Below are 72089 nucleotides of genomic sequence, written 5' to 3' on the forward strand. Positions count from 1 at the left end.
CCCGTGTTATGTAGGTTTTACTTCAAAATAACTGATAAATTATACCACTGGAAAACATACCCCTGACTGGGCCTTAGGCACATCATCGCTCGCAGAATCTTAGTACTTTCGTGGTGGCAAGTGGTCTTGTGCATAAAGCTCAGATCACAAATCAGTTGAAGTTAAGCAACGCGGAGAGCCTTTGGGTGGGTGCGATTGGCAGCTTGACTCCCGAAAGTTTCAAGGACTTCGGTGGTGCCCCACAACGAAGCACCTGTGATAAATGTGATACATCTTATGCAAGCGATTTTGTTAAAATGACCTATGTTCACCAAGAAGAAAAGGGGTATACAGTGGGTTACGTCAAGTGACTTTTGACCTTCCAAAACCTTCTAGAACCAGCTGCGGTTATTCCGGGAAAAAAATAATAAAATTATATTTGTGTGTTTATCCGCGCTTTGAACATGACCCTTGTGTGTTTTGTTTTGACTGTGATGCTTGTGTAACCATGTGCTGATGGAACAAACTGGAAAACATGCATCCGACTGATGCATCCGACTGATGCATCCGATTGGCCACCACATCATGTAACTACAATAATCCAAAATATCCATACAGATACCTAGCAAATAGTTACAAGTAAAGTCAGAATGGTAGAGCCATTATAAAGCGACTTACTGCATTAAAATGTGCATTTTAACGCCTGTCATATGGTAAATGCGGCAAACAGTCACTCTCATATTCTCTTATAAACCTTTAGAGCGATTCAAGATTAGAATTGCTCAAGAGCTATGATGGTTGTACGACGTGGCGTGATGTTATCACACATCACGATATTAATCACTGGTTTGTGTCATCCCTATTCAAGTATTTGTAGATCTGGCACATGAAGTTGTATCATTGTTAATCAATCACACTTACTTCATACAAACAATACTTACACACAATAATACTGTAAACAACAAAACTCTTTCCACATTTATAATAATCTCATCAATCTGCAACAAAAAGAAACGATTGTTCAGTTCTCACTTTACCTTGACGATGTATCGTTTGAAGTTAGTGGGTGAATAACTTAACATTTTCGCCGCCATATCGTGACAAGAACTATATTTATTTCTATCAATACTGAAATAAATAAACTTAGAACGCAAAATCCTGTAATCGAACGACAGTATAAATAAAGTCTGTCAGAAAAGAAACGCAATTTTAATCTTCAGTTTTAGGACGATACAGCATTTGCATTATTTAAGACAGAAGTCAATCACTGCAAGGCATCTCATTGGACAAGAACGGATAAGACGCCGGATTCTTTCCCGGGGAGTGGCTCTCTACTCCTGCAGTGCAATGGCGATATGTTGCAGCGTCTGTGGGGGCGGCTGACGTTGACGTACGCGTCAATCCAGAGTATCCCACAGGTGTTCAATATGGTTTAGGTCTGGTGATTTAGGGGGCCATGGTAAGGCTATGACGTTGGAATTCTGCAGAAAGTTACACGTGCAGTATGAGGCTGGGCGTTGTCCTGTTGAAAAATCTTTGGCTCTTGGTCATAATCGGGAGAAGGTGTGGCTGTAACACGTGGTTGATGTAAAGTTGGGCTGTCAAGTTCCCTGGAACGATCAGTCTGATTTCTGGTTGTATGTGATGGCACCCCAAATTATAACGCTGTCCCAAAAAAACCTTTTCACCTGGGCGCAAAACGTTCAACACGTCTCATATACACACCCTGTCTTCCGTCGTGACGTTGCAAAAGAAAACATGATTCATCAGAAAACCAGATGCAGCCTCGATGTAGGAGACGTACAGATTGAACAACTGGTCTACAGGCACGCTTTTCGGCGACAAACGAATGAATAAAATACGACAGCATATGGGCTTTCATACACCCTACATTAACTGCCATTTTCACGATTTGCACATGCATTTGTTTTGTTTTTTTGTGAAGTCACAAGTGTCATTTCATGCGTTGTGGCGGAATAAGCAATAAAATACACTTATGCGTGGAAATGCAGTTGTTTGGATGGTAATCTTCATTAAATACACGTATAAGTTCAATACTTGTGAATAAAATGTAGTTTGGAAGCAATAATTGTATTCAAACATATTTTGATATCTGAGGACGGGTTGTGTTTCTTTTTTTGAAAGAGGTTACTAGATTATCACACCACTTAATTTAAAAGTAGTACAAAATCATAAAAATACATGACGAGAGACAAAAGTACAATATATAAACGGGCAACCTGCAACTGACGGTTGATCACCGTCGTATATTACTGATGTGATGTGGCAGCCATGCCTGTACGATTATCTGATGTTTGTAGACCATGCCGTGACCTTGGAAGGTATTACATGATGTCTAATTTTATTCAGGCAAGTTATATGTTACTGGTGTGACAAGAAAGAGGCTCAGGTATGGCACTCTGTACTCAATGCGGTATATAACACTGTGTTTTTGAATAATGTAAACTCGACCAAACCCTTTTCAGATACAATTTACAATTAAGACCATGACCAGACAATCCAGTTATTGGTACCATTGGATACGATAACAGAATCTGCCTATGAATCACTTTCAAATGGTGCAAAAACAAAGGATGATCATACCCTGTCCTATGGGTGGCACCCATCCTAAAATAAAAACATTGTCAACTGTTCACTTAAAACAAAATCGGGACCTTGTGGTACAGGCCAAAATACTGAACTGCATCGGATTTAATTTTTGTCACTGATGTCAACACTTTTCAAGTCATCCACATGTCTGCCTTATCGCTCACTGACAGCTTCACTGACGCCTCAAATGTAGACTTAAATGTAAACTTTTGCTATCAGGACATGCTCACTTGGTCTAACTGTCCAACAGTTTTGGCAACGCTGTTACTCGTTTTACTGAGGTAAATTTGCTTGGTATCCCAGATGCCTTTCATGAATGTTCCGAGTCCACATTCGCCAACGTCATGTGATATGCGATGGCATTATTGGAATTCTCTTCAAATGGCCGTTACCGTTAGTAAGTCCCTATGGTCCCTAGTATGGTGATCTGTCTTCTGTTTTCATCCACCTTTCTTTTGTATTGTGCAGGTTTTAATGCCTAAATTGTGATTTTCTGGGTGTGTCAGTGTCCTTTGTCGTCAGACTTCAATATTTTATATGATATTATCCATTGTTAACATATCGACTGTTTCATTCACGATGTGGCTGAAGTATAAATTTTAACTCATTCAATTGAACATTAAACCAGAACCACCGTCGGATTATCTTCCTCTTTCAAAACAAGCCCCATAAACATATTCATAACACATTAACTAATATTAAGTATGAACACCATATACCATCATATACCATTCAGATTATCTTCATCTTTCAAAACAAGCCTCATAAAACTATTCATAGCACATTAACTAATGTTAAATATGAGCACCATATACCATTCAGAGTCTGCAACAAAAGCGAATGCTAGAAACAAGGCTGGTAATGAAGCATATCTACTGTTTCCTTTACAATGTAGTAGTAACACATCGACAAACTCCGAGAATCCCACATGCTCGTTATTCGACCTTCGACGATGAAACCCTCTTCCCCAATCCCCCAGTGTCGGGTCTGTTAATGTATCAACATCAAGCTGCAGTAAGCTTATGTCTGTGTAAACCGGTAAGCCTCGTTGATAACTCCCAGGCAGAAACAGTCCTTATTGCAGACTTCCCTCCCGGGTTTACTGTTTCTAATCTGTCTGTATATCATTGCCACCACGAATGTTCACAAAAACCATACGCCACAAACTGTGTATCCTGCCCATGTTCGTGGTCAACTTGACACTGAGTTCCCGGTTCCCATTTGGAGATTTGTTTCATTCTGTGGCGCATTCTGACCCAGCTGAACACCATATTATGTGTAGATAGGTATCTCAACTGACACCAGTATAACTATCAGACAGTCAGGCATATCTGTAAGCTAATATGTCTCTGTAAGCCGGGTAATCAACATTGATAACAGTCTGGTAGAAACCGTCCACATCGCAGACTTCCAAGCCGGCTGTAGTGTTTCTAATCACCTGTAAACATCATGCATATATATTGTTTACAACAGTAATGCCTTTCCAATTTGTTGGCAAGGACATACAACACGAAGTGAAATATGGTGAAATTAATATCGAGATTCTGTTTTGAGATACGCTTCATTCTATTGGGTGCTTAGTTACGTGAGCTGCTAGCAACAAAGTTGATTTCTGATTTCAAACTAATTAGAAGGTACACACGGTTATTCTTTGGATTTCAGATCTGGAGGCATATACGTGAAAAAGACATAATAAGTGGAAAATCGATTATCGTTGTAAATTGTTTGACCCCCAAATTTAGATGTTGACTCCCAAAGAAAATTGGAGCGTCATCCTGACCCCCAATTAGGGGAACCCAGATACAACTGACTGGCAAAATCTATATAGGATATATTAAGTTAGTTGACAACATCCACTCGCTATCGAGGCTCTCCTTTCAGCTGAATGTTATCTTTATTACCGTTGTCATTACGTACAATACTGGTAGGCTGAGTACACTTTGTGCTGACTTTCTGTGCTACTGAAAGTTTGTCTCACACGGCAACTCGTCATTCGAATCCCGGGACGTATTAAAAAGTGCCATAAAAGAGTGTCATTTAAGAGAAAATGTCCCATGGATTTCTTTCTCATGCAGACTTTGTTGCAAAGGCATCTTTGAACACACGTGTATTATATTTGTAACTATGGTGTTTATTACTGCTCGTACCTGTAATATTCATGTTTCGTTTTGTGAATGTCACCGTGCCCTGACTCACTGGCAATTCATGTAGTCTGGTTGCCATAGGTACCAGGGCTTGGCGTTTCAAGTACTCGTTGTTGTTTGGAATCTAGTGCACGTGATCATGCTGTTACTTGACTTGGGTCATGTAGACTATCCTTGGGGATATTATGACTCTTGCGACATTACAGGACCAGATACAGACACAAAACAGGTAGGCATGCAGAAGCTAAAAGTGCTTTATGGTTCCACTTCTTTATTATACAAGGTCACAACGTTTCGAGACAGATTCTAGTCTCTTCTTCACCTCTAGTCTCTTCTTCAGGTGAAGAAGAGACTAGAATCTGTCTCGAAACGTTGTGACCTTGTATAATAAAGAAGTTGAACCATAAAGCACTTTTAGTTTGATTCCTCCAACTTCTAAATGCCTTTGAAACAACTTATGCAGAAGTTGTCTCTATGAGAGTGTGGGTTATGTAATGAGCTGAGTGGGACTAACTTTACGTTCTGAGAAGGATGAGAAGATGTCGATTGTCAGGTTATTGGTGACTCTTTGGACTAGTTTTTGTGAAAACGTGGATATGAACCTTGCAACTCAGATAAACTTTGTTTCGATTTCGTGTGAGGCGCTTCATGAAAAGACCCACACAGGAAATAATGGACTCGAGGGTTTTGAGGGCGTGTTGTTCTGTAGTGCAAACAGGACATTTGTCAATAACATGTTATTACCTTTATGGATTTTGAACCTGCCGACAATTATTTAGACTTTGGGTTTCAATAATCTAAATAATGATTACCTGAACAAAACAACGGTTTAGATTTAGGGTCTTGCGCCTTTCGATCACATGCTTGTGGTGAGGTGTGTGATATAAATGTAAATATTTTAAGCATAAGGATGTCTGTGTGCATTCTTGACCCGTTTTGTATAACTATGTGAAGTCTTTGTTCGTTTGATACTAGACGTCACACGCAGGTCTATAAATAATGGAACCTGGACGATACTGACTGGCGTAACCGGCATCGACCTTCCTAAATTGGATACGATAACATGGCCATCCTGTCCTGAAGACGCCTTCTTCAATAAGTGTGAATCGCTGAATATTCGATGTTAATCTGGATCTGGCCTTGGTCCTGGCACCACCCACGGAATGCTTTCTTATGTTCGCTTTCCCATGTCGACAGGTAGTTAACACTCTTGCAATATCGTTCTTGAGCCTTTGTGCGTTTTAGTTTTTTGTATAAATGTAAGAGAGGGTGCCAGTGGGTTTGGACATAGTGTTTGAACAATGTGTTCCAGCATTACCTATAACCCCTGCTTGTCGTTTTAGGCGACGAACGGCATCGGGTGGACTCGCGGACGTGGTTGACAACTGTCATTGTATCTCAGTTGTGCAGGTCTGTGTGCACGTCGTTGATCACACGATTGTTTGGTCTAGACTCGATTATGTATAAACCGTCACCGTATGGCTGGCATGTTGCTGAGTGTGGCGTAACACAACCAACAAAACAGCATTACAGGACACTGTGCTAATTGTTTTAAAGTTTAAGCTCGTCCTCTAGCTCAAAGGGACGTCTCTCTTATCTGAGGGGAGGTGATGTTTCCATGGACAATGATCAGGATAGGAAATTAGGCAGACATTAATGGTGCTCTGAACGTAAGGATGTCCCAGAATGAGAATTATATGGGAGTATGTGCGTAAAGCACTCAGCGTCGCGGTAGACCATGATGGCCATTACTGTTAAAATGTATCCAACCAGATGATCTTTTGTATACATGTGTGGCATTTTGAAACACTTATTTACTTGGCATTGCTAATGAAGTGTTGTGGTGCCAACACTATGTATGGCTCTGTGTGCCCTCTGTTAGACAAGCGAACATCAGTGCCAGCAAATAGTTAGTGCATCTTAAAATTCACCAAATATACAGCGTTAGTTAAAAAATAACAACCAGTCTTGACTATCGCACCTGCTAAAATATAATAAATACTACGTTCATACGCTTTTCGATGCCCCCTCGATCCGCCTTCCCCTTCCTGTCATGAAACAACAAGCAAGGTAAAGTAAACTGTTCTTGCAAAATAAAGTAATATGTTCTTGCAGCTCAAAACGATACAAATCAATAGATCCATGTGGTCTCTTTGACTGCAAGGGACGTACGTGGGTGGTCATCCGTCGAGTGGAGAACCGGTCCTTCCTGACTGTAAGTTTGACCTTGTAACGATCAGACAAAATCTGACTAGACAACTATACACTAATGACATCCTTAACCGGGTTGTCGTACCACATTTTGGTCACATTCCTCCCGAGACTTTAAGGACCACAATGCTACTCAACACTGTGCACGTACCATTGGTAATGCCCCACTTCAAGAGGCGATTGCAACTGGCCAGTCCAGATCATAGTCGCACACATTGGGAGATCATCAAGTGACAAGTCTTGATAAGATGGAACCAACGCTCCAACCAGAATGGAACAAAATATCATGTGTAACACTGCGAATGAAGAGAATGCATGATGTTCCTGCAACTGACGGAGGTTACAAGAGGTGTTGATTTTTTAAAAAGTTTTATATATCTGAATACACAACAGTTTTCGTTCTTTGCCGTTTATATTTGCCAATAAATTATTCCTCCAGGTACGTCTATCCAGATAGTAAGTTAAACTGAAATTTGGATAATTTCTTTTGCGATGGTAAATGCTGAGATATTGCTACTACAAAAACTATTGGTGATAACTTTTTAAATGTGTATTTTGTCGTCCGATCGCCACACAACAGTACCCCTACATGCAACGGTGGCGTGAAATTCGACAGTCGAGAATATCCGATAATCAAGAACCTAAAAGTCAGTTTTTTAATTTAAACACCACTGCGGGGATGTATTTCGGGAAAAGATATTTAAAATTCGCTCAGTGTCTCTGTAGTTGTTGATATGAATACAGGGGATTTCACCTACGTGTTCCTGCAGCATCTACATGTGAACTATTCCTTGTTTGCTGTGAGTATTGCTGTATCACGTATGATCTCTTCTGTGGGGGTTGCTTTATGTCCAACAGTCGAACGTATTCCCTGTAGAAGCAACAGGATCACAGGCTTCTGTGATACTTTCATACACATTTATGTTCCATTTCACAACAGTATTGACTGCCATGTGTCCGTGAGTACCGATTCCCTAGAGCACAGACCTGTCTGCGATACTACATTTCTGATGCAAAAAAGAAAAAACGACATCTGCTGGACACGCGTGTTTTATTGATATGTTACACAATATGCAAGAGTCGTGACATTGTTCAAAACTTAGGAAGGGCCGCCAGGGGTATGTCGGAATTCAGACTATGCTGTCAAAGCATCGATGATAGGTGAAGGGACATGAGAATGCTCTGGATAATCTTAGACCGTCCGACGGCAGGGGCAATATCTTTCTGGTACATTTGTAAAATAACGATTGAGTCAACAAATTTGATTTAACACTTACTTCACATATTGTTCAATTCACATACCATAGTGTAAGGCGTTTTACAGGACAAAGGTTTCCTATACGTCGTGCTACCTTTGTCCATATTTGAGCAATAATAATCATTTGTGGTAGATGATTTACTTCCCGACAAACTCGTAGAAACCAGATTGCTGGGACCGAGCCCTCTTTCCCACAAACTCGGGAATTCTATATCTTAATCTCTTGTTCAATAAAGCGGATAGGCGGTTGTCCATATTCTGCCTCATTAAGTCAGAAGTAGCCATGTCTCTTTTGCCAAGAAACTCGGAGAATCGTTTGTCAAAAACTCGTTTCCCGAGAAACTCTGCATATCTCTTAGACAAAGGGGCATCCCCTTCCGGTTTTCCCAGGAAACCAAAGGCCTGAGGAGCGGCCAGAAGGCGGGGGTCACGTGGTTCCGTGTCCTGGAAATCCCATTGGCTGTTTTCAGCCCCTGCCGATGGCCCCTCAAAACTATGTAGGTCTAAGTTTCGCTGGATAAGGGCTGAAGCCAGGTTAGCCGAAGAGGGTCTAAAGGCCTTGGGGTCTGGCCGATCTGTAACAGAATACATAGTGCAGTCTTTCTGTTTTCCGAATGGGGTGGGGGCTGGCGGTGTATTATTTACATATCAGACTGGGGAGAATTTTTGGTAAAACTGCTCACGACTCACGGTCAAATTTACAAACGTGTTCGTCACACTCATGTAACAATATCTATTAACAGTACAAAAATAGACTTTTAAAAATAAATTGGAACGTCCTTACATCATGAGGAACGTAATTTCAAAGCGCCCTGAAGAATGACATTTCGGCAATTCGTATTTGAGTAAGACTGCGACATAAAGTGTAATACATTTTGCACATAGCCTTACAAGGGAGGAGGAGCACCGGCATCAATTGTCTCTCAAAATAAGGCCGCTTTTGCAACGCCGAATTTGCATTCGCTTTATTATCATTCTCTCAGTAAGAACGCCTCACGAAACCATCAGTGGTAAAGTGCAGAGCCACACTATCAGTATTATGAATCCGGCTCAGAACCGTGTCCTTGTGAAGGGGAACTTCTCCGACCCACGAAAAGAGGGGCCTCAAAACGCTTTTCTGCCTGAATTAATCGCCGATACTGTCTAGCAGCTTCATAATAGTGAAAAGCGCTAAGCAAATCTTTCAACGTTTCCTGCTGTCTTTTTCCAATGAAGCGGGGGATATCATACCGTTTGCCGATGAAGTAGGGGGCAGGGTACATGTTTCGTTTCGAGAATTCATTTTCTGCATTTTGGGGGTAATCAGAGAACCGTTTTACGGGAATTGCGCGGTAAGACTCTTCTTGGGAAGGGATGCGGGATAAAGGACTTACAGACAGTTCTTGCATATTGGAACCGGATAGGTTGTCGAGAATATCCGCTAAACGCCGCTTGCCAACGAACATCGGGGCAGCCTTTTTGCCAACAAACATAGGTGCAGATTTCTTCCCAACAAACATCGGAACAGATTTCTTTCCCACAAACATTGGAGCGGCCTTTTTGCCCACAAAGTATGGAACAGCTCGTTTTCCAACAAAGTAAGGAACAGCCTTTTTGCCCACAAAGTAAGGAACAGCCTTTTTGCCCACAAAGTAAGGGGCAGCCTTTTTGCCCACAAAGTATGGGGCAGCCTTTTTGCCAACAAAATAAGGTGCAGCTTTTTTGCCAACAAAATAAGGTGCAGCTTTTTTGCCCACAAAGTAAGGTGCAGATTTCTTTCCCACAAAGTACGGTGCGGCCTTTTTGCCAACAAAGTATGGAGCTGATTTCTTTCCAACAAAGTAAGGGACGGCTCTTTTGCCGACAAAATAGGGAGCAGACTTCTTTCCAACAAAATAAGGTGCTGATTTCTTTCCTATAAATAAAGGCGCTGACTTTTTCCCAACAAACATTGGGGCATAAGATCTCCTATTCCATGCTAGTCTTTTCTGTTCCTGTTGAACCAATTGCTTAATTCTCTGTAGCAGTTCATCATCAAGAAGTTGTGTATAAGGCTGGCTAGAGTCCGCATTAGAGGAATCACTGCTGAGCAGGCGCTCTAGGCCCTGGTCATCCGACAACATGTAAGCATCGCGCGCTAGCCCGTCAGGCGGAGGGTTGACTACATTCCCTTGTTGCAGCGCAGCAGAATGCGGCGGCGGCGGCGAGAGCAGGCCAGAATCATGCATTGGCGGAGAGTCGGCACCTGGATGGTGAAAAGTAGCAGTCAGACAACACAATAGAACAACCAAACATGCACTACATCAAGTTTTCGTTGAATAGTTATGAAATTACGGTAGGATTTAACGTCATGTTCAATATTATTTCGCTTAGGAATATCGACGATGAAATGTGTGTGCATTTTTGTGAAGATACGCCCAAACAGTTCGTGTACACGAGCATACCGAGTCGCAGTTTAACACAAATGCATAGCATATAAACAATATAAGGACTTCCTGGGGAAACGGTGTCATAATTTAGAGTTTGTTTTCATGGAATACGGCTCAAACCACTGATCTGCTTGTTTCCGGACTGAAGCTCAAAATCAACTTGTCTTTGCATGTACTCAAATATAAATATTTTGGAATGTTTGACCAACAATAGATCTTATTGGCCATGAATTTCATGAAGTTTCTCCCCACGTTTCATTACAATGCAATTACAATAGCAATGGAATTAGTATTCCGCTTTTAGCAGCGTCTGTGATTATTTCAGTAAAGTTCTATATTATTTTAGTTCCAACTAAGAATCTGATTAAAGCATGTTTTTTAATTTATTAACAAAACCTGAAGCCTTCAGCTGAAACATAATAGTTTTCCTGAAATATCTTTGACAAAATAATATTTTCGATGAGATACAATTAAAATACTGTTTAGCGTACAGATATTTCATGCTTTTGAGTCAGCTATAGACACATACACAATATAATCACAAAAGAAGAACTGATCTCTCTCTTACTTGAAACAAAACCCATATAAATGAGATTTATTACATACTCAAAAGACAAGTTACAATACTCCAAGATGATACCCAGACTGAATAAATACTTTTATTGGATAGATTGTATTGCAAACATTCTGTCTGTTGGGTTCTTCGTGCGCCGGTAAAATAAACAAGGACAATTTAAAAGAGAATTTCTGTGTAAACGGTCTGCGATATGCAATTCTATATTTGAACCGTTCAAGTAAGTATATCAACTGAAGTACATCAGTCTTGTTAAATGGAATAAGGACTGCATGTATGGAAAAGATTTAGTTTTCGCCGGATGATCAAGCCCGGCTGTTTTCTGATGCTTACGTCATAACTTGAATTAAAAAGAAGACCTTAGACGTTTATTTATTTATTTATTTTATTTTTTGCATATCGATCTGGCCAAGTGTCGTTATAGAAATAGAAATGGGGAGGGAAAGCACGGGTCAGTCTCGTAACGTTATCACCAAACGTAGCACAGCATGGCATATATCATCCACATTTTCATCATCTTTACCATCTTCTTTCAATTTAAAAGCGCTTTACGAAACATTTTAACTGTTAATTTTCGTGAACAAGTTGCACCAACAATGACCAGAAAGGCGTACAATAGGAAAATATACAAGTAATAAACATTGACATTTGACGTCGTATGTGATGGAGTTTCAATACAAACTGAAGTTAGTGCATTTTCATTAATGCAGGAACATTTGGTCATGCACAGCCAAAGACAGTTGACCATATTGCGTCATACCTGCATCCTCGGCAAACGTCAAAACAGATCCAAGTAAAAGAATAAAACTCGATGAAATCATGCCGCACATTCCTTGGATGCCAACTGATGGAGACCCTGGAAACAAAAGAACAAAAGAAAAATGAAATACTACTACATGATGAACAGTGCCCAGGTTCATTTAATTACACCATAAGATGATACCAAGTCACATTCTAAATACATTATATTGCGTAAGCTGCAAGCACAGTTCACTTACTGAGCCATAGCCAAATCATATGTGTTAATCATCGATATTAGTCATGTGTATTCTTTGAAAATTAAGATCTGGTATATTGAACCACAGCTATGTAATGAAAGAAATGAATCCTTAATGTGTGCCAGGATCATATGTTTCATGATCCAGATAGGTCCTGATTGTAACCATTGGTTTGTTTCCAATGTCAAACTCCACAGTGCATTCACGAACGCTTTCAAAAACGTAAACCTGCACTCCTCATTACCCAGACACTTAACCAAAAGCGGCGTCGTACCCTAGTTCCTCAGTCCGTGGCACAACACAGTCACTCTCACTTATGTACAAATCTACAGGGTGCATTTAGCAACTTCAATACCACCCAATGCGGTATTTAGTACAGTTGTTTTCCAAACGACTGTGTGGAATACTGCTCGTAGGTGAAAACTGAAATTATCAGCATTTGCCAAATGCAAAGCAAAACAACATTACCTTTCCACGGAAACACCGAAACCCACATCGTTTGGAAGTACACTATGGCGCCTGCTCTAGCAAACCTTTTATACACAGTCAGACACCAATGTTTTTCTACAAATGCTCGGGAACATTTCACACCACGCCTACCAGGTGCAAATGAACCAACATGCCAAAGCATACCACACCTACGTAGATTCTCGAGATGGACTGACTCACTCTCTGGGAGGTTTACAGGGGTTTGACGCTAACAGGACAACAACCGTCAGTCAACAATCACTGAAAATATCATGCTTCTTTCGGGAATTAATTTGTTATTAGCTGAATTCTCAAGGTGGGGTAAAGTACTGTAATAAACTGTCCACCTGAGAGAGTACGTCAGACCCGAAACATTCAAAGTGATTTTAAGTTCTTCACATTTTTAATCGTAGAATAAGAGTACTTTTAATAGGTGCTAACAGCTGAGGTGATGACGTAAATCAAGCTAGTGTCCATGCAGGTAGCAAATGTAAGCCCCTAGTATGATGATCTTACTTCAATTGTAGGCAGTCAATAGCCTGTTTTATGTTGTATTGTCATTTATAGTTAAAATAATTTAGATTTAAATACCAGTCTTTTCATTTATTTCTGTGATAATATAATTGATTTACGGTCATTTACAGACAGTTCGGTACATTATATAAGTTTGTTTTTATCCATTTATAAATTTACAACTTTGTTAGTCACAATATGGCTGAAAAACTCATTCTCTCAGGAAGTATAGTGCCATATAACACCGTTCTGTAAATTTACAAAACTGGCAAAGATAACAAGTGAATGGCATTACGAGCTTGATCATCATAAATAGGAAACGATGTCATATGTAAAACTAAACGAACCCTACCATTCCATTCGTTGCCTTCGACTGGCAAGCATTGGTTGCTGAAGATCAATTCTTACCAGGTCCTTCAAGGGTTAGCGATGATATGAATAAATACTAATGATTATTCGAAGCCATTGTAATATTATTTAAACACAGTGTGTCATTTTACTTTCTTAATCCATTAGTATGGATGAAACCATACCGGGCCTGTCGCATAATGATATTTCTGCTTAATTAGCAGCCACGCTAATCAACACAGCTGGAGAAACAGAAGCTGGAATACAAGATTCATTAAGACGAGGCGGTTGGTGGAGAGTTGGTGGGTCACTGATGTACTTCTCGCTGTTATTGTGCCATATGATAGCACTCCATTTGTTTCTGAGATTGGTTACCTTCTCACGGTTTTCTGTATACGATGATATTCGTAATATGTATAAATAATATTTGTCTTTTTGCATGTAAAGAGTAAGTTGTCAACATGTGACGATTAATTTTTGAATTAATTTATAAAGTCCCTTAGTAAATAAGTGTTGAGACAAGTACCAGCTACTTATTTACACTTTTACCGATAGTTCCATATCAATGTGTAATATAGAGAATACTGCAGCAAACACAGACGTCTATCTATCTATCTATCTATCTATCTGTATATATATATATATATATATATATATATATATAGTTTCGTTTGACATTCACAAGGGAACATTGGGAATGGGAACATTTCATAATCCAGTAGATTATCTCAGCTATTGGTGAATAATCAAAACTGGTTAATCACTGGCATTGACGTTGACACTATCCGTTCACAATGAGGACGCTAGCCTTATTTCCTGGCATTTAAAAAAAACCTAATGATATCATATTCTTTTAATGAGCACAGCTTTTTATTGAGAATCTGGAGCATATCAACGTGAAACACAACATGGCCGAAGCTTTCAAAACATATTTTCCCGGAAATCAATAGAAATCTATTTAATCTGATATGGAAGAGAGACAAGAAACAACCAGCGTGTCAATCCAAAACTGTAACACAATGTAACGTGTACTCGGTGTATCAATTTCATCTTAAATCAACAAAATGTTACAAGAGTATAAAGATCGATGTTATTTTTTTCTATTCAAGCGTGCTCGAGAGCTTTGTGTCAGTGAAGGACCTCTTCATGGCGAAGATACACTGGCACACATGTCAGAGAGGTTGTCGATCATGCTTTTAGTTCGCTGCAATTGAACGTGTTTCTGTGTTAAAATGGCAGATGTGGAACGATAATCTTTCTAACTTTTCCGAATCCCTAAAGGTTAGAAAGAAAGCGACATATATTAAACGCAACTCTTGGAAGGTCACTGCAAAGGACATTTTCCTGCTGTGTAGAAAAGTGTGACTGGGCGTAAGGTGACAGCAACATCTGTTTTTTTCCAATTCACGTACTTTAGGGCTGTCTCGTTCTTCTGTTCTTGAACGAGCGTAAGTCTGGAATATAGTTTGGACTGAGATGAGCAGTTGTCTAAGAAAATCTCCCCCGAGTGTCTGTTGGTATAAAACTTCGAGGGAGATGAGTTTTAAACCCACATCTTGTATTTGATATCAGACGCTTGGGTGGGAGACTGTAAAAGGTAATGAGAACGGCGTTTTATGTAAATGTACCGGTGACAAGCTTCGATCGCAGATTAGTGAAGGCATTTGATTTAGACGTAAAAGTGACTGACGTCACAAATGTATACGAAGCATGCCAGTACATTTCAGTACAGCGATATCTGATTTCGTCACTCACGAGTATCCCCTGTAGATGCTATATCTGGACATTGACATTTTTTGTTTTCTCTTTCACAAGATAATTGGAGACGATAACATATACTACTATGATAAAACGTTCATCAACGCAGAAATTCTGCGATTTTCGACATAGCCTCAAAATGATAACTTAATAAGTATTTGTCATTTACTGGGAATAACTTGTATTGAATCGATTCATTACACTGTAAAGAATTCACATCTCAGGTGTCATATATATACTATATATTCCCTCGCCCTGTTGATCTAGTACACCCACAATAGACACTGCTTTGGTTCTACCGAGCAAGGTACGCTGTAATTCTACTTAGATTGTCTGTTATTGTCAGTGTACCACTCTCGCTAACAGGTTGCGGGAAACCTGACTCGCTGGAGGGATGACGTTTCATTAGCACGTTAGACATAGTTAGTCCTCAATAAATCAGACGTTTATTCTGGCAAACAGAGGGGCGACTGCCACTGAGAACATGACTTCTTGCAAGAACCTGACACAGGGAATTTAAAGAACAGTTCGGTTTTTGAATAACGCTAGTACTCTACTGAAATTGGTGGTTCTGTGTTTACATATTTCATGGAATTAAAACAAATAACACTTTTAGAAGGAACTGCATATTTTACTTTCATGAAGATCATTTTGTTGAAAACGTATGAGAAAGTAAATGATTTCGGTACGTAGTTGATACGATGATATCTTAAAATATTTTGGATGAAAATGGGATTTTCATGAAACAAGCAACAATCTGCACTCTTCCATTCATGTGAAGCATGACTTCAAGGTAGCGGTGAGTGTGAGGCTTAAGTTGTTATTTCCCAAACTAAACGTTTTTCATAACAACGAAAGTAATCCCTTCTATTTGAAAAATGCGACCGTTTCAGCATGAAGATAATATACAGACTGGCTTCCTAATGATGAATGCATGAAACAATTTCATGTACGTATTGACACAATTTCAGAAGACTTTGGATTAATTTGATAGGAATGACTATTCCCTCGAGAGCTTACATGGACAACATGAACATGAAGGCGAAAATAGCATTAACCAATTTTTCGAATTTTGACTTGGGCCCACGTACGAACGTTTGCAAAAAAAGTATGACATTAAAATCCGGTCTTGGTTGAAAACGTTGGTTTTTAGTGATTACTGGTGGCGGACTAAATGGAACTGACAGATAGTGGAGGGCTTCACCACGGGGTACGAAGCTGAAACCCTACTGGAGACGCTTTAATGGGAAGGGAAGCCAAGCACACCGATTGCTCAATCTCCTCATCCAACGTGTTTTCTTGGCCCTATTAAAGTTTTTGTAAAGATATCTGTTGCGCCCATATTGTATGTGACAAGCTGAACAATGGTCATAGGTCCCACCAACACGTCTGGTTCGCAAGAGTTGGATTAAATGACAAATCGGGTGGGTAATTTTGAACAGTGGTTCAAGTTTTCTGAGCAAAAGTTCTCTCTCATTAGCAAACCACTAAGTGCAAAGGCTTCATACTACATACCAAGAAACAAAGTCTTTACAGCCTTGCAGATACTCTAATCTATTAGCATTAACTTTGACACCCACAACTTGAACAGCCAAATACTAGACAACAAGGGAAAGGCTGTCACTCGTTATACAGAGCATTGTACAATGAGATATCATGCAGGATGGAATAACTAATTATCACCGTAATCATAATGCAATCCTCAGTAAGTGCAGAGAGAACACATTCAATTCTCATAACGTTACTGATGTTTGAACGTCCACTCCTTTCAAACCATGCTGTTTATAACCCCGGTGTTGTAAATTAAGAGGAAAACATGTCTGTCTTGCAAAGCACAGGGTTGTGCTTAATCCACAGTGACATTAACAGATATCATAATGGGAGGTGACTGGGGATTCGGCGATGTAGTTGACAAAGCCGGAGCTGCCACTACTAATGGTCCAGTGCTAAGGGACCTCTTATTCTCTCGACAACATAGTGGGGAAACGTACTATCACGTCAAACAATAAGTCACACTGTGTACGCTGGCTCTGAAGGATTCAGCTGCAGCTTGGAGTATTAACGGACAAAATCGTCCAATTTGGCTCCCACGGATGTAATGGATGAAGCAAAAGATAGGCGTATCCTGTCAGATTAGCTGTTTGTGCAAAATACACAACAATGCACTGCCAAGTTGGTCATATAGTGACAATGGTGTGAATCTTGATATTTTTATACATGAGAAGATCTCTGCAGACTTAGGATATCTTGAACTTGGAGTTGTTTAGTACATCTAAATTAAATTCTAATTGTATTACTTGGTTTTCCAGCACCATGCCAGGGTCAGTGGGTTACAACCAATGTTGTGAACTCCTAAGACCTCCATTACATAAGACTCGCCTCCCACATCAAGCTTACACGTTTCGACGTAACTGAGTTCCTCTTCTAGGGGGCTTACACATAATTCGCTCACAGTCTCCAGCAACCTTTTCTTGACAAAGAGGAGACTAACGGGATCGGGTAGTTACTCACCTTGACATGGTTCGTTCATGTCATCGCAGCCCATTTTCTTTGATGCATGATGTGGATCACTTGATTGTCTGGTCCATTAGTTGACAGGTCGCAGTTATAAAGCCTTTACTTTGTGGCATTTAACAGCTGAGGCTCACTGAATATTCAACATCTAAGTAATTCAGGTTGATTGACGAAAAGAATGAGTAAGTGAGTTTAGCTGCTCATTGTACTCAACTATATTCCAGCTATATGGCAGCAGTCTGTAAATAATCAACCCAGTGATCAACATCTGTGCAGTTTGGAACCGATGATATATGTCAACCGTGTCAGCTAATTATAATTATAACAGACCCCGTTGCTCGGCTTCTTACGAAAATCATGGCCTACTGAAGATCATTTCTAACCCGTACTTCCACACCTGTGTATTGATGAAAGAAGTAAACAATGTGTGTACATGGGAATGATGGCGGTTGTCATAGTGCATGAGCAATCATATTACCAGGATGGGCATTCATGAGTCTGTAAGTTTTAACAATTGTGTTGCTACATGTATCCTATGTTTTCATGTGTTTACCTACTGATCCTTAAAAACAGGAAATATATATTTACCCATAACTTGCACCTGAACATGAAAGAGTCTTGTACAGATTTCATGACACTAACACACATTAAAAGGGGGTAAGCTTAGTGCTTGGACAGTGAAAGAAATGCGGTACGTGATGAGTGTTAACTAAGACCAACCTTGCTCTGGTCTCGGTGTTTGATTTAATATGCATTCTCGTTGTAATACAAACCAACAATAGCAATTTGAAACAGTACTAGTTTGTAAAACAACTCTAATGCTAAGCTGAATAAAATTCTCAGATTAAAAAGTTCATTTGGTAAGTCAACCTATGAGCATTCGCAATCTTGATTTCACTTTAATACATTTACTTTTATGTTTAAGTAAAAATCACAGTATGTGTTTTGCAAACAGGCTATAGCATGGGTTAGTGAGTTTAGTTTTAGGCCGCACTCAGTAATATTCCAGCTATAGGGCGGCGGTCTGTAAATTATCGAGTCTGGACCACACGATAAAGTGATTAACATCTGCGCAATTGGGAACCGATGACATGCGTCAATCACGTCAGCCAGTCTGACCACCCGATCCCGTTAGTCGCGTCGTATGGCAAGCATGGGATGCTGAAGAAATATTCTACCCCGTACACGGTCGACCATAGCATGAAATATTCTTGTTGTTCATAATAGAATCCCAAGTCCTCGTGTGGAGTGTGGGCTATAATGTCTTCATAACGTTTTTTGATGGTATTAATGGGCGACTTAGCTGAGTGATGAGTTGGGCTAGGTGAATGTTGACGTCAGCTCTTCGTATAATCGAACCTGACACTGTTTCCTCTCATTTATTGACCAGCGTAATATTGCTGGAATGTTACTAAGTCGGCTGTTAAACAAAAAGCAAATAATGAAAATAGTGTAGCTTCAATGTGTCTATACTGGTAATTCACCGGTGTGAAATCAAATGTTTTCTCACTCAAATGAAATATCGATTTCTATTTTCATTTTGATAAATAAATGCATGTGTCTCTTCAGAGCAAACAGTAGACGTCAAATTATAAATGGCAAATTAACCTTCGTTCTTTCCTTCAGTGTTCTCAACGCGAAGCAAATGTAGTTCACGTCAAATGTTTAGGATATGTTTACGGGGCCATGCGACTAATACGGGGCTCTTTCAAAGTTTGTTGACAGACCTGGTCGTGATATCAGATCGATTATATTATGTCATACTACGACAGAAAATGAAATAGGGGAATTAGGGAAAGCGTCATTACCTATCATGCGTTAACGTATTTTCATCAGGAAGTTGCAAGCTGTTTTTTTACAACTCTTCTTCTAAAATACCAACAAAATATATGTATGACAGTCTCGGAAAATAAATCCTTTCATTGAAAGGAAGTGGGTTGAGTTGAAGTTTGCTTTTGGACAAATACCAACAGTCTCCGTTTCACCATGATTGACCTTTACTGGAAAAACGTTTTAGAGGATCCTAAAATCGATAAAAGGTATGAGTTACAGACGCATTACACCGTTGCTGTTAATCGGGCGCTCTAAAGGCATGGAAAAGCATTGACCTTCCGTATCAGTGAGTTAAGTATGGGGCCCCGAGAATCAGACACTGAAAGAGTTTCCACATCTTGTCCTCGTGTACTAGTTAAGATGTACAAATTCAACGCTATGCCTTACGTGGCCACTTCGTCTACTACACCCGTTCTGATTCAACTACAACTACATTTACTGACATAACTAATACTTCTACTTCCACAACTGCTATTACTTCATCATCATCATCTTTTTCTTCTTCTTCTTCTTCTTCTTCTTCTTCTTCTTCTTCTTCTTCTTCATGATGTTGATTACTGGATTGCCCGGTTCAAGTTTGATTATTCAAAGACAGCCATCATATGGCTAGAATATTGCTGAGAGTCACGTTAACTCTCAATTAATAGCATTAAATATCAGCATTAATTTGCAAGAATCAGGAAACTCATGATAAACATGCGGGCCCCTCTCGCATCCATAGCATACTGTTGTCAAAATCTCCATTGTGCTCGGTGTCCATGGTTTGGTACCTCCTGATTTCTTGAGTGACCGGGTGCTCCACTTGGGGACAGACCTTCCGAAACTTTGGGCAATGCAGAAGGCTGCAGTTTTGAAGAATCTACAGATTCTCCGAACGTCTTTGATGGGTTTGACTGGGTAGCGCTTTTCTGGAAGAAGTCCTTTCATCTGTCCGAGCAGTGTGTGGAGACAGCCCTGGATTCAGGTGATGGGCCTTACTATCCCGACTATCCCAGGACGACTCGACTTTCTCTGCTGCAGTTTATTTCTAAGCAGTAAAACATAATATAATAATAATGGCATACCAGTGGCTTTAACCACAAGGTACAACCTAGGCACACCCTAGGTACGAATATTTGCATGTCCTGGTCATCATGGAAAATGATGCTTTTTAACCTTCTTTTTGACAAGCCCATATATGGCCAGATGAATATATCCCGCCAACAAACAAGATCTGGTCCTGTTTGATAAATCTATTTGTCGGTTTGAAATTTCTTTTCACAGCGTTGTTAGAAAAAGCGAAATGTCGCGTACCAAGATGTCCGACTTGCCATTGTTCTGGGTGTAATTGATTTGTTACACCATCACCTCTTGCCGCAAAGCAGGAGGGTGCCAGGAACGCCGGAAGCACAACCCTTAAGACACATTGGGTAATGGAGAGTCAGATGTAAAAGATCGGGTATGAGTTGGCAGGGCTTTAGGAGATAAGTAATGGAGAGTCAGATGTAGAAGACTGGGTATGAGTTGGCAAGCCTTCAAGGGAGAAGTCCCATTTGCTGTCTGGGCATCGTGTAAAGGGGGCAAGGGCCCTGATGTGTTTAACCAGCCTAATTGTGCCAGGATCACCCAAACACTTTTTAGTGCCTTTATCAATACTTATTCAAGTCTGTAAGCAATAACACTGTTGAGCATTGACATATCGTAAGAATGTCAACAATAGCTTCATGACATTTCAACCCAGCCACCGTGTAAGCCCACGTATCCTTATAAGTCGTTTTTCACACACAACATTATTCAAACATGAAACTGTTGATAATGAATAAATGACGCTTTCCTTTTTATGATTGATGTTGATTCTGTACCCTTGAATAATGGTGTTTTCCGCAATTCATCTTGACTGTAAAACCGGTGGTACTTACAATACATGCCGCTTGATTCATTCGTTATATTGAAAATATTACTACTATATTTCAAGAACAATTTGTTGTCAACCTAAAATAACTTTGCTGGCTTCTGTCAAAGACAGCATTGAAAAAAAAACGCCAACAAAGGAAGAGAAGAATCCTGGCATCAAAGGTGGAAAATCAGTACTTGTCTTTGCATAATGCCTCATCATACTTTACTGTAAAGAAAACATATTTTAAAAAAGCAGATTAAATTTACATAATCGTCAATCCAAAGTGATTACTTTAAGCGTATCAAAGCCATGCGTTTCTCTTGATATCATACGGTGACAGTCTTTATACAGATTTCCTGAAATTAATGATCAAATATTGTCGTTCATGACGGAAGCTCTTGAAATATTAAGTGAGGATGATGCCAATTTGAGGATAATCTTCAAAGGAAACACTGACTGGGTTAAATATTTGATTTCATCTCAGTATTAGGCAGTAAACGAACATGCCATCCAAGGCTGGCAAACGTGGGGCACTTGCAAGAAGCAATTTGAGACAGGCGCACGGACATTTAATACGGACAGAATAACGTCTTTGTTGAAGAAACCTCCAGTATGTTGTTAATTATCATGAGAAAATTCAGAAGAACATACGGTTTTCCAGGAGCGATGTCGCAAAAGTGTTAAGTCTCTCCTCTAATTAGAATATTCGCAGTTTGTATTCTAGCATGGAAATTCCTTATCCTGGAAACTGCAAAGATATCGTTTAAAAAGATTTTTGAGGGGTTTTCGTATTTAACACCCCAGTTAGAACTATCTACACCATATCACCAACAGCACACATTTGGACATTTGACACTGTGGGAGTGACTACCTGTTGTTGCCGGAATTCCTCACGGGTATAGTTTAGTAAAATATCGTCAATAATGATAAAGAATTGGGATATCTAATGTATTATTTGGTTGCTGAATCTAATACTTAGTAGCTAATCCAGCACACAGTGAGCGGTTAGCTAGCTTTGGTTGAAATTTGCTTCGTTGCATCCGGTGATAAGGACGAAATTGGATAGGCCCATGTGTCCTCTGGAAATGCTAAATAAAGCGATATACACACATCGTGACATAAATGTAAGACAGCTTCCGAACCCGATGGGAAACTACCAGTATTATCTTCATTCCATGCTATGCCTTACCACTTTCTGAAAATAACTTTCTTTTCACGTCACTGTATGACCCACACATTCGGAGTTGTTTGTGAAAAGCTGACAAGAGTTGAATTCGCAATCACAGAAGCAAATGCCGCCCATCCCAATTTCAGGAGTGATTAAAACAGCTATGGAAATCTTGCGGTCATAAAAGGGCAGGAGCATATCGTATCCGTTCTGTGAAACAAAAACAAATCGTGTCATCTCACAAATGCCCTTTCGACAAGTGACAGCTTTACAGATTATAATACGATAGATTATAAGTAACTCTGGAAATCAGATATGGGCAGATATAGGTCTAACTATCTGGCAGATTCAGTAATTTCGAAGTAAAATGAAGAACTAGAGATAGCATTTAGCCCCATGTATTTATTCCAAAATCTCAGATGCGTCGGTGCATATAGAATGAACTTGTGTTCATGACGTCACTGCAAGTAATAATTACCCGATTTTCCCCAAAGAGCAACCGACAAGTAGTAATAGCTTGTAACTGTTGTGGGTCATCGGTAAGGCTGCATTTATAACACTTTGTTCCAAAGTAGGTGCTAAGCATGTATTGATGTAGCTTGGTGTTTATTGGGCTTTCATAATCATACTTGAAAACAAAATGTTATTGAGCCTGAAGGCCGCACGGCTATAACTGACATGAAGCCCGAGCAGTGAACTCACTTTACAGACTCTGTTCACCAGGTGGTTTAATCACCTGACCGTAATTACCTTTATCATATTGCCAGAGTGGACGCAACTCTCAGAGGAGTGACCATTTGCAGGCATCATACTGTGACCGTAGCTATAACCACCTGGGTTTTAGAATACCGTCAATAGGCCATACACTACTTGCAAGACCATAATTTCAAAATCACATATCGAATTCATCTGAATCGGAGATCGATATGAATAACTTATAAAACAGAAGGTGTCATCGGTAGATACGCTGTGTGAAAGAGTAGGAAATAAAAATGATGTATTCGTATAAAAAGATACGTATTTAAAAGTGAATATTTGACGTTTCAATATAGATTTCCAAATTCATCTTATGAATGTCGGTTTATATATTGCAGACTGCAGACTACATCGTTCTGCACTGAAAATAGACTGTTGGCGTTACTGAGGTCCTGGTAACTGATGTTGATAACAAAAAAATAAAGTAAGAAAAGTGAAAAAGAACAATTCCTAAACGACAAGATTGTTTCTGTGTTTATGCTGGAATACAGAGACCTCCTGAAATAAGATACTGGCGTCCTCGAAACTTTCAATTTGATTAAATCAAATACCTGTAACATCATGATAGGCGGTGGGAACTGAACCATTCCTGATGCTTTTCAAACAGATATAGCACTATGGCCCTGGAGACGGGAAAGTAAGATAGAACCTCAGTACAATTAAAATCTTATCTCCATATGAGGGGTAAAAGGTTGTGGAAAGAGGTATTTCTAGGGGCTTAGCTGAAAGTGCATCTGTGTAGATTAGTAGACAGTACAAGAGTCTGTAGACGGATAGTTGTCCGCATTTCCCCGTCAATTATCAAAGCGCTTGGATAATCACCAGTACGATAGTATGGTAGAAGGGCTACGTTCCATAACACGAACTATTTTGGTTACTCTCGCGTGGGGCTAATTGTGAGACTAATGGCTAGTTGAACCTGTGGGGCGGGAATGAAGCAGAGGGACGCAATGACATACTTTAGAGTGCGTCAAGTAGTTTCGATAACAGGTGCACGGTTGGTATCATATACTTAGGTCCTTCTTTATCCAAGTGATAAAGGGTGTTTCAGTATGCAAGGTCACATAGAACAGCACTAAATTTCTCTCAGACCGAGTGAATCGGAATATGAGGTTAACATTATTTTACATGTCGAAGGACAGCGCTTATCCGGGAGCACGTACATTTTTCATTAAGGTTCCTACCAAGTTACATAAATCCTTTTGGAAATATATGTTATGACAATTAAATAATATGTCTAGCTGTGGAATTGTGATGTTTTTGAGCGATATTTAGTTCTATACAAACACAATGTGACACGTGATGCCACTTTGATATCAACAAAGTTGCATCGTTCCTTTTGGACAGATATGTCATGTCAGTTAAATAATAACTATATCTGTGTTATATTAGGTCTTTTTTAACAGTACTGTGGAATATAAAGGGCTGCTTTTACTCGTAATGCCACTGTGATATACGTAGTACAATATCGGCCAATGCATTAATAAAATCCGCATATCTTCATTGATCAATGAGCAAGTCAGTTTGCTCTATTGTTAGTTTTGTTAAAGCAGTATTCCAAGGATATCAGGACTTTTCGTGGTGGACAGGGATTCGAGCCAACGATCAGAGGTTTCAGTAATGCCGAAATGATTCATGGATCAACGCCAAACACCTGTACTAACAATACCAGTGACTCCTATTTGTAGTAAATACAATACTAGTGACACCGACCGAGCTTATCAACTGTCCCACATGTTACTTTGATTAATCAGTCTGTAAGGGTTAACGTGAGTGTTTTATAGCCCATGTATCTGCCGTGACCCTAAATCCTATGTATTAAGTATCCATTTGTACGCATTCAAAAGCTACATACACAACGGTACAAAGGAGAAATACCTTTCACCTAATGTATCAGTAAATCCCCTTCACGGAGATTAATCATACCTTTGAATAGGATCCAATGCCATTATATCCATAACATGAGCTTTGAGAAGAACTGAATATATTTGGGTTGTCAAAATCTGAAACGATTCGCAGAACTTGGACTGGACATTTACATGATCATATTCGCATGCATATCAATCCATCAAGATTCAGATTAGCCAGCATGTCGGCAGAACTGTAATTATTATAATTCTTGTTATCACAGTATCATGAAGGCCGTTATGACAACACAGTTATAATAGCAATGAAACACATCGATCATTGTATCAGCAATATCATTGGCATCTTACTTGAAGTCTAAACATCTGAACCAATTCCACATAAGCATTACAAATAAAACAGTTCAATAGTCATACTCCAATAATTCTGTGCCCCCATATTCCCCAAGTGATTGCATCCTGCTCATCGGTTGCACCCGTCATGAACAAACGCAAAGGCCAGCTGTTTGCAGAAACATCGTTTCCTGGTTCAAAGGTGGCAAGCTGTAAAGTGACACGGTTAAACTGGCTACCCTACTGTTGTGATATCTCAACCCAAGACAGTTGACCTCAAAAGTCAGCCGCAGTTGCATGACTTATGTTCTTGTCTCAGAGTCAACCGCATAAACAATGTCTTGATATAATAATTGTTGAACGTGACTGATTAACCCCCCAACTTTCATTATATTACGATTAACAGGGCACATATAACTTTGTGCCCCACATGGTCACCTCCGTCTTTGTGTATCTAAAGTATTGTACATGAAATCATATGTCGTTGGGCACCGCGTGTTCGATCCATGTTTCATCTCTACTGACGTGTACCCAGAGCGTCCATGATGCAAGAATTTGACATTAAAGAGTTAAAAGTCCTGGCAAATACAACACATCCCCATTTACCCCCATTTTACACGCAACTGCACTACCATGCTTTATTATGCAATAGCTCATTTGCAATTCACGTGAAATGCATGTGTTCCCCATGTAATGAACAAACACGGACTTTTCAGCATTTGTGATGATACTTCCCGAACGCCTCTACTGCAATAAACATAGTTTTACAGGTCTCACTTCAAAATATTGCATGTAGTTTGGGGAATGGAAGTTCCCTCAAGTGTATTCAACCATGGTCTACATACATGTAACATGAAATTGGTAATCAGTCATTGCCAGAGGTAGACAAAGGTATCCCATTTGATTTTAAATGAACTATGCGTTCACTCGGTCGCACAAAGGTATATCTCATTCATCCCTATCCTTTAAAACTGCACGGCCTTGCACGATCAATTAAACAATTCTCTTTATACCATTACTTTTCCATTCTCTTTTCAAAGTCTTTTAAACGGTTTTGCTCGATATGTTAACAGCAAATGTGTTCTTTTGTTTCGGCAGTCGAGGAGTTTCAAATGACGAAACGGTCGTGGCATATTAGCATTGGCCGGCAATATCCACGCAGTATTTTAACCCTGGGCAACGGAAGCTCATACATTCACCTCAAATTGATCCCGTATCTTTTTTCTAAGCTTCTTGACTAGGAATCCTGTTTGATTGGGGCATAGGAGTAAACATCCATTTGACAAGTTCAAACAAATCCACAGTAGATAGATGAACGGTTATATTAGAGGAATATTCTCAACAAACAACGGACGTGCTCTGATAGGAAGATAGATGGAACGTTGAATTAATCACTAAGGTAAATGGTGATGTGGAGACTGCGTATTGCGATAGGAACTTGGAGGGACGTGCTACTCTCATTACGTATTTCTGACTTGTCTTCGATCGCAGTCAATCATCATCCGGTCGTCAGCCACTGAAGTTGATAGACCAGCCTCCATAATATGACTATCGTCGCCCACACATGTTATGCCGAATAAGATGCCAGTAAACAAGCGCTCTATAGAAATATATGGTAGTGTTTTGGGGTTATTTTTTTCTGAATACGGATTTTGGTTGTTAAAAATAAATGCTAATGAATTTATATCTTGCAGCTGCGTTGTGAGATATTTCAAATGTGTAGATCAGTTCAGCTTAATCATTGTGTTTACTTGATGTACAAGTCCCGTGATCATCTTCTGTAAATGCTCAATATAATTAAAATATGAGATTAATACACAGGATACGGGATTTGATCCCACCTTGCTTGCACTTTGTGATATGTAAATGGTTGCATGTTAACTTTTAGTTTCGTCTCTACCTTTTCAAATATGTTGTTCTTTACTTTGCAAAGTTCTGATAAGCTAGCGTTCAGATCATAATCCCGTTGACAAAGCACCGATGTGCAGCCATATACCACATCTACGCCTGTTGATTTCGTGGTGGATGGATACTCTGTCCACTTATCTACATATCTCCTCAAGGACTTAACCAAATAGACCTACAGTCATTCAGAAACCTGACCAATAAAAAAATCCATTGATCTGTTTTGAAAACGATCTTGTATTGTAAAGTCCAGAAAAAATATAAATTTGCCCTTTCAATAGAATCATTGCGACTTAAACGTCAATCCCTTCAAAGAAATCCATTTGATGAAGGCGGTAATTAAGAGACGAAACCAAATCTATTTGATACTGTGGAACAAACATCTAATCATTTACACCCGAGCAATTGGTACCTAATTTATACATGACTCAACATAACTGTGAAAGGAATTTACAATGCGGTTTTGTTTATGACCGTTTGAATTTCACATTAAAACGCCCAGTAGCTGGTACACGGCAGTCTTTATTGCCATGATGGTTTCCTGAAGAGACTGTACATTCACAGGTGATCAATGTAGGCTGCCAGGAGTAATCAAGAAACAGGCAATGCATTTCCATGACAGAATTGTGAACAAATCTTCAAGATAAAGGGTCTTTGTAGTCAGTTGCATTAACACTGAATCGACACTGAGGGAGTGAACGAAACCCAAGGAAACACTGATGATGTCTCTTTGTTCTGGAGGAAAATCAAGGATGGAAAGTTTCCAACGAGTCATGGGAAATATATTGACACATGTTATCAATGCTCCCAGACTCTGCAGGGAACCTTTATGACAATGCTGCCAGAATCATTAGTCGAGAGTGAGACGGAAATGTCTAAATTAATGGAAAAAGCATGTAATTATGGCATAAAAACCATGCCGTTTTTCATTTAAAAAGTGCTGTTTGCGAGCATAACACCGTATAGAAGTATAGAAAAGGGATGCTGGTGACATATTCCTCTCATGGGGTTAAAATGCGTCTTGGGTTGACACTTGATTTCATTTCAATGCTCCGGTTCTCAATATTGTCAATCATGTGATGCAATTACAGGAGTCAAACCCTCACTGGAAGGTGAAAATACTATGGGTTAAATCAGTGATATTTTGTTTGCCTTCAAAGTATCAACGTGTTGATAATGGAAAGGAACAGGTATCAATCAATGTCTTCTTAAATTTTAACAAACGCGTGGGAGAATATAACTTAAAACGAACGATCAAATCGTGTTTATATAAACAGCCCTTAAGGTACGGCGCTGAGGTTAATGTGGCGATGACAAAGATTCTTTCATACACATACACATAAGACGTTAAAGTGGATAATTTACAGAGATAAAGAATTACTACAATGGACCTTCGCTTCAGGGGATTGACATTTGGCTGCTTTGAAAGCCAAATAGACTATCCACTTATCCAATTTCTATGATTCCAAAGATTTAGAGTTTCCTAAAATTAACATGTTTGTTTTTCAGATGGACTATTTAGTAAAGGACACATTTCAAACATCACTTTATTTTTTTTTCTCCAAACAATGTGCTATTCTAGCGAGAATACCATGTCCTCCATTAGGCTGAATGTATTATCTGCTGGGGTTATGTTAAATGCTGGTTTCTGAGCCTGAGAACTACTTGAGGTGTACCGGGTTCAAACTGAACGCCCCAAAGCTGTGCTTTTGGTATAATTTGTTGATTGCCCGTGATCATTTCCTTGGTAGGGAGCATACCAGTGTATCCGGGTTTCATAATATCAATCATTGGCTATTTCAGCCCAGATTCGACGTGTGGAGGAATAATACTTTGTGTCGAATTAAATACCTCGAGTCGCTCCGTCGCTACCTGTCTCAACCTCCATTTGAAAGTCCACCACCTAACAACTGCACCATTGTCTGCCTACAACTTATTCTGTAATCATCAATATGTCCATACCAGTATCAACCTCTCTCTCTACAACCTCCTTCTATAATTATCTATTATTTCCCAGCATCCCGTTTATACCAATGACAACATCTGTCAACAGCCTCCATCTGATAATAAATCCCTCTCTCCGTCCACATTTTTCACCAACGTTTACATTTGACGTAAATTCTGTGTCTTGAATATTAAATACCTCTCGTCACCAGGTGACTGATGGTACAACATGGATCATTGGCTGGTTTTCTTCCGTCATAAGGTAAGCATGATCCATGACGAAACATGCAGTCATGTTGTAATAAATGGTATAACAGGGAGTGTCACCTTGAAATATACGATGATCACTGCAAGGAATTGCCTTCAGGGGTATCTATGATCCAAATACAGCAACAAAAGTACACGAAACCTCGCCTGCAAATCTTTGGTATATTTTGCCGTTGAAGATCCTCATTGATATTGTTTTCAAAAGCATTTGTCTGTGGCAGCATTAAATCGACAGGGTCGCGGACTTGGTTGAAACATGTCATTGTATCACAATTGCTTAGACAAGCAAAATTTCAATCACGGAACTATCTGACGCAGGCGTGATTATTTTCAGATCGAAGTCTTGTTGCCGGGAGACTGTAGCATGACACATCAAACTGTGGCATGTTATATATTAATTCAGTGGTAAATGGTAGGTCTGTCGTTGTATCCCTTAGTCCCTGGTATGGTGATCTACATTCAGTCGTTGGCTATCTATAGCCCTTTTTTCTATTGCATTGGCTGCTTTAATCACGAGAATGTTTTACTTTGCCATGCCAGTTCTATATCCATATCTGTGATACCCTAGTATTTTTACTGTCCGTCGTGACAGGTTTCATTCTTCAAAATGTTTCCATTTTTCATACATAATTTTTTTTTGTCCCGATATGGCTGAGGTATTGCCGATGTGACGTTAAATATTAACTCACTCACTCACACACTCACTCACTCTGTCGTTGTCTAATGTGTTATACACCATCTTGTAATCATGAGATCTTTAACGTCAGTCGGCTTGTGACAAATATCTTACACCAATCACATGATCTTACACATACGTCTCATACTGCAAACCCCGTGATTATAAATAAGTTTGTCCTTGTTAGATAGTTCTGTACGTGTCTGGTCCGTTCACGATGCTATTACATGTGACGTATACGTCCACTCAACATCTATTCTCATGGGCAACAATGAATAGAATAAGGATTAAACTACTCATGATCTCTTTTCTAATTAATTTATTAGTCATACACGACATATTACACTAACAACAGATGTCATTATTCCAGTCATAAACAACTTGAAACATAGGTGATGCATGTTTTCTTCCCCCATGAGATGCATGCGTCATGCTCCATCCATGGGACGCGTCATGAACAATTTTCAAATGTAGTGAGTGAGTGAGTGAGTGAGTTAATATTTGACGTCACATCGGCAATGTTGCAGCCATACCGTGACGAGAACATTCTTGAAAAAAGGAATTTATATATATGGTTAGAAACCTGTCAGCGAAGGACAGTAAAACAACTAGGGTATCACAATAAGAATTAAAACTAGCGTGAAAAGTTAAAACTAATATCACTATTCAGACAATACAATATAAAAACAGGCTATGGATCACCAACTACTGAAGGTAGATCACCATACTAGAGGCCATGGGGACTTTCAGTACTTCTGCTACCTGCATGGTCCCTAGCTGGATTTACACCATCCCTTCAGCCACACATTAAAATGACAGAAATACTACGGCTAAAAAGTGGAGGATTAAATTTGAGTTCAAATGTTTTAGGACATACGTACCATTTTCAAATGTAACTCGCCCAGCAAAAAGAAACCCAAGAGCAGCGTATCGCATAAATCTGGGTGTATACATATATTAGAAAACTGCTGGGTCATGGGTATACGTGATACGTTTTCTCGAGAAAATACATGGTTGCGATTCACTCCACTGGGGTTTATATGCTCACTACACTCATAGCAAAGCTACCTCACGAACGTTAGTATCAAAATGTCGGTTCCACGTGCTCGCTGGGTTTCAATGACAGCTAACTTAACACCAATGGAAACAAAACGAAAGTATATGCAAACAAACATGGTTTCACGATTTGCAATTTCATTTCATGACATACGTACGTACACACTGAAACAGATGCAGTGCGAATGTAATTCTGCTAAAGTAGTGAGTAAAATGTGAAGGACCGTCAACACTGCAATGGGATGAAGCTTAGGTATACGGTTGACTGCAGTGGCCCTAGGCAGAAGAATCAATAACATGCAGAGTTTCTTTCAAATATTTCAACATTTGTGGACTCCGAGGTTACTGAACGGGTTAGGTGTCTGACCGATTAGGTGTACTGGCGATTAGGTGCCTGACTCGGAGGATGTGGGGTCGAATCCAGCATAACGCAACAACAGTAATAGAATCTGTACTTCAATGTGAATTCCCAATTATCACCTATGTTAGATTCCTATATTCGCCAGTATGAGGTTCTCAGAATTTCGTTAGAAATTACTGATATTTTCAGATATGTATGCTATCTTTCCCTAAGGAAACTATTTTAAATTTTGGAAAAGCTACTGGTTGTAGGTGTAACAGATTGAAATACAAAATTCTTCAGAAACAAATCTTTGATCACCGGGTCCTTTACAAAGGAAAACGAACATAATCTTGCTCTCGACTAAACTACGGACCTAAGAATACTTTGTGGACTGGGACACTGAATGAATACGTGCCAACAAAATAACAGGTAGGGATACACAGTTCGATAACTATCAAATGCTGTTTTATACAACATATGAACTAAAGGCACAACAATCTGTATGCAAGTGTAGTTCATGTGACTGGGACCACTTCATATGAACAGTTGAGAAAGTGTCTGAACTTTCGTTACAGACAATAAACTATTAACAAAATTCAAAGTCAACATGTCATCCTCGAATATGTCCATCTTTAGCCACACTATCTTAACGCGAAATCTCTTTCTCTATTGGGTTATTTCAATTTTCCCACACAAACGCAGTATTAATTACAAGCCAGAATACAATGAATCCCTTCTTGGCCAAAGTCCAACAGAACATGTGACACTCTCTGTTTGAGGTACTGCTCGCACGCATCCAATAAAGAAAAGGCGATGTCACTGTAAAGATTCATAGCAAGTCATAACTGATTACATCCCACAATCTCAGTATTGTTAACATCCAAAGTCGCGGAAATATATATTTCACGTTGATGGTGTCACCAAAATCGGTTTTACGCTATGTACAAGTTGTACACGTTGAAAATGAGCAAAACTGAAACAGCTTCTCTCTCTTACAGGTTTTATGTCTCAGAGAATATGAGTGGCTACGCTGAATAACCATTTGTCTGACAATTCGTGTTTCAGAAGCCGACTTTAAGGCTGATTAATATTACTTTTACGTCTTACGGTGGGCTTTGCCATTTACAACACACGTCGCCTCCCTCAGGTTTACTTTACGTGTTGAATAATTAATGTCCAAGCTGTTGTAAATTTGCAGTAATGAAGGATACGAGGCACGCGCTATGTTTCAGATTAAATGATGGCAGGAAATTCTGTTGATGGTGTCGCTGGTCCTGGTGAGCAATCCGTTACGGTTGGCATTTCATTTGACCATAAATAAAATATTGAAGAACGGGCTATGTAGTAATTTTAGGCTTGGTGTAGACTCAAGCGACAAAACACTATCAGCAGTCGTAAAACTCCTTTGCAAAAAGCACACACATCGGTAGAACTCTGAATTCATAAACCTGAGAATACTGAGGATCCATCCTCCACCGAAGCGTATTTCAGTTGGTGTAACATGAGAAAAAACGCGGGTAATTGTGTATGGGGAGAGGGACAGCATTTTCTGCCTCGTCGGTAAGCATGCTTTCTTAAATCACTGAAAGGAGGTGATGGATTTGAATATTTGCGAAAACTGAAATCCACCAACCTTGGAAAGGTAAAGACGAAGAAAAGACATGATTAGATCGCAGACACCACATAGTCCATTACCATTTTATAGCTTTCTACTAAGTAAATACTGGACGAAACATCTTCACCTTATATCCGTTACACAAATGGTTGTCAGTAACAATGAATTAATAAAACATTAAAAGAAATGTTACGCGAATCTTGACTATTTCCCAGGCAGGGAGATAAAAGCTTACGATCAGTACATTAATTTGCCTGACACATGAGTCGAGGTGAGCGATATATACCATCAACCACAGTAAAGAGAGGGGAGTATATGCTAATATATGTTGCTTCTCATAAGTCAGTTTAAGTGAAAAAGGAAAGGAATTACATTGAGGAAGGGTGTACTATTCTGGCATCCAGTTCCACCGTTGCTTCAAGATGAACGTAACTTCCACAAATAAATCATTATCACTATCATGACTATACCGGAAGTACTGCAATACATGACTGGCAAATTTTGAAATAATAGACACTGCCCTAAAACGGGCTTTGTACATACATCTACACAGATATTTGCCTGTATGTGTGAGGGAAGTTTACCACGACCAACGGACAATCAGGCTGCATGTTCGCTGTGAAAAAAATCAACCATTAGCGATGTGGCTGCCTCGTAGCGTTTATCTTGGTATTTCGTAGTGTTCATTACTAAAACCCGATCGATGGTCAGGTTAACGCCGCTTTATGACAACGGACGTGTACACGTGGTGTAAAGGACGATCTCAGGCTTACATTCATCGCTGCTGTATTTTGTTCCTGGGCGCATCATATACATCAAGTCCGGGGACATATTTAAGCACAATTTCAAAGAAAATGCATTTGTGTTAACGTCTTTCTTAATGCGAAGAACGTCTGTTGCTGTTTAATCTTCGCTGATATACGTTTATGGTTATTCTTCGGGTTATTTCCATGTTTTCGACACTACTGCCATGGGAATTGAACAATTATTCTACACAAGTATAATAAAACTTCCATACCTTAGCTATTGAACCTTTGATGGTACAAATACCAATTATGCTGGAAAACATCGGAAACTTTACTTCGTGTTACAGTTTGACACAAAAGCTACAATAATCGAGTAAGAACATCATTTCTACTGGACACTACCAGAAAGGATCGATATGTTTAATATAGAACCAGTATCTCACTGCAACTCAAGTCATTCAGTTGGATGAAAAGTGTCATCCATCAGTGACGCACACACTTCAACGCGATCTATTAACGACATGATTTCTTTGCGACAAAATGTTATTTCTGTACCGACGACCATACCCGCACAACCAACATGCAATAACAACTTAAAGTTTGATCAAAGTTTCAGCTAAAGAAATAAAAATACAGCACATCAACTGTACTTACTGGAGAGAGAGAAAAAGTGTCCTTTAGCCTTTCCGTTCCCAGACCTAAGTGGATTTTGTCGACTGCCTCTTTCACCTATCTGATGTTATAAGATTTCAGCGTTCCAGTCTCAAAGGCTTGCCTTCTCTGTATCATAGCTTTTATAGCGCGCTACCTGGCAGTGTCGCAGGAACTGATCACGTGATCATGTGGGCCACAATGATGGGATTGACGCTCAGTAAGGGGGAAACAAACACGAGGGGGGGGGGAGACATGGACCGGCAACGGAAGGATAATGTGTGGGATTTTCGATGTTGTACAAATTGTATTAGACGCAAAATGAAAGCAAACAGAAGGCTAATAAAAATGTCCTATCTCCATGATCGCTTCAGATTTGGAGTCGAAGGAAGTGGTTGATTCGATTACGATTGGAAAGAGTGACCGCTCGCGATCATGTTGCGTTTTTCTTAATCACCTATCGGAAACAATACCTTCATTTTTTCTGCATTAATATGGAATTCTGATCGAACTTCATTTGATTTTACACACTCAGTCGAGTCTTGTCTATGGAGACCGGCCTTCTGATTGTCAGAAAAGAAGATTTTGACATATTGAACTGGCAAAGAGGACTCGGTGAGAAACGTTGGTATGACAACTTGACAGAAAGACACTACCAATAGGGCGAATTGGAGAAGCTCTTGGGCATAGAGCAGCCCGGATTAACTCAAATACGTTTCTGATGGCTTGCAGTGGTGTGTAGGGACCGTCGACTCAGACTGCGGTCTCAGTACGATCGAAAACAGCCCATAAGAAGTCTGTTTGAATTTGGTTCTTGAGAGGCATGTATTTCTGTTTGAACTGGACAACCTTTCAAACATGTCACGCATTTTCCAATGTCTTTGTCTTTCCGTCACTGACTCCAATAAAGTTATCATGAACTTGAGAACGAAGTTGATGATCAATTATAGTCACAAAAATAAATTGTGAAAACATAAATATGAGCTTATATTATGCTTCTAAAGGTGAAACTGACGCTAGAGAAGTGCAGGTATACGTTTCTTGACAGACATATACGTTACATGTTCTAAATCCGCCTACGAGGCCTGTACTTTACGATGGTCTTTGGAAACATTATCATCAAGGTATGGAGTACCAGTATCGATTTCTAAATTACCATTTTCACTCGTCTGTTTCCACAAGGTGACATGCGTACTGTTTAGTGACAACTGGAACAGTTTTACATGGACATTGAAAGTACATTAGAACTGTGTGTGTTCAAATTGTTCGTATTCTCTTAAATAGGATAGTAAGGGTAGGATTATCCTTCTAATTAGGAAAAACTGAAATATGAGACGAAAACGTGCGAAATCATATTCCGCACAGACAATGCTAACCGTGCTACGAAGAGTTAGTAGAGATTAGTGACGATATCGAAACTGAGGATTTAATCCTTCATCAGATTTAAGAGAGTATGTGATAATTCCTGACTCTTAAACATGTTTTGGAACTGGTCGTTCTATTGTAAATATTGGTGAAATCCTGTCGTAAATATGTCCTTAGCTCCTATATTCAGGACACCAGACATAACCATTCATTTTTCTGACTGCTCCCAAGGATGTAGGTGCGTTTAAATGGATTCTGAACTTTACACACATAGTGCTTGAAAAAATACAGACTTAATTCATGGTATTAAAAGGGGGTTACCTGATTAATGGTATTGTCTTGTGGTAAATGTATTACGAATTCTCGAATGTTATTAATTATCCATATTCAGTATTTCAAATTCTTACCGTTTTTAATGTTGTGGCATGCAATAATTAATATGGTATACATGAGTCGTGCTATACGCTCGCAGTATTGGTTCTCCTTGGACATGTACGGTGTTAGCTTTCCGGTTGTGTTTCAACTGTTCATGAACACCGCAAGTATCACGTATGAATTGAATTCTCTCCACATTAAGACTCTTTACGTGCTCATGGCGATTTCCTAATTCTTTACCCACTTTCACAATGGTTACAAAAAAGTGCAAGTTTATATCTTAGTATCTCATTAATACAAGACCTCATTTAAGCTTGTACAGTGTTCGTCCATCGTAATGGGTACAGTATTTTATTTGGAATAAAATAGTGATCATTAGCATGTTAGATAGAAATATATAAGTGCAGAACAGCAAAGTGAAGAAACTTTGGCCCGTTATGCCTCAAACCTAACGTTCTGTCGAAGAGTCATATCGGCAATATTTCAGATATATCGTGACTTAAAAAAAGTATAGTATTTAAAAGAAAATTATAAACACTTTTTAACGAATGACACATTTCAACTAGACTATGACAGATATAACTTTAAAACTAGTAATTACATCTAAAACAGTTTAATTATAGAAGACATCTGTGTGATTGATGTAATACCTTCTGTAGAGCAAGGTCAAAGAGGCAATGTACATGTGTGACTGTCCATTGCTGGAATGACAGCAATAATGTAATTATTGATGTAATCAATGAAATATAGATGCCGTTCCATGTTAACACTATGAAAATACGCCAAGGTGGTGTAGTCTTAATAACACTATCGATCTGTTTCAATATACATTTCAATACCACAGAAACTACAACACGCGCTACGTTGTAAACGTAACATCATACATCAAGGACACAGTACCAAAGATATGATGGTATTAATCTACTATAGTTCATGTGATATGAGGTACGTCATGTGACACTGCTTGATAAAGTCACGTTGTTGTCGGTTACTATACCATGTGCACTTTTCTGTTCCTTTCTGAAGAGCTTCAGCCGCTCCTGGTTTTGTTCTTTTCTGCTGTTCCGTTCTGATCAATTAGTCATTAGGGCTTTGTCTCTCTTATTGACTTCCTAGACATTAGATGGGACGGGATTAGAGATGGACTGTGTGAGCTGACACGGGAATAAACATGAAATAATCGCGATAATATGGAGTGAGTTTGTGGCGTGCTGTCGTTAGACATATTGATAATATTGTAAGGACGGCAATCGCGGCGTGCATGTCAGCCCGCGGTTCAGTGTAGCGACTCACTTCACCTACACCCACAGAAATGGTGGGATATGGTTTTGTCAGCACACCTGACCCTGTCACGGGAATGTGTTTAATTTAACACAGGTCATCGCATATTTGAGAGGTATTACTAATCAACTGCCAGAAGAACGTATTCGAAGTCTATACCGCTGTTCAGTGTAGCGACTCGTCTCCTACACCCACAGAAATGATGGAATGTGGTGTTGTTAGCTCACCTGACCACGCCACGATAGTGTCTTTAATGTTGCACAGGTCATTGTATATTTGAGAGGCATTACTATGTAACTGCTGAAATGACACAGAAGAACATTATATGAAAATAAGTGTATTTTTGTAACCTCGGCAACCCCTGTTTCCCGTTCTATCCCCATCTGAATGGGCCCGAAAAATGCCGAGCGGGCCAATTTCATATTTCATGTCCCCCCAACTCCCCCCATGTTTAAATGAATTAGCTGAATGTGAACCTGGCGTCTTGCATTCTGTTTGTAATGGGAGGAGGCGGTGGGGACAGCAGGGGACCCCACGTATACGCACATAACTGATAAGTACATATCAGGTTTGCATTAGACTGGGTATTTGAAGTCTTTCCATAATTATTTCAAGGGCGCGTAGCATTACAATTGATTACATTTCCGATGTCATTACTGCTACCCGGATTTATTTCCATAGCAGGTATAAACATACAATGTCCCATGCTCTTTGACAAGATGGTCGAGTCGATTTACTTCTCGAAATAAGCTGTGAAATAAAATACTTCACGCGAGAGCGTCACAGCACAAACATGCTGTGCACTTCAAACCCGTGTTGAATGGAAGGCAGGTGATACCACTATTGAAAGGTAATAACGCATTTTGTCCGCGTGGGTTGTGAGAGTTTAGGACAGTGGGGATCACATGTTTTCCCGTGGGTTGTGCGTGATTAGGGTAGTGAAGAGCACACGATTTCCAATGGGTAAGTGAGGACTGTTCTGGCTTAGACACAGGGTGCACGTTTCCCAATGAGTATGGGCTGTTCTGGTTTATGCATCGGTTGCACTTGTTATATATTGGGTAAATTCAGACTGGTCGTGGGTGATTAGGACAGTGAGGAGCGCATGTGTTCTAATGAGCAACGAGGGTAGCATGTTTTCCAATCAGAAAGTGTAGGTTTTGCGGCGTATGCGAATCTAACTCTTTGAGGTAGTGGGGTGATGGGAAATTTATTCGATCAATCCAGTGAAGGCGTGGGGGAATCTGTTGTGCCTTTGATGAGTTAGTGACACGCTGATGAGTTTCGAAGGTGAGTTATAACTCAATCACATGTGATACCGCGCTATCGACACTAAGTTTGTTTGAACTTTGGTTGGTGAATACATGGCGCGAAGAGCAAGGTGATAGGACCCTTTCCATGTGTGCGACCAGTGACCACCATATTCGACATGTACAATGTTTTGTAGAATTGTCAGTTACGTTTCATATAGAACAAAATTCATATCAACCTGACAGAACATCGCACATAATAAGAAAATTCCCTGTGGACAGTGTTTAGATTGTGTTCAGAAACTTTAAGTTGAGTCTCACCGTCAGTTCTGCAACAATAGGTAAACATATCCATATCCCATACTGTTTAAATATAATTTTTACATGAAATGATGTATTGTAAAACAAATGCTTAAAACTCACATGCAACTTAAAACACAACTTTGCAGATTCTGATACCTTATGGTATGAACATACCGAAATAAATCATCAAAAAAGTCACTTCAACCTGTAAAGTTGATAAAAACGCGATGAAAAAAAGCCTGCGAAATCGGAGTTCAAACGATTCACTAAATTTCCCCCAGCGCTGGGGGAGAGAGTGGTTTCAACAGCTGTACTGCGCTGCGCCCACAACGCATGCGCAGTGAATAGGTTCGCGGAACTTGAAACAGTATGCATGCCGGGAGTATGGGCTCGTGAGCAGTTGTCTAATCATGGTTGTGTACACAAACAAGTAAATAATCTACTCGTTACATAAAAAAAAGAAAAAACACTTGTTGACTGTGATAAGCAGTCTCTGTAAAGGAGAAAGCTCAATGTCTGGTTTATTGACACCTATATGTCTGCCTGTCTCTCCGCTAAAGACAATATGCAATACACAGCTTCAATCCTTGACCACATGCAATTTGAACTTAATACTTATCAGGGTAAACGCCATAAACAAAATAAATAGATTTGTGACTCGTACACCCGAGTCCTGTCTCTGCCACATTATGTATTTAGGCAGGTGTGATACTTGTACACATGCCGTTTTGTATGTCTGTGGGTTGCAAACAAACTACATCCATTTTTCTCGGATGACTGGATCTGACGGAAACTGGTGCAAACTCTTGTTAGTTTCAAGTCCTGTTTTGTACTTGGACGAATGGCAGTTTTCAGCCACGCAGTAGTTCACCATCTCTACTGAGGTGATTTTCTATTGGATAAAACGCAAATTCAGAGAATATGTATTTTCAAAACCCAACATCTCTATATACATTCTTTATGGATAACGACTTCTTCTCGTGTATATGATTTTGTCTGACAACGGTATATGAACCCATAATGAACGACGCATCAAGTACAATAAAGGAAGTTATTATCCATAAAGAATCTTACTTTCTTATGACTCGCCATACTTCTAAAATGCCAATCAAACAGATCATGTTTCTGTACACACAATGAGCCCTCAGCGTATCAGCAAATGAGCCAGCCAATCGGAAGCCGTCGCTACACTTGAGTGCACCCCCACCCGCTATGACTGGGTTCGGTCTCCCGAGGGCTTCGTTTCGACGGAAGTAAGCTCAAGTACAAAATATTGCACTTTTGAATCGCGATTGTACGCTTATTATTTTGTTTATTTATGTTTTACAAGCAGCAATGTATATTATATGTCATGAATAAGTGATAATTGTGTTTTAATTATGTTTGATATTTTGGTTGCATGTGACCTTTAACGTTGAAAAGAGTTTTCTTTTAAGGTCAATAAATGAAACTTGTCGAATTCTTAACAGTGAGTGAGTGTGTGAGTTTAGTTTTACGCCGCACTCAGCAATATTACAGCCATATGGAGGCGGTCTGTAAATAATCGAGTCTGGACCAGACAATCCAGTGATCAACAACATGAGCATCGATCTGCGCAATTGGGAACCCGGTGACATGTGCCAACCAAGTCAGCAAGCGTTAGTCGCCTCTTACGACAAGCATAGTCGCCTGTTATGGCAAGCATGGGTTGCTGAAGGCCTATTCTACCCCGAAATCTTCATAGGTACGAATTCTTAACAAAACTTTAGGCCACAACGCAGCTGTCCTCATGCACGATATTTGCATATGCTATTCAGCAATTTCATGCATGATCCTCGTGCAGTTCATCTGCACACGTTTAGCAGTTGGTTCCCCCAGATGGAGAAGTTCACCTTCGATGTAACCATGCACACGCACGCACACACATGGGTTACCTCTTCTGGTCAACCGAGGTTACGTAGCAGTCATGGTGTGCGTGTCCGCGCGCGTGCGCGCGCGCGCGTGTGTGTGTGTGTGTGTGGATCACAGGTGTTGAAGTATGTTATGCCATACTGGCATCATCCGACACTTATACAATTTGTGACATATGAAGATTCGGGTTAGCGCCCTTCAGTGACCCATGCTAGTCGCAAGAGTCGACGAACGGGATGGGGTCGTCAGACTCGCTAACGTGCTTGACACATGTCATCGTTACGCAGATCGATGATCATGCTGTTTTTTTTCCACTGGAAAGGCTGACCCAGACTCGATTATTTACAGTTCACAGACTCATAGCTGGAATACTGCTGAGTGCGGCGTAAAACTAAATAGGAAAGATACGAACTATTTGCAGAAAAGTTGAGGATTTTGGCCGGACACCATCCACTTTTTTCTTGTATAATTGCATTTCCTTGTGAATGTAGAGAAACTATACGCGATAATCCAGGAACCCAGCATACAGTTTTTTTCAGTCACGGCACTTTGCCGTGCAGACGTGTCCTTTTGGCGTGAGGCACTAGCCAGTCCCGGGTTCGAATCCCAGGTTTCTCTTATTATGACGATTGGTTCGTCGGCACCATTCCCGAGGACGACGCCGTCTTCCGTATATGAAGTGTAGAGCACACGTTAGAGTCGGGTTAATCCTGCATAAACATGAAGTGTGATTATTGGTTTGTACGTATTCCCCAGGAGAATTCTTCAATGACCAATGCTTGTCGTAAGAGGCGCTAACTTGGCTTGAGTAACACATGTCACCGCGTCCCAAATACGTCAGCCAATGCTCGTGTTGTTGATCACTGAAATGTCTGGACCAGATTCGAATATTTACAGACCGTCGCCACATAGCTGGAATATTGCTATGTGCGGTGTAAACCTACACTCACTCACAGGTTTAGTTGTTGTTGTCAATGTGCATCAACTTGTGTCGTTCCCCGTCATTAGCCTGCCATGTATATCACAGTGCCATTTACAAAAAACCTCACCCGAGAGAAACAATAAGAAGGAGAGGGTAGATCTACAGTCACAGAAATATGAATATAAGACTTATAATGCACTGTGTTATTACGGTATTAACATGTGTTATTACGGTATTAACTACCAATTAATTATTAACTCTCGGAAGCAAGGTTGCACACATCATAATATTTATCTTCAAACTAGAAATGATCATTGAAGCCGGGTCTTCAAGCGCAAAACATTAATTGGAAAGAACCACAGTTTCTAGCAACTTCGCTCATTTCGTGCTCATAAGCCTCCGACAAATACAATTTCTGACCATCTAAATGGCATGAAATTCACGCAAAAATAAAGATCTTTTCGATCCGACAAGCAAAACATCACAAGTACAAAAACTATTTTTGGCAATGCTCATTAAACCTTAATCCGCAGTTGCATATGAGCTTGTGAACAGGGATGTTTGTTGAAATATTAAGAATCTTATAACGTGCATTTAGGAAAAAGTTTAATGGACGATTTCAAATTTTCAGTTGACGCTCATGATTTCCCCGCGGTCAGTTGTTTCCGTTATTATCAGCGTTCATTTCCTTGGGTGGTAAGCGATACATTACAGACTATTTCGTGTTGAAAAGTAATAATATTTTCGATGAAACGCTCTCACCTGTCGAGGGAACGCTAATCACAGGGTCTCATGACTTCACATATCAAAAATACAAGATTAGTTTGAAAACAGGATTCTCGCAAACGTATTCGTACCCTCAAAGTTAATGAGGGAATTCGCTGAGAATTCAGAGAATATATATGTAATAATAAGATATAAGATCTGGCACCTGTTCAATCCATGGTTTTTCAAAGTAAAACATTCTTCACACGTTAATGGGAACAGGTTGCCCACTGTTCCAAGGCAAGACATTTAGCTGTGTAGAGATTTATCCTGTAAGCTCGAGACACCAATCACCACGTGCATTCACGTCGTTGATCATGTAAGTCAAGCCCCATATTTTACTGCGTGCGGAAGAGTAAGGTAAGGTTTTACACTATGTGCATCATTAATCCAGACATTAAGCTATGGCGAAGAGTCTTGACCGGGGCTTAGAACGATTGAAACTAATTTTTGTACACTTTCAGAATAATTTGTTTGCATTAAATGCTAAACGAACACATACTCGAAATTATTATTAATCGTTGTGAATTTCTAGTCCGGCGTGGGTGACGATACGACTATCGTATTATATGTAGTCATGTTGCATTTCCTTCAGTATATTATAAAATTGTTAAAAAGAACGTAATATGTCTTAGTTCAGTGGTGGTTTTCGTACTATATATAGTCATGTTGCATTTCCTTCTGTATATTATAAAATTCTAAAATAGAACGTAATATATCTTAGTTCAGTGGAATTCCACTGTGATCAGAATTACCACCTTGTTGTATTTTCTTAAGACTTCTCGGCTGGATATCATGCTGACACCAAGAAGCGTCAAACAAGATTAGAAGACGTAAGGCACGGGAGTTTGAAATACAGTTGTATTTGGTTCCGCTCTAAACATATAAACCGTAATATTCAGGACTCTAAGACAACGCACGATAGCAAAGCATCCTACTGTCAATCTGTCGTTTCCATATATATTGATTTTCGGATTTGTATATCATTACGATACATTTCCTGCACCGTTTGTATTCCTGTTGGTGGTTGTAAGGGAATAAACCGTATCTGTTTCTCATTCGTGATCAAGTAACCTTGTAAACACGACAACTTGAGGTTTAATACAATAGACGATGCCAATAAGAAGTAGGCCATCGCACCAACTATAAGACTCGCTTGCGTTTTAAGAACGTAAGAAGTTATATTAATCAATAAAGCTTCTCTGCAGAAATCACATTGGAAATGCAACAAACAGTACAGCTTTGGAACACATACTCACACATACGCGCTGTTAACGTTGTGACACAAAGTGAATAAATCAGTGTAATCAGTGGTGGTTATCCACCTTAGAGGATTGCAATGTACACAAAGCGGGAAAAAATGCAAAAAAGTAAGACATGATCAATCACTGCGAATCATATAGGACATCGGGTGTTCCTGGAAAGGTCCTTTACAACTGGGTAAGCAATGCAAGTGGACACCGTCGTCATCATCCAAATTCACAACTCTCGAATAACCACATGCAGAATAGTTTGATTTTGTGCTTGTCGTTTAACGCCGCACTCGGCAATATCCCAGCTGTATGGCGGCGTTCTGTAAACAATCGAGTCACACAATCCAATGATCAACAGCATGAACATCGTTCTACGCAACTGGGATACCATGACATGTGAAAAGCAAGTCAACGAACCTGACCCTCCGATGAGTACACCAGTCATGGGTTGTTAAAGATCTATTCTATCCCGGATCTTTACAGGTCATATACAGATTCTACACATGTGAAACCTATGATGTGAACGTGAACCATTCTTCTACCCGTGAAGGTCCGGAGCAGAATAGGCCTTCATCAACCCATGCTTGCCATAACAGGCGACTATGCTTGTCGTAATAGGCGACTAACGGGATCGGGTGGTCAGGCTCGCTGACTTCGTTGACACATGTCACCGGGTTCCCAATTGTGCAGATCGATGCTCATGCTGTTGGTCACTGGATTGTCTGGTCCAGACTTGATTATTTACAGACCGCCGCAATATGGCTGGAATATTGCGGCGTAAAACTAAACTCACTCACTGAACCATTCTTAAGACGTTTGGGAGAGCATGTTGCTCCACTTGTATATTTCAACTCAAGGCAGTTAACTGTGTAAATGGGAGTTCTGTTTGTGCGACGCACTCATTTGACTGCTGGAATAACCGATGTCAGCATCATACCTTTAATAAATGTATCAGATCGATACTCAAGCCGTCGATGTAACGAGCTCAGCCTCTTCGCAGTGAAAACAAGCAAAAAAAAAAGAAAAAAACCCCCAACAACAACAAAAAACAGACGCCTATGTGACGAATGTTTACAAATAATGAAGGACCAACACAACAAACATTTATTTCTTCTGATATAGAATTAATCCTCAAGATTGTGTCCCGGACTTCTGTAAACCTGTTTATATGGTCGTTACGTAAACACTGGTTTGCTGGTGTTTTTTTCATATTGTGCAACACTTAAAATGGTTATAATACAGGGGGACGTTATATTTGCTTTTAATACTTGTCTGACATATGTCACCTCTGTACGGGAAGAAAACTTGGTGGATATCAATGCAGAGAGTCAACCGGTTATTCTGGAGGACTTCTACTTACGTATATGTGGATTTAAGACACCACTAAAATTCTATATCACCATAAATTTATTTTACCAAATGAATAAAATAAAATAGGTTTTGTTATCTTACGTTCATAACAGAATAAACACCAAACGGTTCAAAGTTACACAGTTACGCTATTGCTAAAGATTAATCCGTAAGCTGCAAGTCAGAGTTGCGAAGTCCCCATAGATCGAGTTGATCACCAGTCTTGGAATAATAAGCCAGAAACAGGAGAACCTCCTTTCTCAGATCGCACCAAAATCAGAACTTTAGCGGCGATCTATATATAACTGTATGTGCAAAAATAGCTGGATGAAATTAGTTACGAAACTAATCATAACATAAGAGGCTGACACTGGGAAGTGTATTTTAGATAGGTACGTTTACACCAGCCTTTGCTGAGATCATCAATGGTAAGTATCTGTCGTGCTTGAGGATTTACGGACATTAGCTTCAAACAAATCTACCGAATGTTTTATACCAGATCGGTTTGGATTGGTTTATTTGTGCTATATTCGTAAAAGCCTTAGCCTTCACATTCACTTTCGATTCCCCCTGTGGGCAGAGCGTTTAACAGCATTGGCATGTTGATCAAATCGGCACAAAAAACTCACTCGCTGAATGTTTATTTCAAAACATGCTAATTCATTCAGATTAAAACTTTCAAGTGTAATGGAAGCGACGTTCCTGTAATACTATCCTTCACGACAACATCCCATATCTAATGCCTAGACGAGAAGGTTTAGTATCCTCCGTAATTCAAATGCTGGAAATTGGTTCGTGATATACGTTAACGGTAATGCACGTTTATGCACGGCTAATATGACTCTATTACAGAGCGTTACAATCAGCACACACGTCAGCTGGAATAACCACCACACGCTGTAGAGAGGACATTGCTGCCAATTCAATCAGTGGCATTGTCCAGGCATTATCTCATTTGCTCAGCAGGTCCTCTCAATTCTTTGTCCGAGCACCTGGTGCGAGCATCGTGCTCGCTACGCATCTTCTCCTCATGCTCCAAGTATGTCTCCCTGCTGACCAGTTGAAATGCTCCTAATTACCCCTTTGCAACTCCAACAGATAATAGCACAACTGTCCATCCATATTAATTTCAACAGTTCATAGACATCAACAACACGGTGAATGGAATTGGGAAGAGGTAGGGTGTGGAGGAGTTGAATTGATAGCTATCAGTTATGGATGTTTTGCTACAGGGTACTTGTTTATGACATATGAAATGGAATGTATCAAGTGAAACAAAAGGACAGGCACACAAGGACACGTAGACTGCATAACAATGCAAACATTACAATCGCGCATTTGTGCGGGTGGATAACGTTGTTGCAATTTCTCAAAATTTGCCAATCAAACAGGAAATGCCCTATAAATAGTGCCAAGACATGATTGTTGAATATATATTGAATTGACTTTGACTACAGTTGCATATACGTCAATATACCTGCCACCAACAACTATTGTCATTTCAGTTTGCTCTCGTTAAAAGCATTTTACTCCGCGTGCCTTTATGAAAGGGTATAGAGAATATTTTATCCATCCAATAATTGAAATCTTGAAGCACAATGTTATTTATGCCTGCGAAACACTGTTCATACTTTAGTAGTACCGTTCTGAACTAATAATGACCATGATACTGCATTTCCTAACCTTCTCTAAAACATCAGTGAGAATCGTCATTTCTACAAGACTGTTGATGGCAGTTAAGCCTCCGATTGTCGACTTATTTTAGACGTTGCATGATGAAGCATCGCCTCAATCCTTCTAACAATCTTTCCACTATAACCTTCTTATATACAAGCTTATCACATATACCTTAAAAACTGATGTACTGACCTATACAGCCGTGCTTATAATTAACGTTTAGTATAATTCCGCAGAGAATGTAAGTATGTAACGTCAGAGAGCGGTATCGCGTTGGATTGTAAAATTTAGGTGTAAAACGTAGCATTAGTATCTCGGCTCCTAGATAGGTTTGCAGCAATTCTTGCAAAGGGGCGATTGACAAGGGTTAAACTAGGTTCATTAAGCTGACTACATAATTAAGTCCATGGATGAGGTGCTCATATTGCTTATGTTTATCATAACCTTGTAGTATGTAGTTTTGCTGGTGTGTATGTCTGTCAGTGAATGGTACTGTTGCCAAGAGAACCTCACATAGTGAAGTGTTTCAGCTGAAAGATCAACTGGAGGAAGCAGGTGGTTAGCCTTAGCAAGTGTATTTCACAACACTCATACGTCATTGACGCCTAACGCACTCTTCATGTGTGAAATACTTCCGCTTTGTTTGTGATGATAATCATCTATGAGGTCCAAGTCATCGACATCGAATTCCTTAGTTAAGAAGGAATTACATGTTGTTTTCCTTTAATATACATGTACATAGAAAGTACATTCCTAAAATTCAGTATTTATCACATGGGAGCTTTTACTTTATGACATCAGACAACTATGTAAAAAGTATCCATGACCAAATGTTGCAAGGAATGTAAATGTTGTTAACGTTTTACCCAACATACCTATCATATTTCATTCCTGGTTGTTCATTCTATGTAGTTAGAGAAGCCCAGATGCAGATGAAAAAATGTGCAGAATGGTATTATTCCTTTGTAATCTTTTACGTAGTGATTATTGCTTTATGATGGCGATACAATTGGAATGTTATTTACCGATTTTACTTTATTCGAGTCAATCCACAGAATGACTGAGTGACTTGATATTTCAGTCACATCGGCAATATTTCAGCCATATCGTGACTAAATCAAGGTCATTACATTAACTGGTAATTAAAGTAAACTATAGGACTTACACTAACTCTTCAGCTATTGACGATTGTACAAAAAATAACCAAATTTATAATCACATCCATCCATACGCCCACAGCGTAAAGTGCTCATATAATGATCTATTACTGGTCTTCAATCAGTAAGGAAAGGGAGCGATACAGTTACAATTTGTCGCCACTTCGGCAATATTTCAGTCATTCAGTCAGTAAGTAAAGACATAGTAATTAATGATATAATGTGAAGACCTGTCGGCGGAGGACAGTAAAACCAAGTAGTATATCACAGTAACAACAAATAAACCTGCAAATGAAGACAATATAGTGTAGACGAAGGCTAAAGATCGCCAATAGCCAAAGGTAGACCGCCACTCTAGGGTCCATGGGGACTTAAAGCACCTTTGCCACCTGCATGGACCCTAGCTGGATTTTCACCATCCCCTCAGCCGCTGGCGATTGTAGGAAAGCCATTTCGAAAGAACAAATATACTATCTTTAAAATGAGGTAATCAAACTAAACTAACTGAATTATGAAAGTTATGTACCCTCTCAGGAAGACAATAATTTTACGATAATTTAGCCCCATTTGAGGATACGGCCACTAACTATACCAGTTGCTAATCAATACTACCAAATCATTAAAATACATCTATCTTCAGCACATATTAATCAAAATTCAATCATCAAATCAATACCTTTTAAAAACCCAATAATTAAATGAGAACTAACAGTGGTAAAAAGATCCTTAACAGTTTTGACACTGAAATATTTATCCCTTGTGGTAGAGAATTCAACGCAGTCAAGCAGGACGTGCTTGGCCATGACTTTTGACGGGTATGCATATGTATATCTTGTGCGACCAATGAGGTGTCGTCGCATGACGACCACTTCAAATCTGGACTGACAACCCAAGTAGCTATACCCAGTGTAGGGTTCTGTTTCATGTAGTTTATTTATACCTACTTGGGTGTCTCACTTCTGCATCAGACCACGGGTGTAAGCTGTAATGCTCGGTTTGAAGTCAGAATAAGGAATAAGAAGTTGTGTCACAGATTTGTTGAGTGCTGCCTTTGCAGCAAGATCGGCCAGTGTATTCCCAGAAATGCCAGCGTGGTATTGGCCAATAGCAAGATCATTATATTGGTCAGTAATTTCAGTTTTAATGCTGATGTTTAATCGCCTGGAGACAAGAAGGAGGGTCTGAATATGTTGCTTATATTTAGGGTTTCTTTGAGTATATTTACGAGCCGTTAATATAGCGTTTGCTTCTGCTGTGAAAATAGAACTACTATCAAGAAGATATTGTTCCTGATCCAGTGACAGTGGCACAAGCTACTGCGCCACCGTCCTTGGACCCGACTGTAAATAAGGATTTGTAATTGTTATATTTGCTTTTTAATTGATGATATTCTTGTTTATATTGTAAGTCATTTGTTTCTGACTTTTTAAATGCAGTTAATGTTAGGGCAACTTGTGACCTAACCAATTGCCAAAAAAGAGAAGAGAGAAGACGGGAAGGAGATATATTATCCAGCTCAATGCCGGCAGCAGTAATGAAAGGCTAATTCTCAGTCCAAGAGGCGGAACAAGGGAAGATTTCTTGTTGTCGAAATCTTTATAAAGAGGATTAAAGACACAGTGGAATGCAGGATTAGACTCGTCAGAATAGAGTTTCGTAATGTATTGTAAAGCTAGTTTTATACGTCGTTGAGTTAGAGAAGGCTCATCTGCCTCAACGTAGAGACTGTCAACAGGAGAGGTTCTAAAAGACCCAAGACAGTCTTAGGCCGTGGTGGTGGACAGAATCAAGTTTTAGGCTACTGTTGCAGGCTCCACCACACACGATGGTGCCATAATCAAATTTAGATCATACCAATGATCCATATAGGTGAAGGAGGGTAGTATGATCCACTCCCCACTTTGAACTGGTGACAAACTTTAACAAATCAAGTGCTCTCAAGCATTCAACTTTGAGAGATTTAATACGTGGCAATGTTAAATGGGGAATAAAAAATTAGACCCAAGAACATGGCCTCCTTTACAACAATTTTGATGGGTGTGCCATTTATAGGTAGTTCTAGGTCCTTATGGGGTTTATATTTTCTACAAAACTGTATACAATTCGATTTCGATTAAGAAAATGTAAAGCCATTTTCAAGAGACCATTATTTATTTTATTTGAACATAACTGCCACGACAAGAAATATTGCAATCATCCACAAATAAAGACCCATCAAATGAATCAGTTAAAACTTTCGATAAATTATTTATCTTGGTACTGAAAAATGTGACAGACAAAATACTGCCTTCAGGAACAAAACCTGATCCTGATTGTAATGATCAGACAAGGTAGAACTAAACCGGACTTGAAACTGTTTGTCATAAACTGAGGCAAACAGTCTCGCCATCCAAAGCCATGTAAATGGTTTAAAATGTCATATTTCCAGGCTGGTTATATGCCTTTTCTAGACAGAAAAGGACAGACACATCGTGTTGTTTATTAATTAGAACGTTCTTAACACTTGATTCCAAACACACTAGGTGATGGACAGTACTTCTATTTTTTACGGAAACCACATTGTATATCTGTTTTAAGGTTATTTGTTTCCAAGTACGAAACAAGTCGATTATTTAGCATGCGTTCCATGGTTTTGCAAACACAGCTAGTTAGTGAAGTCGGTCAATAGTCGGAGGGATCCGTGTGATAACGTCCAGGTTTCGATATTGATACTAGTATAGCGTCCGGGCATGCAGAGGGAATTTTCCCTGACGTCCAAATATCATCAAAAATATATAGGAGAGTCTCTAAACAGGATTCTGGTAAGTGCTTCAGGAGTTGATAAGGCATGTTGTCAGCTCCTGTAGCAGTATCATGAGCTCGATCAAGAGCAGTATGGAGTTCATTAATAGAAAATGTTTAATTATAATCTTCCCCTTATGTTTGAACTGAAGTCAACAGTTTTCTTTTCTTGTTTTTTATATTGTTGGAATTTAGGCACATAATTAAATAAGGAAGGGTCTTTAGCAAGAGTTTCAACCAGTTTATTCGCAATATCTGATTTATCGGTAATTGATCTCCATGTTTAAGATTATGGACACTGGATTTAGTACCCTTACCTTGAATTTTCTGGACCATGTTCAATACCTTGGACATGGGTGTCCGAAAATTTATTTTGGATACATAATTTTGCTAAGATTGGCGTTTAATCTAAGACACGTCGCGCTTTATCATTTAAAATTTTGATTTTTTTTAAATTATTCACCGAGGGATGAAATAATGTTCTGCTTTTTCCCTTGCCCTCCTAGCTTGTTTGAATTCATCGTGGAACCATGGTCTCCCGACATCAGGGACGTCAATAAAACGACCAGGTTTAAGTTTTGCAGCACATAAATCATTATCTGAAAAAAGGTCCCCCAGTTCTTTACCTTTAGCATTTGTATCTGCACCACTCCAGAGTGGATTATGGTCATTTAAATCTCCCATGATAATGCAGGGTTTGGAGAATTGGTCATGTAGAAGTTGAAGAAATGTTGAAGGAGGGAAAACGCAACATGTAAATAAATTCTCCCTGCAACAGCCTGCAGATTAGTGAAATGTGAAACAGGGCTATGGATGACTTTCTGTTTGATTAATTTAGGTTGGAATATTCTCCAGTGGCACTATCGCCCGGAGGGGAAAAACAATCATATGCATGAAGATGACGAATGTCAAATGCATCTGTCTCTTACAGATATGTCTCCTGGAGACAGGTCGCTTAAGGTGTAAAATCATGGACTAAAAGTTGTGAGTCATTTAAATAATTCCTCAGTCCTCTGCAGTTCCACTGTACAATGGTATTGGAATAAAGTATCTTTTGGGGAGATTTATTAGGGATCTACCCATGCACTTTTTTGGAGGGCGACAAGCTATGTGCCCTTGAAGGAAAATTTTGGGAAACACCCATATCCTCCAGTGAACCATATTTATTATAGGGCGTAATTTGAGTATCTTTGATACTCGGTCGCTGTGATGTTTTGAAGAAGACTCTAGTCTTGGTTTAGGTTTACTGTAACAGTTACTGACCTGTTTGATATTTGCACATGGTTGAGATGATGATTTCTTCCGTGCTGCAGATGAAGCGTGATTACCCATTGATTCAGACTGGAATTGAGATGTGCTTGGAATTATTGCAGCTGTTTGTGTGGATTGTTCCAGTGAAAACTTCTCAGGAGTGTCAGTTTTCACCCATGTCAACTTCTGGCCTAACTAACTGCCAAAGAGGAGGAGAAAGCAAAAGCGAAGGGGATACAGTCTCCAGTTCAATGCCGGTAGCAGAAATGAACTGTTTAATTCTGTGTCCAAGAGGCGGAACAAGAGAAGACTTCTTGTTGTGTAAGTCCTCATAAAGGGGCTTGAAGACACAGTTATATACATGGTTAGATTCGTAATAGGGTATAACTTAGTAATATACAGGGGTGCAACCCACGGCAAACAGGCTGCCCAATTTAGTCGCTTCTTATGACCAGCTAAGTCCCCATGGTCCCCAGTGTGGTGATCTATCTTCTGTTGTTTGCGATCTATAGCCTGTTTTTATATCCATATAGTAATACCGATTTTAACTTTCCAAGCTAGTTTTAATGCTAATTGTGATATTCTAGTTGTTTTACTGTCCTTCGTTGACAGGTTTTGTAATATACATATATTCCATTTCAGTGTTAAATGTTCTCGTCATGATATGGCTGAAATATTGCCGATGTGACGTTAAATATTAACTCACTCACTCCTGTCAACAGTCACTGCAGCACTAGTACAAGCCTTATATCTTACTTCAATGAACATTGAAGGATTTCTTATAGCATGAAATACTACTGTATCAAGAAACATTTTGAACGAAATATACTTCTCATAATATTCGGGGAACTGTACTTGAAATTGAGAGCTATATGGGATTGAATCAATATTGATACAATAATATTGGATGTTTTGAGAATGCATCACCACATGGGTTTTCATTCAAAGCAAAGCTGTTCGTTCAGTCATCCCCATTGTTAGATGACCGGCGTATGACATGAAAATTTGACGTTTACAATTTTCAGTCAGTAGTGTGTGATTTGACCCTGAAAACCCTGACCATGCACAGATGCAAGAAAATTATCTGAAAAAATATAGTCTACAGTGATTAATCGACCTGCCTGACAAACGTTAAGATTCACAATGACACCCCATGCACGTGTAGGAGGCGCCCACGTTGTGCACGTGCTTCCCATGCATTGTGTTTGTGTGAATGTCATTGTAACGTTCAATGGTTTCTCTTTCTACCAGACTTCACAAGTTCAGGTTCCCCTATTTATTTTGAAGAGTATAGAATCGATTGACAAATTTTCATTAAAATGTTGTTATTTTATGATTGATAGTTTATATTAGTAACTGAGACTGATGGTGGCTGTATCTTGAAAGGGGATTAAATTACTGAAAAATTCTTGTCCTGCCGATAGGACACGTAAGTCCCAAAACATTGTCAATTGAAACCTACCACATTATTTAATGGTAGGGTATGTGATAATTTAAATTATGGCCAGATTCGCCTATAGCCGCAAACATATGTGGGGATGGTGTACTAGGGTCCATGCGGGAAGCAAACTTACTGTTAGTCCTCATGGTGCCTAGTTTGGTGGTCTTCATCCAGCTGTTGGTAATCTATAGCCTGTTTCAATGTTGAATTGTGTTTTTTTGAAATCTAATTTTAGAGAGAGATGTTACTCTTTTAATTCTTGATACTGTGATATTCTAGTTGGTTTACTGCCCTCCGCTGACAGTTTCATTCTCATTCTTTTTAAGTTAACTGCTTTTATTATGACTATAACTTTGAAAGTCACAATATGGCTCAAATATTGCCAATGTGACTGTAAATTTGAACTCACTTTACCTGTGCATTCTGAATTACAACCCACACCATTAAATATAATCTGAGACAAAATCTGAGTTATTTGTGAATCGACAGATGCGGGTAATAATTTAGGAGTCAAAACAGAACCCCCAGCACGACTTGCTGACCTAACCCCATAGTCGCCTCTTACGATAAGCATGAGTTACGGATCCAAACGGATCTTCACGGGTTTAGATTTGAGGCGGTTATTATTCGAAATGACAATATACTTTTACCTCTTTGTCCTCAATATTGTTCTGCGCTGTGAATTCTCAAGTTCACATCATAGTATTGCCCTTTCCGGCATTGCAGGTTCGTGAGTCACATCTAACAGCAGGTATAACCCTGGACGATGCGAGGCGTGCATTGGGACATTGTGAGCAGCCCGAGCCAAACATGTGTGGTTTTCTCCTTCAGTTCAGTTTATTGTATTCCCGACCACAGGCCCATATACAAATAAATAAAGTGTCATACATATATACATTGGTAATGGAAATGTAACACATTTGGCATATATAGTTTACATTTGGTCTTTTACCTTTTCGTATCTAATAGAAATGGCGTGTTTACAAAATTTACATAAGTTCCACAATGTTTCACTTTTACAATCAGACATAAGTCTACAAAACATTACAAGATTACAATTCTGGATGTATATCTGAGGAATATATTGTTGTCTATTTTTATTATACAGTGGGCATTTTAAAGTAACGTGGAATTCATCTCCGTTTTCATTTAAGTTGCAAAGTTTAAAAATCCTATCCTCTTTAGGTATATTTTATTTCTACGTCCTATATCTGCCTGCAATTGGGCGCCTCCAGTTCTTAGTAAAACTGAGTATCGCCTCATTGCTGGAAGTTGAAAATTTGTAACATATGTTTCTGGGAGTATGGTGTGTTTATATAAAGAATAGTTGTCGTATCTAGACTATCGGTTAAAACTGAATGCCACTCTTGTATGGAAACATCTTTAAGCCTCATCTTTATCAGATTCAAAAATAATTGGCAATGGCCAACCTCTTGATATATCCATGCATATCCAAGACCCAGCTTGAATAGTGATTCTCTAATAAATGATACCCAGCTAACTCTTTTCTGTATGTCTAAACAAAATAAATATTGTAAGCGTTTTGGGGAAGTCTATTATCTGACATTTGAAGTAGTGATGCATCTAGTAAACGTTTCTACATAGACTGGGAATCTGCCATAATCACCAGTAACCATTGTATTTGGTGTATTATTTGGAACTACTAAGAGTCTTTTGCTGGCTGTTGTTTGTATTCGTTCTAAAACATCAAACTTCTTGTAGCCCCACAATTCTGCGCCGTACACAAAAATAGGTTTTATCTTCCTATCGAATATTTTAAAATACAGCTCGTAAGACAGATTGCCTAGCGCTTTCATTGACCTCAGTAGTTCATATAGCGCAGCTTTACCCTTAATGCAGACACTTTGTACAGAATATTGCATGTTTAGATTATATGCAAACAGGACACCAAGATATTTGTACTGTGGAACTATTTTAACTAAGTCATTTCCAAAGTACCATTTTTCATATTTTCGTAGACCATCATGTTTTCTAAACACCACATTATTAGTTTTTTTTGTAAATTTACTTGCAGTTTCCATTTTATACAATAAGCATTCAAGGTAGCAAGGTGTTTTGTGGACCAATAACTGTATCTGAAAAAAGTATTATGTCATCCGCAAAAAGTAAAATAAGTAGTTCTATATATTCCGGGAAAAGTTGAATCCCCCTGTGACCAGTAGACTAAAGGGTACATATTAATTCGTTTATATATAGGAAAAACAACAAAGGGCTCAACACACACCCTTGGCGTAGTCCTCTGGACGATTCAAATACCTCTGAGAAAGAATCGTTAGACTTTACTAGTAAATATTTTTAACTCTTTCACAGATATAGCCTGTAAAGCATCCAGAATGTTTCCTGATAATCCTATCTTATTTAATAACCTAAGTAAGCGTCGTCTATCAATGGCGTCAAATGCTTTACGAAAATCTATAAATGCTACATAGAATCTGCCTTTCCGTTTAGATAAATGTCTCTGGATAAGAGCATTTAATACAAAAATATTGTCTGTTGTTGAATAACCGTCTCGAAAACCTGTCTGTTCTTCCGATATTTATACAAATTGTTTTACCCATGTCGTCAATATCTGGTTAAGAATCGATGTATATATCTTCCCAAGTACACTCATTAAGGTTATTCCCCTATAGTTGTCAGGATTCATCCTATCACCAGATTTATAAATAGGTAATACTATGCCCATTGACCACTGAGGTGGAAACAAACCATTCTTAAATATATGGTTAAACAACATTTGCAAATATAGGTTAATATGCTGTTTTCCCTCTTTGAAAAATTCACCAATCAACTGGTCGAGTCCGGCAGTCTTACCTCTCTTGAGTCTATCTATTGCCTTGTTTATTTCCTGCTCTCTGATATCAACATTGATATCAGCCGTTATCTTACGACGAGTTTCTTCATTTAAAACAGAAAGACTTTTCAGGGTAATCTTGTTCCGAAGATTCCGTTTCAACGTACAATGCAGAAAAGTAGTCAAACCGTTTCTCAGTACTAATATTACACACAGTACGGGAAATATCCCGAAGCTTCTTAAAACTACGCCAAAAGTGCGTAGTCCTTTTTTGCATATCGTTAAGAGACTGTGAGATTCTACGCCTGTAATCATTCTGTTTCTTTCTTATCATAGATTTATTTCTGTTTCTTGTGGCTCTATATAAATTAAATGTAAACTTTTCTCCCGACTTGTTACTACGTAGTCTGCGTAATGCCTGCCTCTCCTCCCGCCTGCAGCCCCCATCAAACTATTTGCCTCTATGTCGTCTGCCAGAACTACCTCTGCTGAACTCAACCTGGAAACATTTCGCCGCTTTGTTTATAGTACCTGTGAATAAATCGATAGATTCCTTTGTGTTTTCAGGTATCATATTTTCTACATATTTGACTGCATTGGTGCTGTCATCTGAACCCAAGTTTGTTACAAATATTTCTTTCTTATCAGTACCCCAGACGTGCTTGTTGAATGTTGAACTACTTTCATCCTTGCATACATTTGCATTAAAAACACACAATAAAGGTAAGTGGCATGATTCCGATCTATTCACAACATTAAAGTCATGTACACGGTCACTAATATCTAAAAATATCAGCAGTAATCAGACGCGCACCCGTATTGCCGAAGAAGGTCATTGCGCCAACATGTGTAATACTATCATTTCCATAGCGACCATTAGCACTCCTAAGAACACTTAACACTCGTATTAGATTTGGAATAAGTTAATCAACTTACATGCATTGATAGCGTTGCAGAATTATGGGGAAAAAAGGTAGGGGTGGGGTGGGTGATAACAGGAGATACACCGAATATTTGCTGAATACTTTGCACTGACAAAGGGGATAGAATTTGGGACTTATGTTGAAACAAACAGATAATTTGAATATATGAAGTTTCAAAGAAACGTAATGTAATGATTTAGTTTGTGACAATAAGCATCGTCTTTGATACTCCAGTAGTTTCACTCCCCCTTACCGAATACAACGCTTATATAGATTTGAGCTGAAATGAAGTTAACTGTGATGAGCTCGTGCGTGCACGTAAGCGTATAACAATGCCACGTCACGCTGCTAACCGAAAGCGAGAAATTAAATCACCAATACCCTTTCATGGCAAATATTCTATCGACTAGATCACCTATTTTATGAAACACAGTATGGCGTAAAATATGATTAATTAAATTTTAATATACACCATAGTGTCATGACTGCACGGTAAGCGTCATCACTACAAAGGGGCCACATGTGCAACAGGATTCGCTCGTATTTCAACACCTGGTATCATCAGTATTCAGTGTCCTAGAATTGTACAAATGACTTCTAACAGGTGAGGAAAAAGATGTCTGTAGCTTGGCTGTCTGACATGAATGAATGAAATTTGAAAAAAGGACTCTCTACACATCAATTACATGTCACCATATCCTATTGAGAGTCCGTTGATTTCTGTGTTGAGTCAAGTGACTGTTCGAACATGAACATATTCCTGTTGAGCATTGATCTAGTCATCATTTTCTGTAACAACATAATGTGTTTATAGTCAGCATTCACGTCAGAGTAGCCAGTAAATTCCTCTTGTAGCCTCAGTGTGACTCACCTTACTAGTTACCCGTGAAGGTCCCGGGGTAGAATAGGTCTTCAGCAACCCATGCTTGCCATAAAAGGCGACTATGCTTGTCGTAAGAGGCGACTAACGGGATCGGGTCAGGCTTGCTGACTTGGTTGGCACATATCATCGGTTCCCAATTGCGCAGATCGATGCTCATGTTGTTGATCACTGGATTGTCTGGTCCAGACTCGATATTTACAGACCGCCGCCATATAGCTGCGGCGTAAAACTAAACTCACTCCCTCACTCACCTTACTAGTTTCAGACTAGTTTTTTTTTGTTTTTTTTCTTTTTTTTGAAAATCGCCAATGGCTAAAGAGATGTGCAAATGCAGCTAGAGTCCAAGCAGGTAGCAAAAGCACTGTAATGTCCCGCAGTCCCTTGGATGGTGATCTTCCTTCAGTTGTTGGCAATCTATAGCCTGTTTCAATATGGCATCGTTTGTATAGTTTAATGTAATTACCGGTTAATGTAATCAACTTGATTTAGTCACGATAAGGCTGAAATATTGCCAATGTGGCTTAAACAAACAATCGGTAATAATATAATAATATTCTAACGGTATTGCCACCTGAAACTGACAGTGAAAGTTAGATATAAAAAGAGTATGGGAAAAAGTAAAGAGAGATTGCAAAAGAATATTACCATTTTGCGCAGTTTTACTTCTGCATCTGTGCATCTCAAGGTACAGAGAACGAACAACCAAGAATGAAATATGACAGGTGTGTTGGATGAAAAAGCATTCTTTGCAACATAAGGTTATGGATATTTTTACACAGTTGTCTGTGTCATAACATAAACGATCCCATGTGAAAAATTATTGAATTCCTGGAACGTGCCCTCTATGCACATTGTGAGAAATAATCCTCTTAAACTAGAAAATTCGTAGTGGATGTTTTCGACCTCATAGATGACTGTCATCAATAACAAAATAGGACGTTTTTCACACATGGAGTGTGAGTTAGACGTCAACTACGCGTGAGTGTTGTGAAATATACTTGCTAAGGCCCCACCTGATCGTTTAGTTGAGGTTCCCTTGGCAACAGTACCATTGACTGCCAGCCGCACCCGCAGCCACACACACCAGCAAAAATCGCTAGGTTATCATAAACATATACAACATGCAATAACCCTGGACTTAGTTTTGGACTTAATGATTCAAGTTTAACCCCTGTCAACGGCCCTTTCTAAGAATTGCTGCAAAGCGTGTTCACTTATAGATGGGCCTGGATGAAAATGGTAATTTTGTAACCTACACTCCAATGCGACGCTGCTCTCTCACGTCACATTACCCTGACGGAATTGTACTTTCAACGTTGCTACTAAAGCTAATACCCACATTTCACTGGGCTACCACCTAGCGGACCAGAACTTGGTATTTTTGCAAACCGAAGGCAATTTCCTCTCAATACTTCGCAACAGGGTCCATATGTGGTTACGATTATGGTTGATTATGATAATGATTATGATTCTGGTCTCCGTTACTAAAGCGAATGAGGTACACTGTGGTTGCAAGAATTCTCATTCTCGTGTCACGAGTAAAATACACGTTAAAGTTTCATTGTACCCTGTGTAGAATTATGTAATGAGATCATCATTATTAGTTTAGAGGCTTGTAGAGAATTAATGTCAACGCTGAAAACATGCCCTTTTCGGGTAGACCGGTTCCTATGGGTCATGATCACGTTGACTGCACGATTACCAGGCATGTTTACCCACAAAACCATACAGGTATTATCTAATATAACAATCATATGTACTATTTCTTACATTTGAAGACAGATCCCTCGCATTGTGAAATAAAATTAGGTTCCACGGATCATCTTGTTCAGAGGCATAACATCGTCAAAATATATTTCCGTAATATTCGGAAATTTCAGCAAACTTAGCCTTAATTGTACAAATCCGAAAATGTCAGAAGGATGTGTCTATGATTAAAGGAAATGTGATCTGTGGAATCTTCCTCGAAGGAACATGCTGGAAATTGTGAAATTCTAGACCGGAGGTTCTGGAATTCCGAATTCAGTCCGGAGGCTGTGAAATACTGACAGTCAGGAACGTTGCTGGCTTGACCGTCATACTTCTAATCACATTTCGTTACAGACAAAGTTCATTCAATCAGTCTAGATAGATATACATGTAAATGTGAAACAGATAAGACGGTTTAACTGCTCTGTATTATTTCTGATGTCCATAAATCAGAGAAAGCAAATTATCTACTCGCTCTGTATCTTTAAGTATGGGCGATATAGAACGAAATAAGATCAACCACATACTTGAAACTTTACTTAAACTTCTCGACCAAATGTATGTGAAATAGGTTACCATTCAGAGCAGTGATAGCTGCTAGATAGACCACAATTTTGCAGGGTGGTTTCTCAGAAACACCAGATAGCATTTGTTTTCATTTTTGATAAATCGTCCTCAAACTCGACACAATAGAGACCCAACAAAGTCTCAGTAAATACCATATATAGACTCACGATAATGAAACGGGCAAGAAAATGGTAAAACGTCTGTGAATTGATTTCATTTAATTAGCCATGACACTGGGCGTCCCCACCCTTATATGAATTCAGTTGGAGCTATGTTGAAGAGTTGTTTGCTGATGAGAAAGGACAGAGGACAGGCCAGATGCTTGTTGACTATGGGGAGTTTCCTCTGCTCTACAGATGGATGGATTTTGGATTTTAACACCACACCTTGCATTTGTATTTAGATCATCGTTTCTTGATGAAAGCAGCGTCAGTATATGGATACATACTTTCTAAGTATCCTGTGGGATATTGTTCTCGAGGCATATTAACGTTTGAGATATTGAAAAATCATTTTCTTCGCATAAAATTGTTTGCGTCCTAAGTATACATTCATGATGATACGTGCTGAATTTCGTCAACCCCTTTCCCATGTACTGACGTGTTCCAAATGATTTGTATTCACTCACTACCACACATTGCTTTGAAAGTATTTTGTGTATTTAACTGCGGGTTGACACTTGATAAAAAAAAACAAAACGAAACAAACAATCAACCAAAAAAAAGTAAGTGTTGCACATCTACGGATTCGTCGCATATGGTACTAAACAGGGTACTAAACATGAATATAAGGATTGTGATTTTGAATGTTTCCAAGAGCACTTGCCACGTTTACCTCCAGTTTATCACCTAGAATAAATGGTCTCGTCTTTGGGTTTGTATAATTGTTCCTATAAATATACCACAATCGTATAAGTATTCTAATGAGTCTGACCTAACATGTAGTTGTAGTTTAATTGTCTTTATGTGGACCTGTACAATAATACATCTTTTGTGCCTCTTGGAATAACAATTAAACATACCGTTTCTGCTGCTAACATTCTCGACAACTTTCTTCTCCTACAAAAACTCATAAAAACCTACATGTAAACAGTTTATAAAAGATTCAAATTACTTTTCTTGCCCTTAGTCTATGTAAACATGTCAAGTAAACATGTGCACATAATCAAGTTGTTGAAATGGAAAATGATATTGCTACTTGCCAATGTGACTTTGGCTGGTTACCAAGCTATGTTTGTTTGTTGCTTAAATTTGCACACAGCATCATTACAGCCTTGTCTGTGAATATTCGAGTCTGCAAGGAGACAATGATCATAGTTATACGTAACTGATGTAAGATGCCATATTGTATGAATCGGTAGGAAATGATTGTGAACTGTGATTGGTGGTGGCCCTGCGCCCAGAGCAGCTTGTAGCAATAATCTATCAATATCACGGCGGGTAAACACCAGACATGGGCTTCACACATTGTACCCAGTGTGGGCAATCCAACCCGGGTCATGACGAGCAAACGCTTTATAACCACTAGGATAGCCCAAAGACTTCTAAATGTTAATGAATATACACTGTTCCCCAAATGAAACGCATATGTGCCGTGGAAGGAAACATCGCTGAAGGCCGCCTGGAACGTGAGGAGTCAGAGTCTGCAGTTACCTGGCATTTCAACGTTCATCAGAACGCCATATATCGCCTTTCGGATCGTTTCCGGCGGGTCAGTTCCGCTCAAGATTGTCAGAGAAGCGCGTTACCACCCAAGGATCTTCAGAGGAGATATTGAAAACACCGCGTATACCGTCGGAGAAATTAACGTATAGCCCCTAACTGCGTCTAACCGCCAGACAGAATCAGTCGGACAGTGTCATGGTGTGGGGTGAGATATCACGCGCAAAAAGATCGGATTTAGTGGTGGTTCGTGGAAATTTGACAAGAAGTCAGCACTAAAGAAGTCCTTACGCGTCACATGCTTTTGATTATAGAGCGACTGAGGGAGTTGTTCCTGCTACTTCACATACACCATACCTCCGCTACCTTACGTCATTATCTTGCCTTCCCGATAATCAGATCTAAACTTGATAGAACACCTATAGAAATCAATCGGCGTGTACGTCAACAAATCAAACACTCCTCAAACACTTCAGCAACTGGCCACCGTATTGCAAAAGGATTGAGGAAGAATTTCACAACAACGACTTTGTCGTCTAATCCAGTCTGTGCCGAGACAATGCTGAACAGTAATTGCTGCGAACTGTGGCCATATAAAGTATTGACTTTGACGCCATCTCGTGGTCCCAAGTTATAAGAAACACAACCATAATGGCTGCTGTTGTGTTGGCGCATAGACTTGTAAATCTTCCACGTTTTTAGCGTTGAAATTACAAGAAATAATTGCTCTTAAACTTAATAAATGCAATATAATCTTCTAAGAATGGCCTATTCGTGTATTTTTAGACTAGTGTACAGATCTGAACAGATTGCTTGCGGCTGGGCCTTCAAAGGGTGTTGTGTACCATAAAACAATTGTCCCCCCCTGGGAGGGTACGTACGTTTGATGTCATGAATACTGATATTTTTCATTCCCTGTGATGTAATTTGCAGAACATCGGCACGCAAATGGTAAAGGACTGAAGGCATGGCGTAAGTCCAGCTAGGATCCACGCAGGTAGCAAAAGTCGTAATGGTTCCTATAGTCCGCTTGGCTCAAAAGCGGACCGATGAATTGCAATGTAACTTGAAAACGAATAAGCATAACATATTTGATGAAACGCTGATCATTGGAGTGCAGAGAAGGCACGTTGAGAGGGACGAAGTGCCGACAGAGTTATTTATTCAGTAACCTGCGCTCTGCTGTGCTGTCTCCATGCTTTCTCGCACACCTGGCTGTCTCTTTCTCTGCACTACTCCCTCGTAACAAATAGTGATCGGTGTCAATATTTTAAGGATAGTTTAACACGCTAAAAGTCAGTTTTTTTTATTTTAAGGAAAAATATTCTGCAAAAACGTCACAGAGTTGGTATGATATTCTGATTATGATTAGAGTTTCATTGAGTCTATTATGTATATTAGTCTTCGAGCTAGACTGCTATTCATCGGTCCGTTTTTGAGCCAAACGGACTATAGTGTGACTACAGTTTTTACATTCTACTGTTCTCTATAGTGATGTAGTCTTTTTGGTAACATGCTAGACATTGAAACTTTTACTGTCTCCTGACTTCATTTTTTGTATGTTGTATTTCAAGGTGTACATTCTTTTCTGTTATATTTCCGTAAATGTGACTTTATTAACGTAACACGATGTGCAATCAGTCTGAGATATTAACGGAACATAATGTTTGCTAAAGTATTTAACTTTACCTTTAACTTGATGTGTACTCATGTTCTGATAATCTTGCACGCGTTAAACTTAGAGTGCAAACCTTCGCTGTCCCATTTAACTAACTATATGGTACCCCCCGCCATGATATTGCTGGAATATTGTTAAAAGCGGCATAAAGCCCAATTCACTTACGCACTACAATTTTTCCTATCTTCATCTCCCCCTGAGGGCAAGATCACTAACAATCTCAGTTCACAATCATTTCCTACCGATTTATACAATATGTATTCGTATCCCATGGATCGATGTTCATGCAGTTGATCCCTGGGCTGTCTGGTTCACAGACAGCCTTTGTGCAACGTTAAGCAACAACAAACATGGCTTGGAATCCAGCAGAAGACAAAGTCATATTGGCAAGTAGCAATATCAGTTTTCATTTCGACAACTTGATTAAATGCGGATGTTTATTTGACATGCTGACATGACTTAAAGGCAGGAAGGGTAATCTGAAAATCTTATACAGTGTTTAGATTTAGGCTGTTTATTAGTATATACAAGATGAGATAAAATGGCATTTACTTTTGGCTTTGAAAACGAAACTTTTGTCTATTAATCATGACGAAATTGTTCCGAATCCAGGCATAGTGCCACTAGCAACAGCACCATCGTCCTTCGATCCATTTTTAAATATGCATTTGACCGTATCATAAGTGTGTCTAAATTGATTATATTTTCGTTTGTGGATGGTAGATTTGTTTCAGACTTGTAAATTTTGAGATCTACTTCCTGTTTCGCAAATTCGCATTGAGGAGGAGAAAGTCGTCCGATGTTAGCCCAATGTTGTTAGCAGCAGAAATGTTTAATTCTTACTCCAGGACGCACAAAAAGAGTTGTATTATTGTATAGATCCACAAACGGGATTGTAACACGAAATTATGTTGGGTTTGACTCATTAGAATACGTGTTCGGTTGTGATATATACCACAAACAAAAAGTATGGGAACTCTCTTAAAATTTGATAGTCACAAATTAACTAAAACGTGGTGAAGTCATGTATACTTCAATACACTTGAAAATACACTTCACTTTTAACGAACGGATTACATGTACAAGAAATTGTGAGCATTTTGTATTTCCAATGGAAACTATAGTTATTTCATGATTTAATATTTTTATCTAATTTTTACTTTATCAGTTTCTGACAAACATGCTCTGACGATTATTCGTTCATTTCTCCTTTCTTGACAAGTAGATGCTACTGTTTCTGTCGTCTCAGTTTGAAGTGAGAAGTGAGAATTTAACTATGTGTGTATGTTATATGTCCGTTAACACTATTATATGCATATTGAGCACCCCACTGACACGCCAATAGCTCCTGATATTTTTACATCGTTCTAATGGCGTGTCTAGACCAACATGACCACGCTGCCGTGTAATATTATCCCGTTTTAAGGCTGTGCTTTACGTTACAATGTATTAAGTTACATCACGGCCCGTCAACGTGGGATGGGGTCCGTAGACGTTCAACACTTACGTAGGTTTTTAAACCAGTCTCAAACCGCCGTGAAATACACGAAATATTTTCAAAGCGTCGATAGGCCACCTCACTCATCATATGAAAGGATATATGGTAATGATTACTCATAAGAGTGAATACAAATCATGTAGGATACGCCATTATTTGACAAACTGTTTGACAGAATTCAGCATGTAGTTATCATGGATATGAACTTAGAAAGAGTACAATTTCATGCGAAGAAAACCATATTTCGACAACTCAAGAGTTAATCTACAACTACAGTAAGAATGAAGATTTTATGGATATCAACTTCTTTATGAGAGAACACAACGTTTCGGAGTTAATGCTTACTCCTTCATCAGGTGATTGAGAAAGGGATACAGAGGTGTATTATATATACAGGTAAAACAATAACAAAGTAACAAGTGGAATGAGTTAACGAAAGCTAGTATAAACAAGCACTTGATAGGAAGCCGATAGTTAAGATAACAATGATGGAAGCCAACGGTAATGCATTTGATTGGATATGTTTACATAACATGATTGGGGATAAGGATGGAAGCCAATGGTGATACATTACGCATGATAGGATGATGTACATAACACACGATAGGGGGTGAGCATGTTTACATGAGGGTTGGTGATGTACAAACATAAGTATGTACTCGGGTAGATAGGCTATACATGAATTACATAGATAGAATGTACACAGGTAGATGAGATTAATTTATCAATAAGTCCCAGGCACTTGGTAGGTACACTCCTTGGTCGCGGTTGATGGCTGGTTTCTGTCTCCGGATCTCGATGGCCTCTTGCAGTTTCCTTTGGCGCCAGTTGTTGTTGTTGGTAGATAGTATGCTAGTGTCCTCCCATCGAATTGAGTGTTCAGGGTTCTTGAGAATATGTTCAGAGATGGCCGATTTCTGGTCGAGTTTCCTGACTGAGGTCTGATGTTCCTTCATTCTGGTGTTGATAGGTCTCAGCGTTTCTCCAATGTATAGGTCGCCACAGTTGCAAGGGATCTGGTAGATGCATCCTCTCGGGTTAGGGTGTTCACAGCTGGGTCCTTTACCGTTGGCTTTTAGGTAGGTCTTGATGGTCTTGCCACTGGAGAAGGTGACATCGATGCTGGCTTTGGTCTTGATGAGGCGTGATATTTGATGACTGATGGGGCCAAAGTAGGGTATGGTTACTCTGATGGGTGATGGAGAAGGTTTGGGGCGGGGTTCTCGGTCCTTAAGGGTCTTGTTGATGGTGGCTGTGACGAGCTGGGGAGGGTACCCGTTGAGTGTGGTGAATGTCTTTCTGAGGTGGTCCAGTTCATTGTTTAGGGCATCGGGGTGGCAGAGGGCTTTGGCACGTCTGGTAAGGGTGGCGATGATAGCTTGCTTGATCTGAGGGTGGTGGCAGGAGTTGTAGTGGATGTACTGGTCGGTGTGCGTCGGCTTGCGGTATACTGAGGTTCTAAGTCCATCGTCTGTGGTGTGGAGGGATACATCAAGGAAGGGCAGGTGTTGGTTGGTCTCGGTCTCCATGGTGAACTTGATTCTTGGATGTTGGTCGTTGAGGTGGTTGAGGAGCTCATTGGGGTCGTTGTCATAGGCGATGGTGGTGAAGGTGTCGTCGACTTTGCGGTACCAACAGAGGGGCTGGAACGGAGCTGTGGAGAGGGCTGCTTCCTCGAAGGAGGTCATGAAGATTTCTGTAATGAGAGGAGAAAGAGGTGAGCCCATGGGGAGACCGTGGATCTGCTTGTATATCTTACCATTGAATGTGAAGTAGGAGGTGTCAAAGCAGCTGCGGGCGAGGTTGATGATGCTGTCTATGGTGAGCTGGGTGTCCAAGTCATCTATCCGGTTGGCTAACTTGCTGCGAAGGATGTCCAGGGCTTCTTCTAGTGGGATGTTGGTGAAGAGGTCCACGACGTCGTAGCTGACCATGGTGCCTGTGGGGTTGGATTCTTTCAGCTGGTTGACAAAGGATGAAGAGTCGCTGATGTAGGACTTGCCATCTTTGCCAAGTGGAGCGAGGAGACGTGTGAGGAACTGGGCGGTGTTGTAGAAAACTGAACCTCTTGAGCAGACTAGGATCCGGGCTTTGGGCGGGTTCTTGTGGATCTTGATGGTGGCTCTTCCGTATGGGGCTTGGGAGTTGATAGGGTTCAGCTGGTTGAAGATGATGTCGTTGATTTCTCTCTTCTCATGGAGGTCCTTCAGGGTTTTCTTGTGTTGTCTTTCCAGTCTGGCCGTCGGATCTTTCTTGATATTGAGGTAGGTGGTGGTGTCTGAGAGGCTGTTGTTGACGAGCTGGAGGAATTCCGGGGTGTCCATGATGACTGCTGCTTTGCCCTTGTCAGCTTCGGTGATGGTGATGCTGTCATCCTTCTTGAGTTCGGTGATGGCCTGTCTCTCTTGGTGCGTGAGGTTGGGGCGGGGCTTGGGAGCTTGCTTGATGGTGTCTATAATCTGGTGTCGGAGGTAGTCTACGTTGCCATTGGGAGCCAGTTGTTGAAGTCCACTTTCAATGCTGGTGATGAAGGCATCTGTGTTGATCTTGGCGGCGACTGGGACATACTTCAGGCCTTTAGCAAGGAGGGATGTCTGAGATGGTGTGAGAGGCTTGCTGCTGAGGTTGATGACTGTCTTGAGGTTGGTGTTGTTGTTGTCAGTTTCGGGAATGTTGGAGGTGGAAGGACGTTGTAACTGGGTGAACTTGGTGATGTGGGTAGTTTTTCACCACACTCAACGGGTACCCTCCCCAGCTCGTCACAGCCACCATCAACAAGACCCTTAAGGACCGAGAACCCCGCCCCAAACCTTCTCCATCACCCATCAGAGTAACCATACCCTACTTTGGCCCCATCAGTCATCAAATATCACGCCTCATCAAGACCAAAGCCAGCATCGATGTCACCTTCTCCAGTGGCAAGACCATCAAGACCTACCTAAAAGCCAACGGTAAAGGACCCAGCTGTGAACACCCTAACCCGAGAGGATGCATCTACCAGATCCCTTGCAACTGTGGCGACCTATACATTGGAGAAACGCTGAGACCTATCAACACCAGAATGAAGGAACATCAGACCTCAGTCAGGAAACTCGACCAGAAATCGGCCATCTCTGAACATATTCTCAAGAACCCTGAACACTCAATTCGATGGGAGGACACTAGCATACTATCTACCAACAACAACAACTGGCGCCAAAGGAAACTGCAAGAGGCCATCGAGATCCGGAGACAGAAACCAGCCATCAACCGCGACCAAGGAGTGTACCTACCAAGTGCCTGGGACTTATTGATAAATTAATCTCATCTACCTGTGTACATTCTATCTATGTAATTCATGTATAGCCTATCTACCCGAGTACATACTTATGTTTGTACATCACCAACCCTCATGTAAACATGCTCACCCCCTATCGTGTGTTATGTACATCATCCTATCATGCGTAATGTATCACCATTGGCTTCCATCCTTATCCCCAATCATGTTATGTAAACATATCCAATCAAATGCATTACCGTTGGCTTCCATCATTGTTATCTTAACTATCGGCTTCCTATCAAGTGCTTGTTTATACTAGCTTTCGTTAACTCATTCCACTTGTTACTTTGTTATTGTTTTACCTGTATATATAATACACCTCTGTATCCCTTTCTCAATCACCTGATGAAGGAGTAAGCATTAACTCCGAAACGTTGTGTTCTCTCATAAAGAAGTTGATATCCATAAAATCTTCATTCTTATGTATTTACACTTCTAAATGACATTCAAAGACTTTACAACTACAGTATTCTACAGGATACTTTGAAAGTATGTATCCGTAGACTGAGGCTTCTTTTATCAAGAAACGATTATCTATGTACACAGTGTGATGTTACAGTCCACATTCCTCCCATCTGTAGAGCAGAGAAAACTCCCCCTAGTCACTGAGCATCTGGCCCGTCCTTTCTTCATTAGCAAACAACGCTGCAACATTGCTCCAACTGAATTCGTATGAGGGTGCGAACGCTCGGTGTTATATCCGATTATACGAAATAAACGTTTTACCCTTCTTTTTTCGATATTTTGTATGTACTTAGATCCTTCTTTTTTTCGACATTTTGTATGTACTTAGATCCAGATTTACTGACACCTCTATCATGTTGAATCTCTATTGTGACCACTTTGAGGACATTTTTTTTTTCAAAAATGAAAACAGATGCTACTGACATACATCTGCGCAAATGTGGTCTATCTAACCCTCCCGGTACCAGAACTGGGCTTTTTTCTCTGAATGGCAGATTATATACATTTAATTTCGGAGAAGGTTTAACGAAAGGTTCAGGTATGTGGAATGATCTTATATCGTTCTGTATCGCCAATACTGAATGATACATAGCGAATAGATCATTTGCTGTCTCTGATTTACCCACTGAGATTAGAAATTATACAGAGTAGTTAAACCGTCTCATCTGTTTCACATTTACATGTAGATCTATCCAGACTGATTGAATGGGCGAACTTTATCTGTAACGGTGTGTGATGAGAAGAATCAATTTCAAGCAAGCAACTTTCCTGTCAATATTCCAGATCTTCGGGACTTTAGGGTATATAATTTCACAGTTTCCTGCATGTGTATACTAAGATGGTTCCAAAGATCTGGTAAGGTCAGTGTATTTGCATCATTGATATAGTCTTGATATGATTTGGTCTCAATCGCACAATTAATACTAATTTTGTTGATATTTCTGAAGATAACGGATATATATTTTGATATTGTCCGTCTGAACAAGATAATCCGTGGAACCTATCTTTATGTTTAACAATGTGCAGGGTCTGTCTTCAAATGTAATAAATGGAACATATGATGAATATTAGATAATATTACTAATTCTTGCATTCTTTCGCGGGTGTAAAAGCCTGTTAACCGAGCGGTAAACATGGGCTTGACCCATCGTAACCAACTGTGCGAAAAGAACATTTTCTGAACTAATGATCTCATCACATAATTCTAGACAGAACGCAATCAAACTTCAACGTGTATTTTAACTAACACGAGAACAATATCCAATCAACCACGATTAACTCCCGACACATCCCAAACATGGAGCCGACAAGCTAATTGCCCCATAAAGCAGAGCCGTCAAAGCCACGTATCCGTAACATGCCAGACATTTATTGCCAGGAAATAACCTTTGTCCAGAGTTCTAAGATCTTCCATAGATTCAAGTGCATCATGTGTATAGCATACATATGGATCTTTGATTCGTATACCATTAACATTGATGACAGTGTACGACAAATTCTGATCGATGACCACTAAACAATGTTCCTACCTTTGTGGCCCTGCACTTGTTTTACTCGAATTGTTTTCGTCTAAAGCATCGGGGCAAACATGTGTAGTCTTGTACGAACAATACATGCAATTACGCGTTATCACGTCCTAATGTGGTTATAAGTGTTAGCCCTATGAACCCAGCATTCTCTTGTCTATCGAACTAATTTATGCAGGTGATTCCATCTGGAGCCTCTTATGGTCCAAGTTAGGTTAGTTGTGAAAATCTGGGTTAGAATTGGTATTCAGCAACCAATGCTTGTCGTAAAAGGCTACGAACGGGAAAGGGTGGTCAGGCTCGCTGACGTACTTGACACATATCATCGTATCCCACCTGCATATACCAATGCGTATGCTGTTGATCAGTGGATTGCCTGGTCCAGATTCAATTATTTACAGACCGCCGTCATATAGGTGGAATATTGCTGAATACTGCGTAAAGCAAAGACTAAAACCAAACCAAAAATCCAACGTTTCACAGTGACAACATGCTCGGTATGAGAACGATGGAACATACTTTGTTATTACACATGCTCGGTATGAGAACGATGGAACATACTTTGTTATTACACATGCTCGGTATGAGAACGATGGAACATACTTTGTTATTACTCATGCTCGGTATGAGAACGATGGAAGATACTTTGTTATTACACATGCTCGGTATGAGAACGATGGAACATATATTGATATTACATATGTTTGTGGGATTAGTACCTAATTAGATACATCTTTCTGTCCATAATATCCAGTATCATCTGAAACATAGTGTTTCCACCAGAACCATACATTTCTCATCATATATTGTTACAATATTGTCTTCTACAGAGTAAAAACTGATTTTGTAGAAGTAACTTTCTTACACCATGGGAAAATAAAGTTCTGCTTCAGCGTTTCCATCTTTCAGAAGTTTTAGGTTCGATCGATTTGTCTCTCGCAAATGATGAAATACCTTCAGTCATTAAACCTTTAACAGTTCAAAGGGAAAAAAGTCAGCTTAGGTGCCACCGGTGTTTACAAGCTTCATCGTTCATTGGAAGTGATCGATCTCTCTACGTTAGCAATTTACTCAGCTATAGAGGATAGCTGTGTGTGGATCCCTGATAGACTCGGGATACCGACAGGATT

General features: G+C 39.6%; 1 protein-coding gene across 1 annotated transcript; it reads right to left on the reverse strand.

The window, feature by feature from the left end:
* Window positions 1-7978: 7978 nt before the first annotated feature.
* Window positions 7979-34930, reverse strand: LOC137296240 (MIP-related peptides-like). Its single transcript, XM_067827980.1, has 4 exons — window positions 34821-34930; window positions 11945-12040; window positions 9576-10426; window positions 7979-8777 (listed from the first exon to the last, which is right to left on the reverse strand). The coding sequence occupies exons 2-4, from the start codon at window positions 12012-12014 to the stop codon at window positions 8706-8708; spliced, it is 993 nt and encodes a 330-aa protein (XP_067684081.1). The 5' UTR covers window positions 12015-12040; window positions 34821-34930; the 3' UTR covers window positions 7979-8705.
* Window positions 34931-72089: the final 37159 nt, after the last annotated feature.

The sequence above is a fragment of the Haliotis asinina genome, chromosome 9 (genome assembly GCF_037392515.1).
Source record: "Haliotis asinina isolate JCU_RB_2024 chromosome 9, JCU_Hal_asi_v2, whole genome shotgun sequence".
NCBI lineage: Eukaryota > Metazoa > Mollusca > Gastropoda > Lepetellida > Haliotidae > Haliotis > Haliotis asinina.

Bases quoted from the DNA above. Each gene is read 5' to 3' on its own strand.
- LOC137296240 (XM_067827980.1), bottom strand. From the start codon at position 12,014: ATGTGCGGCATGATTTCATCGAGTTTTATTCTTTTACTTGGATCTGTT. The intron at 10,427-11,944 runs GTATGACGCAAT...TTCACCATCCAG, and splicing joins GACGTTTGCCGAGGATGCAG to GTGCCGACTCTCCGCCAATG. The intron at 8,778-9,575 runs GTAAGTCCTTTA...ATTCTGTTACAG, and splicing joins CCAATATGCAAGAACTGTCT to ATCGGCCAGACCCCAAGGCC.